This window comes from Rhopalosiphum maidis, chromosome 3 (assembly GCF_003676215.2).
Source record: "Rhopalosiphum maidis isolate BTI-1 chromosome 3, ASM367621v3, whole genome shotgun sequence".
Classification (NCBI taxonomy): Eukaryota; Metazoa; Arthropoda; class Insecta; order Hemiptera; family Aphididae; genus Rhopalosiphum; species Rhopalosiphum maidis.
Window position 1 is genome coordinate 35,598,817 of NC_040879.1, and position 72,089 is coordinate 35,670,905.

The 72,089-nt window shown below is 26.0% G+C and overlaps 7 protein-coding genes and 1 pseudogene across 13 annotated transcripts in view; 4 read left to right on the forward strand and 4 right to left on the reverse strand.

Annotated features, from left to right (window-relative positions):
* Positions 1-1,958: 1,958 nt before the first annotated feature.
* LOC113556252 lies at positions 1,959-6,720 on the reverse strand. Its single transcript, XM_026961087.1, has 2 exons — positions 6,563-6,720; positions 1,959-3,050 (listed from the first exon to the last, which is right to left on the reverse strand). The coding sequence occupies exons 1-2, from the start codon at positions 6,620-6,622 to the stop codon at positions 2,280-2,282; spliced, it is 831 nt and encodes a 276-aa protein (XP_026816888.1). The 5' UTR covers positions 6,623-6,720; the 3' UTR covers positions 1,959-2,279.
* Positions 6,721-11,765: 5,045 nt separating this feature from the next.
* Positions 11,766-13,659, reverse strand: LOC113556715 (protoporphyrinogen oxidase). Its single transcript, XM_026961831.1, has one exon. The coding sequence runs from the start codon at positions 13,413-13,415 to the stop codon at positions 11,952-11,954; it is 1,464 nt and encodes a 487-aa protein (XP_026817632.1). The 5' UTR covers positions 13,416-13,659; the 3' UTR covers positions 11,766-11,951.
* A 195-nt stretch (positions 13,660-13,854) lies between these two features.
* On the forward strand, positions 13,855-15,312 carry LOC113558411 (putative riboflavin kinase). The gene is made up of 5 exons (XM_026963858.1): positions 13,855-13,997; positions 14,257-14,364; positions 14,653-14,804; positions 14,978-15,080; positions 15,150-15,312. Exons 2-5 carry the CDS (start codon positions 14,259-14,261, stop codon positions 15,239-15,241), a joined length of 453 nt encoding a protein of 150 aa, XP_026819659.1. The 5' UTR covers positions 13,855-13,997; positions 14,257-14,258; the 3' UTR covers positions 15,242-15,312.
* Positions 15,313-16,503: 1,191 nt separating this feature from the next.
* Positions 16,504-22,188, reverse strand: LOC113556358 (putative fatty acyl-CoA reductase CG8306). 4 transcript variants are annotated; one of them, XM_026961242.1, is made up of 9 exons: positions 22,034-22,188; positions 20,822-21,066; positions 20,492-20,746; positions 20,270-20,415; positions 19,676-19,785; positions 17,558-17,756; positions 17,153-17,404; positions 16,759-17,016; positions 16,559-16,697 (listed from the first exon to the last, which is right to left on the reverse strand). In XM_026961242.1, the coding sequence occupies exons 2-9, from the start codon at positions 21,014-21,016 to the stop codon at positions 16,559-16,561; spliced, it is 1,554 nt and encodes a 517-aa protein (XP_026817043.1). In that variant the 5' UTR covers positions 21,017-21,066; positions 22,034-22,188. The 4 variants fall into 4 exon arrangements, with proteins under 4 accessions (XP_026817046.1, XP_026817043.1, XP_026817044.1 ...); XM_026961243.1 differs by lacking the exon at positions 22,034-22,188 and adding an exon at positions 21,229-21,505; XM_026961244.1 differs by lacking the exon at positions 22,034-22,188 and adding an exon at positions 21,206-21,505.
* A 6,460-nt stretch (positions 22,189-28,648) lies between these two features.
* On the forward strand, positions 28,649-32,973 carry LOC113557329 (putative RNA polymerase II subunit B1 CTD phosphatase RPAP2 homolog). Its single transcript, XM_026962791.1, has 6 exons — positions 28,649-28,935; positions 28,995-29,112; positions 29,709-29,873; positions 30,453-30,565; positions 31,906-32,014; positions 32,798-32,973. Exons 1-6 carry the CDS (start codon positions 28,883-28,885, stop codon positions 32,849-32,851), a joined length of 612 nt encoding a protein of 203 aa, XP_026818592.1. The 5' UTR covers positions 28,649-28,882; the 3' UTR covers positions 32,852-32,973.
* A 7,858-nt stretch (positions 32,974-40,831) lies between these two features.
* Positions 40,832-56,741, forward strand: LOC113555949 (neuroendocrine convertase 2). The gene is made up of 13 exons (XM_026960593.1): positions 40,832-40,988; positions 41,221-41,609; positions 48,033-48,137; positions 49,926-50,238; positions 50,875-50,912; positions 51,155-51,320; positions 51,563-51,738; positions 52,448-52,660; positions 53,000-53,100; positions 53,263-53,496; positions 54,096-54,260; positions 54,970-55,087; positions 56,171-56,741. Exons 2-13 carry the CDS (start codon positions 41,283-41,285, stop codon positions 56,534-56,536), a joined length of 2,322 nt encoding a protein of 773 aa, XP_026816394.1. The 5' UTR covers positions 40,832-40,988; positions 41,221-41,282; the 3' UTR covers positions 56,537-56,741.
* A 108-nt stretch (positions 56,742-56,849) lies between these two features.
* On the forward strand, positions 56,850-58,851 carry LOC113558420 (annotated as a pseudogene).
* A 3,027-nt stretch (positions 58,852-61,878) lies between these two features.
* The window catches only part of LOC113555930 (transcription factor kayak), a 15,086-nt gene continuing 4,875 nt past the window's right edge, over positions 61,879-72,089 (reverse strand). For 2 of the 4 annotated variants that reach the window (XM_026960557.1, XM_026960556.1), the window contains exons 3-6: positions 63,941-64,385; positions 63,493-63,854; positions 63,230-63,337; positions 61,881-62,742 (exon numbers count right to left, since the gene is read on the reverse strand). In XM_026960557.1, coding sequence (XP_026816358.1) covers positions 62,095-62,742; positions 63,230-63,337; positions 63,493-63,854; positions 63,941-64,385 — 1,563 coding nt within the window. In that variant the 3' untranslated portion in view covers positions 61,881-62,094. Of the gene's footprint in view, positions 62,743-63,229; positions 63,338-63,492; positions 63,855-63,940; positions 64,386-66,135; positions 66,719-72,089 lie in introns of those variants that run through there. The other 2 variants (XM_026960555.1, XM_026960559.1) reach the window with 2 other exon arrangements.

A 72,089-nucleotide genomic window follows, 5' to 3' on the forward strand; every position in this document is an offset into this window, starting at 1 on the left:
TTATACACTACCAAGCAGTTGTTTTTAATTTGTATTATACTATTTATTATTTTATTATTCGTCTCTCGATTCTCGTCGACACTAGTCGTAATCAGTCATAATATTACTGAAAAAAAGTGCAACATTTTTGTTAAAAGCGTTAATTTTTTTATAAATATGAGTGGAAAACGAACAAAATCAAGTGGCGCTGAATATCGCAAAAGAGCTGAGGAAAAAAAGAAAAAAGAAAAAGAAACCATTTCTCAAACTCTTAACATTCAAACTTTCTTCAAAAAGGTAAAAAAATAACGTACATAATAATTAATTTATAATTAAAACAAAATAACAAATTTATACATAATAGTACATTAGTACCTACTCCGTACTCGTAAATAATAAAAAATAATTAAATATATTGTATTGTATTTTATATTATTTAATAAACAAAAATGAAAATACTAATTATAAAGTCGCAATTAATATTTATAAAAGGTTTTTTAAAACCAGTTTTAAATAACCTAATTTATGTTTAAATTATCTAATGAAAATATGTCATCATTGGCTCTAATGTCTATTGAAAATAATTTGCTACAATGTATGGATTGGAATAGTTTTATTAAAGAATTTGCTTCACAAAAAGCTAGAAAAGAGTTTTGAATTTCAATTTGTATTTAAATGTTTATACTTAGTACTAATAGTTATATATTATATTAAAACTACCAATGTTATTATTTGTTTATAAATGTATATCAATTAATAAATTAAACTATTTTAACACTATTTTTATTCAAATATTTTTTTTTATGATGAATATAACGGTATAAGGTATGTAAAGGGCGGCATTTTAAAATCTGCCCCCAGGCGGCATATTCGTTAACCCGGCACTGGAAGGACGGGTAGATTAATTATGGTTTATTCTGTGGGCCGAAGTCCAGCTTTCCAGGGAGGTTAGAGGCCCCCATCTATGTATACATTTATTAATTGTTGGTGAATAAACGATACGGGACCTGGTGGCAGTATTGTGGTAAACAGTTCCCACCCGTTCCTTATTTTTTTTGAAAAAATAAAAATAAAAGATATACCTACATTATATGGATAATAATACACTTAAGCAACTAAAAGAAAATATGAAATGATAGAATTTGTGGTAGGTAATATACTAATATAATATATACTATATAATATCTATTTGTGCGTAAAATATGAGTCAGTATATTATGGGACATGCTGGTGTGTATTCCGATATTCGTGCCATTTATTTTATAAAATGTATATTTTTCTTGCCAAAATAAAACGAAAGTACCTACCGATATATCTTTAAAAATTTCATATTGAATATTTTATATTTATATATTTTTTTTACTTTTAAACAGATACCCTAGTGGCCTAGTTTATAGCCTTATAGGGTAAGTACTATTGTCTATTATCAGAGCCGTTGATACAACTATAATGACGACTATAGTAATCGGCTGTTGTGTCTATACAACCGTGATTTGTATAGTGTTTGTATAGTATATACATAATTATTGCAACCATGTGACAAGAATTATAATGAATAGACTTAATATAAATTATAAATCCAAACAAGTCAAAACAAGAAATTTCAGTTACAATAATAATTCTCTTTTAAGTAACTTATTTTCTGATTACTAATGTTATTGTTTTATTTTATAAAAGCATGATTTGGTACATAAGGTTGGTTTTTGTCTCGTAAAACTTAATTAGTTAATGAAATATAATAAGTAGACGATATAACATTATGGCCAGGTGATGATTTAAAAATGGTCTGAAGACATTATTTTGGCACTAATAATTTAAAAACTGTAGTATAACGCCCTGGATGTGCGTTTAATATTACATAATAGATATATCTGTTAATATGAATTATGAGGTAGGTACCTATTTAACTGTATATAATAATATGTACTCTCTCTTGCTCCCCACGATCGTAAAAATCATTAAATAAATAATTAAATAAATATATGTAAAATAGCTTATGTTATATTTTTTTTTTATAAAGCATATAACAATAATAGTAGTAATAATACTAATAATAATTATAATTTCATATTATTAACATAACAATAAAGTACAAACGGTAATGACTTACTGCAGTGTGTGTATACGATGATATATACGTATATGTCACACTGTATTATAAATTTAAAATTATATATACCTATATATATATGTGTGTGTGTAAGTAAGCATATACCGTTTGTAAACGTACCTATATAATAATTGCATGCGTGTGAATGATGTATTATATAATATAATTGTATTATAATATCATTTTATTATTACGCGAAACTGCGTTTACGTCTCAGCTGCCTGCCGCCCTGCATGACTCCGTTCATAGACTTCATCATGGACATTATGTTGGTGAAATACTTATTCATTTTATCGTTGAGGTTCCTCTCGCTAAACAGTCTCCTAATCCCGTCCCAGTACGTCCTGACGAACAACGTGGCCCTGGGTTTGTTTACGGCCGTGATGACCAGCCCACCGGTCTTGTTGATGATGTCGGGCATCAAGTTGGACGTCAACAGCGAGTACGTCAACGAAACGAGGTCAGCGAGCCCGGCGCTCATCTTCTCCTCGCCGGACTTAGACAGCAGCACGTGCGTCGTGGTGGCCAGCATGTTGATCATGTCCGAGCCATCGGGGGACGTGAAGATTTTGTTGAAGTTCTGGCCGAACGTGCCGATCACTCGGGGCGCTTCCGGGCCATTTATAAGCTCCTGCCACTGGCGTTGGACATCGCTGTACCCGGTTCTAGCCAAATCCGTGGCCATCGCGCTATTGAACGTGTTGATAAAGGTCTCCTTCACTTTGCCGTCCGGGATGAACGCCTGAGCACTACTCGGCAGATTAGTCTCCATCTCTTCCACCCGCTTGCTGGGTATGTACTGAAATTCGACCTCTTGGGGCACTTGCTGCGGGTGGTCGGCTCCTTCTTGGACGTCCTGTTCCTCCTCCTCCGCTAATGAATACTCCTCTTCGGGCATCTCGTTAACAGTATTCTCGTTGTTTTCGTACTCTTCATTGTATTCTTCGTAATCGTTTGCTGCCTATAAATCATAAGCAATTGATTAAACTGATCAAGTGCATGAGGCGTCATGTGCGGTTCATAAGCGAAATTTGAGGGGCCTTGGGGGGGCTATCCCCCTCCCAAAAAAAAAGACTAAGAAAAGTGTCTATTGTATACATATTAAATAGTACATATTATATATTTATTGCGATTTATCTTATTATTATAAAAGTACATACCTATTTAAGTATTAATATATAACATTAAACATATTAATGTTCTTAATTAAGTATTTAGTCTATACCGACTCTGCAAAATAGTTCAAAGTATAAATAATAGATGATAGCTTAAATTAATATAAATATTTTAAAGTATATTAAAGTACACAAAAGAAATATTTAAAAATAAAAAATAACTAAAATTATTATTCTTCGTTAAAATATTCAATTCCATGAGAAACTAGAATTAAAATTTAAAAAAAATATATACTAATATATTTTTAAGACTTAGATTTCAGTACAAACTTCTTATAACTCATAAGTTTTGAAGAACCTTATGTTACATTTTAAAGTCTTAACTATAAAAATTGAACATGTATTATACATATTACATTTTGAACTACAAAGTAGTTTGCAAAATTTCATAATTTTGCCAAATTTTAATAAAGTTTAAACTTTAAAAACTAATAAAAAATTGTACCTACATGAATTTTTAATATTTTAAAATTCTAATATGAACAACTTCTGTAGGATATTGTTTTAAATATTCAACTTGTTATTTGAACTTATACATTTTTACAAACTTTTTAAAATAAAACATAAATTTCTATATCAGTAAAAAATTAAAAATCTATTTAAAATAAAATGTTTTAATTTCCACAAATATATTGGTCTAGGATAATAATTAAAAGTTAAAATTATTGATTTAAAAATTAGACCAAAATAAAAATTAATTCCCATTTAAGTAATTTTAAAAGCCTTATAACAGTGTAATCACATTAATCACATTCAATTACATAATATAATGTCATACAATAAAATAATACTCCTCATATATGAACTTGTTTTTTCAAGGCTTCTTATTTGAAGAGTTTTAGCATTTGCCCACTTCAGACTTAGGTGCGTTTCTAAACCCATTTGATAAGATGGACGAAAACTTATGGGTATAGTCACGATCTTTGTATGCTATAATTTGAAACTGCATATTACAAAATATAATATTTATTTTTATAAACCAATATGTTTTGAGAACGGCGTACTCACATGAGTTGTCCCTGTCTTACTAATGTATAACATTGAAAATTTTTGGTTCAGAATAATTCAATAGTCAATTTTACTCTGTTATTTTTAATATGGGTGCGATGTTCTCAAGAAATTATAGATAAACAATTTTAATCGCATAATAGAAACAATAAGTCGTAGTATAATATAACCATATAGGCTCTTAAATTTATTAAAATGTAACCATTATTATTAGTACTTAATTAGTATCAATATACATTAATTGATCTTCATATACAATTTTATTAATATTAATGTAATCAGAAATTGTTTAATACAGAAAAATTAACAAAAAAAAGCTATAAGGAATGGAAAACGCCAACTGCACGTTTCACCGCCATTGAAAATGTCAAAGATACCTGTTATACCAATCTACTAAATCGTATCACTAAGATCCAAATACTTATATATTTAACACAGTAAAATATACTATACAGATTTTATAATCAATAGTTGTACGTTGTACCGATCATACTATCATAGGTAGGTATTATAATTTACAACCATCGATTTTTATTTCAAAGCTAACTACAGAAATGTAGTAATCTAACGTTATTTTTGTTTAACAAAAACATAGCAATAGGTATGACAATTTAATAAAAAATACTACAGCCAAAAAATTGCAATTATCAATAGTATTTTAAATTATAATTAACATTAATTTTTTACTAAAATCTTTGTTAGAATAAAGACCTAATATTTAATACCTATACATTTTAAAGTGATAAATAAAACAAAAAAATCACCTGTATTTATTTTTCAGTATCATAATTAATTTATTACTTAAAGATATCTTTTATATTTATACTATACTTTTATAGTATTATTGTTATATATAATTAGTATTCGAAAGTACTTAGGTTCATTAAACGATAATATTAATTATAACTATTTATTTTTAAATTAAATTACCTACCTAACCTTACTAACACCTTGACATTAACTTTGAATTTCTAAGCAGTGTAATTTGATTAAATATATCTAGGTCAATGTCAGTATAAATATAAACGTGCCGTCACCGTGAATATCTTACTATCTAATGTCTGAACTTGTCAATGCTAACAGTCATCCAGTGGCTAGTGAATGTTGACAATTAACATACACATCCTAAATTAGTACATTTTGTCAAATTAAAAAAATTGGACATTTAGGTACTAGTGAATGTTGAATTTAATATGATGATTTTGACCAATGTGTATAGACATACACAATTACACAATACGGTTGTGGTTTATGTTTACATTCATATGTGACCATACAAAGTAAGCTATAGATAATATATGATATATACTACAATAATTTTTATTTAATAATTGAATAATTATTATTAGAATAATAACTGCAGGATATATTTTTATTGTTAATTTAAATTATAACTATTTTATTTTACAAAAATTATTTTAAAAAAAATGGAAAATATAGCGTAATATATAAACAGCTATATAATTGTAACTTACACTTATAGAAATCAGTTGTATTATCTATCTAATTGCATTTAGTTTTGTTATTGCATATTTGCATCGCGTACCTACACCCTTACCTATCACAAGTTGAATTATATTATTAATTTATCATTATGACTTTTTCGTTATTCCGATATCCTGAATATTGAACAATATCAGCATTATACCAAAATTCACAAATACCGTTACGTAAATATCAACATTTGTTAATCACTGATTAACTGTGATTAGCTCACAAATAGTACATATTTAATCAATAATTTGTCAACATTAATTTTGGCGATGTGATAGTGGTGATGGATGTCAAAATTCCCCAATTGCGGACATTCGCAATAACCAGGCACGGATCTAGAAATCAGAAATTGCGATGAGGAAAGGGCTACATTTTTTCCGAAATAATACTAATAACTAATACCTACCTGGCTACCTTTATTTTAATAAGTTATGATAGATTATATGTAACATAACAAATAAGATTCGATAACAATATTAACAATTTTCTTTATGTACATTTTAAATTTATGGATTTTACAAATTTCCAAAGTGGATCTATGCCTAGCAGTAACATATTGATATACCTACCTATACAGTAATCACTAGTCAGTAGATATACATAGTATATTAATATTATATATCCTGCACACCTGTACAATAAGATCCAATAGGTACCTATTATTATTTTTTTTAATGGTCCATATAGTTTAGAAACGATTAAAATATGATATGTATAATATGCAATATACCAATTTTTATGTATAATGTTTAAGTTCATATCTTCATATAAACAATGACAACGTATTAATATTTACCTTAATGGCAACTATAGCAGAAAAAAATAAACACATAAAAAGTGATGTGTTCAATTTCATCTTGTCAAGTCCGGTGTACCTAAATTTGTTATAAATATTTTTACTCACTAATATAAAAACTCTTGATACAATATTTTCGTTTCATCAACAACACATACTTTTATATGGTATCGCATATATGAAGATAATTGCATAGAAATAAACGTTCCAAAAAATATGTGCATGCTCTTATTTTTACATAAAACGTTCATTGTTTTTTTTCTAGTATATTTGAATAATAGTATTCATATTGACATACTCAATGCATAACCTCATTACTATAGGCATTTGTTATACACCAATAATTACCAATGTTTTTTTAAGAGAAAATACTGAATGCCACCTGTTAACGACAATTATACAAATAACTAAATGAATTTATACTCTAGAAAAGTATATTTTTAAAAACTGTACATCACTTTTTGTCTGTAATTACATACTAATAAATACAATGTGAGTAGATAATGATTAAACAAATATCATATTATACATATTCAGATGTTCATTATTGATAGTTATATGAATTATAATTCTACTAATTCTAACAAAAATTGAGGAACCTATAATTATTATATTTAAATGTTGTTTCTCCTTTAAATGATAAACACTTTTAAGACAAAATATTAAAACAATCTATGTAGGTACATTTTTTATAGGTATATTAATATTTATAATACAATAATACATGGTAAATATATATTTAAAATTAAAATTTATTTTAACTACATTACAAAAATAATACCTAAATGATATTAAAAATAAAAATTAATTAAAAGATTTAATCAAATATATTTCATTAATGATAACAATAATGTAAAATAAAAATCATTATATTTATCCAAGGACCAAGATACAACTTCAACAACAAAAGCATTAATTCTTAATTCCTTTGTATAATATATATTTTATAACTTACATGCTATTTAAATTTGAATGTATTTTGTTTACATGTTTTTTATTTTTGTATTTTAGATTTTTTAAATTAGATTAAATTTTTTTATCATTATTGAATTAGTTTTAAAAATTGATTAATTCTATAATTATTCCAATATTATAATAAATTATTATATATATACCTGTATAAATTATAATAATTTATTATACAGTTAAATTGGTACTTACCTCTGCTGTAGACTTTTTAAACGTCATATTATGTTAATAATTTGTTTAAAAATGCATAATTACTTATTCAAATGATTTTAATACCAATAAACTGAAATACCAAAAAGTACCTACAATATAACATATTTATACTACTATTATTCTGGATTCTGAGTTAAACAGTTTAAATAAAGATCTGTTATTAATTGCACATTTAGATAAATAATAATATTAACAAGTATAAACGTTCCAAGTATGACTCGGAAGCGTGCTCAGCTTTTTAAATGAGGTGGGAGATATGCATTTTTTGCTATTTTCACGCCATATTGGAACAAACAAATATATATTCTTGCATTTACCCGCAAGAATTATTAATAATATATCATTATTTGACAGTTGTATGTAATCTTAAATTGTACAATAAACTTTATTTTTTATTTTTTGTCATAATAATTATAAAGTACCTATTACACAATTAATTAAAAATAATTATTGTTTCAAAAATATAACGTTACCTAGTCATATTTTTATATAGTTATGTATAGATAAGATACCAATGGTAGGAAGGTGGAAATATTAAGCTGGTTAATTTTACTATGATAGGTCGATAGATAAATAGATATTAGATTCCGACTAACTTCATAGTATTACTGCAGTAGTGCAGTTTGAATATTGACGTGGATTTGACTTATCTCTCATTTCTCAAAAAATATCAAAAATTACATAAATCTTAAATTGTTGACAAATTTAATCTTTGTTATGGTCGATAAAGGTATTAAATAATATAGGTATACACATTATTGATAGTTATATGGTATTGCGATGTGCTGTTTTTCAGCCATATCAAAAAACTGTGAAAATATAATTTAGGCAAGTAGAATTAAATAATACACTCACAAATAAAAAACGATTTAAAATTCAAAATATGTACTAATAAAGAAATTGACAAAGTTTTTCTTTAATTAATTACTTGCACCTATATGAAATAATAAATTATGCCAATATTAACACTATAGAGTACTTACCTATGTTAGTTAAAAAAATAACAAATAATAATTCTAAAAATATGACTGGAACAGAAAAACAAAAACTTCTCATCATTGAAAAAAGAAAAAACTAAAGTGTTGCAGATGAGCCTCATATAGGAATAAATTTCTTGGGTACCTATTTACTTGAAACAAATAATGAGTTTAATAAAAAGGCATGGATGACAAAATTAAACAATTTTGAATAGTGGTTACTCGATATTAATATAATTGTTGATAATTGCAGTACTTACTGCTTACCTCCGTACTTTATTAGGTATTTTGACGTTTCCTCTCTGTGAATCCTCCCCGTTGATTTTAGTGGTTCTGGACGTCCCCCCCCCCCGGGACTGAGACAGTTCTCCCCTGAATCAATATATATTTTTTTGCATATAATAATAGGTCGGAAAATAGGTTCTAAGGTTTTACCTAAAATATACGAACGAGATGTCCGGGCATTTATTGTCATCGTTTGCGTTGTGTATTTATTATATATTTTTAATTTTTAATGGGTAATTATTGATAAACCCAACACAAATTACTTATTTAAACTAAACATATTGCTTTTAGGTCTCTAATATTTTAAATATTTATATGAGTGAATTTTATATTGGCAATAGTGTTACTATGGCGAATTATTGATTTATAGTTATATATTAATTTAAAATACCTAATTGATATGATAAAATAAACATAAATAATTAATTTGTACATTTATTGATTTGCATTGTATATTATTGTTTTATATTTTTGCTTTTAATTGTTTGTCCAGGGAAAATTGTTCCGTTTGGGGGAAACGTCCAATGAATCGGAGTGAAAATGCACGGGGGGAACATCCTAGGACCTAGATTTTCTTTATTACCTGTCAAGCTAAAATCTATTAGGTAGGTTTGTAGGTTAGGTAACCTTTATAGCATAAGTGCAATTAGAGTGGGGCTTGGGGAGGGCTATTCCCCCCTAAAATGGTTTGAATATATCCCCTTCAATTTTATATAACTCAGGGAGCATATATAAACAAGTACATACATACAAATTATCAAATTATAATAGCCCCCCCCTCCAAAAAAAAAAAAAAAATTTAAGACTCAAATTGCGCCTATGCTTTATAGATTTTCGACTGAGACCGAGTACAAGTAAGCTATATAACCAATAGACCAGGATCTAAAGTGTATTAAATAAATCTTATCCTAAACAAATTTATTTCGAATATTGTTACATAAAATAATAATTAATTTATGGGATTGAAACTTTTATGTATTATAAAAGTATAGATACATAATCAAATCTTTATTTCATAAATTATTGTTCTTAACTTTTTAGTCATCACCAACTTATGGTAGAACACTAGATTTATACTTGTTGTATAAATTGGAAGTAAATATGCAATGTCGTATAAAATTGAACTTCAAATGCTCAAACGATTTTTGATATTTTGTTGTAAATAAAAAAATAAACAATTTCCTGTAGATGCTTGAAATTTTCATCAAATGATCACATACATGACCAAATATTTCGATTGTATTTGAATTATTTATAGTTGTTTAAACTATTTGAGTATCTTTTATTATTTCATAATCCATAAATGTTAATAAAAATGATTACGCTCGATCATAGACACCAGACACTTGCTTTACATTGATACTCACTTGCATTTTTTTCCACGATTATTTTGAAAAACAATTACAGGAATTTTAAATGTTGTCCTTTTAAGAGTACTTACTGACTTATCTAGTTTGATAAAAATTATCAGAAATCTAGAAACTTCCACCAAAGTTAAAGAACAAAGTATTTTTTTTTATACACAAAAATACAAATAACACATCATCCGCTCAGAATTTGATATGTTTGATGTATGTACGATTTACCTACTTCTAATTATCGAATTTCCATATAATACAAAATGTAGTTACTAATTTAACTATTTTAAACGAATTTTTAATTCTTATTATATAAATTTAATAATTCCAATTGTATGAATGTAAAGAACATATTAAAATAACAATATATTGATATGCACATTTAGGAGCTTTATCCTCTCAACCTTTGGAAATTTTATAATTTATAAATTTATTTATTTAATAATAATAATTAATAGTTCATACTATGTCTTAAAATCAATAAATTTAAAATATCTATAAATCAAATTGTTAATGTTGTTATCAAATATTAACTATAATGTTAATTATAATTTATAATCTATTAGGTAAGTACTAAAATTATAACTTTGTTTTTTCTGTAAACAATTTATCAGATAGTTATTTATTATTTATGTACACCGTCAACATAGTTATCTGATTGACTTGAAACTGTTGTGTGACTTAAACAGTTTTATTTTTCAAGAATTAATATAATATATTTCCAATATTTAGGAATAAGTGAACCATCGTTGAATTATAATAACCTTTGCGTAATTGTGATACTAAATATTCTCATCAGGACATTTTTCTTTGAAGCTACTCTGTTTGACAGAGATGTAGGTAACTAGGCCAGTATGCTGGCTATTAACTGTATATGACTAATTCATGAAGTTTGTAAGGGGATTTAGTGGAAAACTTACTGAACATCATCAGTCATTACTCATTACATTAAAGTGTATTATGAATTAATGTTAGTAATAAACGATGGCAGCAGTAAAGTAGTAATGTTTGTACAAATCTTCCACTGCTGTCAGTTAAAAGGAAAATAATAATTTTCATACAAAATCAAAAAATAATTAAATAATTTATTGTCAACATTTTGGTCATTTTGTAATCACTAGTCATCATCTAAGTATTCTGGTTTTGTATAAAGAACGTCAAATTATCAATTTTGTATAATTTTGACAATAGTACAAAAGAATATTTATAAAATCAGAAATATAAAAATATTTAATTGTAATAATTATTTAATATTTTTTTAATTTACTTTTTTTATATTTAATACAAATATATCAGACTTTTGCTTTAAGTCACCATTAAAGTATTTTATCAATATAAATAAATTGATGAACAACAATTTGTTAAAATAATAATTGTATTTATACACAAAATATTCGCTGATGTATATTTTTAAGTAGTTATTGAATTATCTAACCAACAAAACTTGATTAGAAACAAGATTTAATACTGTAAAAATAATAACAACTGTCACAAATAAATGTGTGTAAGATAAAACAAAAAATAGTAATATATGATTTCCGAGAACAAGTTTCTAAAATAATTTAAGAACATATCTTCAATTTGCTATTATCTGCATAATTTTCGCATTGCAGTCATTGATGCAAATATAACATCATTAACACTAATTCCAGCATATGATGAACCAACCAATGTCAACGGTAAACGTCTAACATTAATATATTCTTGAATTTTGTTTACACGTTCATAATGTCCAACTGTATATTGTGGAATACAATCATTTAATATTTGTGTATTATATGTATTTGGTAATGATTGAATATTAAGGACACGTTTGACATGACCTACAGCTATATCAGCAAGTTTTTCTTCAGACAGACATTGAGAGTTTTTGACAAAATGTTCTTTAAATCCATATCCACCCATCATAACTGTAAGATCAACACGACCACTATGTCCATAAATATAGTTATTAAATATTATACCCAACAGAGACAATTTTTCAAGTGGTGAAGAAAGAACTCCAAAACCTTTGTAAGGACCCATCACTTTAGGATCATTGTATGTTAAATTAACTGTTGCTATAGATACCATGGGTATAGATTTTAATAGCTGAGTCAATGTTGAATGTTGAGATTTAACACAAAAGAGTGAAGCTAACTTATGAGCAGGTAATGCACTGATAACATGTGAACATTCTAATTCTTTGCCATTAGAAAACACAATTCTGGCACCTTTTCTGTTTTCGTGAAAATGTAATTGTGTACACTGAGTGTTTAAATTTGTATGAATTCCTTGAGACTCATTATTAATATCTAAAGCATGGATTAAACGTTGTAGGCCTCCATCCAAATAATAAACTGGTGGTGGAGGTTTATCAATATTGGTTCCTTTTGTATCATTTATTTTTTTACGATTCAAAATAGAACTTAATTGCTCTTTTAATAACCCTAATCCAACGTTCCCATGTTTACGTTCTGCTTCATATAAGGCACCAAACATAAACTTAACACTCATTTGCTTAGCGTTCCCACCACATACTCCACACAATAACGGTGAAATCAAGTAATCAGCAAATTCTTGTCCGAATGTACGACAAAAAAAATTATATGCACTTTCATCATTATTTTGAATGTCTGGTAAATTAGCTTTACTATTATTTGATGAAAAACACTCACGTAAAACATAATAAATCCATGGTTTAGTGAATGGTTGATTTACTGTAAACAAAGCTTTCCAGACACTCATGGGTAATTGATGTATCTTTCCATTTGCAAATATATATCTTGCAGAAGCATCAATACCTACATTTCGCACTAGATTCTCAATACCTAAATCTTTTATTAAACTATACGTATTGTTGGCAGATTTTCCACGACCTCTAATCGTCCGCGGTCCAAGCTCATTAATAACATTAGTGTTTTCATCTTTCCATGACTGGATCCAGCCACCTGTTTGATTGCTGGATTCAATAATTTGTATTGATTGGTTTTTGTTAATTCCTCCTTCTCGTTTCAGATAATATGCAGCACTTAGCCCAGCGAGACCACCGCCTAAAATGGCTATGGTCATGATGATTGAAGTAAGAATTTCTCAAATGTAAATATCAATTACAATCAGTACCATCAGGTACCTAGAAATAATATTATGAGTAAACAAAGTACACTACTATTATAATTTTGAGAACTATTATATTGACATTAAAACTTCGAACATCAAAGAATTTAATTAGATTTTAAGAGCTTACATTTTAATCATGATAAATTAGTCATGATTATTGATTTTAATAATGTTATTTAATACTTGATATTTACAATTAATAATTAAAAATTTAGATTTTTTTACATAGATAACATGAGCAATTATTTTACTAACGAGATAACATGATAACGATTATTTATTATCACTTATCAGTTTTTCGTGTATCTCTATAATTTTGTGTATAAATTATTATATGCTTAATTTATTACGATTAGATTATGTTAAAATTATTAATTACATTTTACTAACCTTTCATATAATTTTGATTATCATAAATTTGTTTTTTAATTTTATATTAAACCTATTGCGTGTAATTGTATACTATGCATAATTAACTAGAAAAATGTTTATGTGAACATATCATTTATATATAATATATTATGCAATAAGTAGGTAGGTAATGCAATATTAGATAATTGACTATTGAGTATACTATACTCGGTATATTATCTCGTTATGTATTTTTAATTAACCTAATTCACTTAGATAATGCCTATTTCTAAATTTCTTTAGGTGTAAAATTGATTTTTTCATCATATTTATTATATAGCATAGATTTGTACTAATTTTTATGATATATTTAAGTAATAAGTTATAAACAGTGAAATATATCTAAGACAAAATTAATTGAATTAATAAATTTACCCTCAAGCCATGAGTCATACAGAACCAACAAAAGAAAATGAATTACCATTTTTTGCAAGTGGTATAGTTGTTAAAGGATTTGGGCGAGGATCAAAGGATTTGGGTATTCCTACTGGTTAGTATAATACATTGAAACATAATAGAAAAATTGTTAATATTCAATATTCATTAAAAATTTAAAATATCTTATTTATTTTTTATATCTGCACAAAGGATTTTTTGTAGTCTTATGATGATATAATAATTCTTTAAAAAACAAAAATTTGGTTGCTCACAAAATTATGAAAATTGACTTAAAATTCCAAAATATTTATCAAATGTAATATTATTCATACTTAAATTATAATAAGTTTAAAAATTTAATTTTTTAAGTTTTGATTAGGTTCCTTTTTTTGTTTTATAGCTAATTTTAGTCGTGATGTAATACAAGAGTTACCCAAAAATATAAGCACTGGAGTATATTATGGATGGGCACAAGTTGAAAAATCACCAGTTTACATGATGGTTATGAGTATTGGTTGGAATCCGTTTTATAACAATATAGAAAAGTCCATGGTAAGTTAAAATGTATTTGTTGACTACTTAATATAGTTATCTAGTTTAGTTTCATAAATAAAATAAATACTTGGAAATAAAACTTAACTGTTTTATTGCTAATAACTTGTAAATGTAAACAAAACTTATCTTTTTGAAAGTAGGTCATATTATTGAATTACTTTGTTTTATAGGAAATCCATATTCTTAAACAATTTGATGAAGATTTTTATGGATCAAATTTAAAAGTTAAGGTTGTTGGTTTTATTCGACCAGAATTAAATTTCAATTCCGTTGGTAAGTTTAATTATTAAAATCATACAACACAAATTTATATCATTAAAGTTATATTGTATTTTTTTATAGATGAACTAGTCAATACTATTCATTCCGACATTGAATATGCTAAACAAAATTTAGATGAAAATGAAAAAATGGATGAATACTTTGTTTTATAACTAAAAATTATAAGGAAATTAAAATTAAAATTTATTATTCCATTTTATGAATATAAGTATATGACAAAATATGTTCCTTTGTGTTTTATAAAATTGTACCATCACATTATTTTGTTGATATGTGTAAAAAAAAAAGAATACATAATTATTGTTCAATCTTTTTATTAGTAACAAGATTAAAATTATACAATTTTATTGGTACTCACTCAATAAACTTTATTATAATATTATTTGTTGAAATAAAAATTCACATTTGCTGAGTAAGGATATTAATATTATTTTGTTATTCAAAAAATTATTACTAGTTACTATTTGTTAATGATTAATAGTAACTGTATAGTAAAACTTTGCCCTGAAAAAATAAATAAATATCTCAACTGTAGTGTTCCTCAGTTCACAGACAAGTTTTTATCGATAAACTTTGCTTTGTAAACTAATTTGACTAAGATATAATATATATTAGAATTATATTTAAAACTCTTCTCTAAACTTTTTGTCAAAGTTAATCTAATAGTTTTTGGATTTATAAGCCACAAACATATTTATTTATGTATATAGTTTATAAGAGTATTACAATATACTTGTAAATTTGTATATGTTTTGTCAGAAAAACAAGTTTAGCTTCAATATTTTACTAAACCTAACCACCAGTCATATTTTAAAATGTTTAATACATAAGGAAATTGACATAATGCTGTCACAATATATATATTATTTACATGCTCATTTATCAAGTAGATACAGAGAAAAATGAAATAATTAAATAAAAATTGTACTCATTATTTTCAATCTGATTTTGTAAATTCAAACCATATTAGAATTGAGACATTTATTTTTTCAATAAAATAGTTAATACATGGATAAATACCATGGAGCCTAACTTAACAGGATACAGACAGATTTCCAATGACTCGCTCTATTAGCAACATCATTAACCAGGACCACTTTTAGATATTTAAAAAAAGTTAGTAGTCAAGTATTTGAACAGGATAAGAATTTTTTTTAAAGTATCTTCTCCATTTATTAAAAATATTTAAATATCTAAACATACTATTAAATATAGCGAAAATATCTTCACTACATATCATTATAATTAAATATAAATAGATGGAAAACATACAACTTGTTCTTATTAAATGTTTATTTTAGTTTAATAATAAAAATAACAAAAAACCCGCTTAAATTTAATACTTCAAGAATACTGAATATAAAAAGAATAATATAATTTAAAAAATTAGTATTATAAAAAATAAATTAATAATATAATACTCAATTCATATTAAAAACTATTAATTACTATTATTTCAATTAGAGAACTTAAAAAAAATATCCAAAAATAATAACTATTAATGCAACCCAAAAATTGGCTAACATTGGTGTACCAGTTATCAATGAAGATAAATACCATATTCCAATCACTATGAATAACTGAAGTCCACGGTTTGCCATATATAATCTGTATAATAAAATGTTAAGTGAAAATAAAATAAAATAAAATATAAAACTTAAGTTCTTACTTGAAGTCTTTCTTTAATGCTATCTTCATTGTTTTTTCATCTTCTCTATGTAAATATGTTCGTACACCCAATGTCAGATTTATAAAAAACGGAGCCCAATTTAAGGATGTAGGATCAATGTAAAATACAGATTTATCATCCACACTCAGTTCTTCTTGTAAACGAAGTGTACGAGCATTATCAAATTTCCATTCGTTAAATATAAACGGTGCAAGTTTACTAAGTGATCGGTTCACATTTTTATGTAATCGTATGAGGCTAATAAATTAACATCAAAATATAACAATTTAAAACTATGAAGTATGTAAGATGAAATGTAAAATAAATTAGACAACTAAATATTCACACATTTAAATTAATATAAAATAGTCTATTAATTATATGATATACTCACATTGGTCTTTTACCAGCTAATTTGGTGACAGAATCTAATATATAAGCTGGAATGAAATGAAAAATAGCTGAAGAAATCCAATACATGAATAAATTGGGCAAAAATTTTATGTTTGGATACCACACAGCACCATAAATGGGATACTTATGTAAAGTAGTTGTTAATATTGATGAAATATCTTTCCAACGGAATGGATTACATGTGCTAGTTGTGCAATGAAATACTGGCGTTTGTCCATCTACAGTTGGTGTACTACAATCAAATAAGATAATAACATATATTAGTGGAAATGAATTTTTTTTTTAAATAAATAATTAAATAATTATTATTATTATTTATTTTATAATTATTATAATTTTGTACAATAAAATATTAAAATATTATATTGTTGTCATGTATAATTACCTCTCTGGCAATTGAGCACTAAACCATGTACCAGCAATAATTGTATTTATTACCACATCTACTGGTATATAATCATATATTAAAGATTGGTTTACTGGTAAACGCCTGACTACACCCTTTAAAGCACCCATTATGAATCCTTGAGGGCCATTTTTTGATATTGTCCAGCCTTCAACAGGTTCTTTCCATGAAGCAACAACTATGAAATAAATTATTTTTATTATTTAAATGAATAATTAGTAAATATTTTATATAGTATAATACACACAATATACTTTAATTAATAATTAGAAATTTTATAATAGTATTAGCTTAAAAGATATTTTACTAAAAATTCCATTTTATATAAACATAACATACTATATTACATCTTGATAAGAAATTATGAAATAATAAGTCATTTTAATTAACATTTAGATCAGGCACCACCAACCTGCAGCCCTCCAAATATATTTCATGGTGTTTAAAATTTCAATTTTATGTGTTAAATTTATATAAATAAAATTTAATCATGACTAGGGCTCGGATTTATATGTAAATACATATTTTTACTGTGACTTGATAAATTAATTTAGGTAAGTGATAAATTCGTTTCAAGAGATTTCCAATGAAATTAACTATATTTTATTTTACATATTTTGCCATAAGTACATGTTTTTACATATTTCTCAATAGTTCCATTTTTTCCTACATATTTTTACAATTTGTTCATTTACGATTTTTTAATAATTATTAATTATATATGATTGTATTTTTCAATACAGACAATATCCCATATTTCCAAAAGTACTAAATAATAACAAAATAATACCAATTATTTAACTTAATCTACGGTAGATATAACTTATTCCTTCAGACAAAGTCAAAATGCAATACTATCCAATGACATCAGTGGAAGCCGAAAGATCATTTAGTTGGTATAAGGCAATTTTACGATCAAATCAAAGATCTTTTTAATTTAAAAATTTAAAAATGGCTGTTGTCATAAATTATAATCAAGATAATTAAGTTTTTTAGCTTTTTTTATTTATATTTTATAATTTGTAACACCTTATTTTTAAAATAATTTTACTATTTAAAATATATTTTGTTTCATTAGAAACTCATATGGATATATTATATAATTAAATATTAATAAATAAATCATATTAATAAAATACATATTTTGATTTTTTTAGCACATATTTTGCTAACGTAAATACATATAAATCCGAGCCCTAATCACGACTATTAATTGTATAACAATATGTTAAAGAAAGTAATGACCTAAAAATATTTTATTCAAGTCTTTCTGAAATAGATTTTAAAGCATTAAAAGTTTTGCTAAAAAAATGATGACTGCTTTCTGTAGGACTTAAATTTGTGAGCAGACATTTTTAATACTTAAATTTCGAAAAAATAAATATTGCTCACGATTAATCGATGAACACTTGAATACTGTTTTAAGGATATCAACATCCAATATAAAAGAAAATATGAACAAATTGAAAAAATTCAACCTCGAAAATTACACTAGAAACTAAACATTTATACACTTTTATGTATTCAAGAATTAATTAATAATTATTTTTAAACTTCAATTTTCTCTACTAATGTATTTAATTAAAAATTAGTTAATAAAGACAACTGCAATGTTAAACTCATAATATGATTGTGTTGCTATGTGTAAATATATTAGTATTATATGTTAAAATTATATTTTTTAATATTTTAATTTTGTAAGCGGCTCTCAATTAAAAACTGGAAAAAATTATGGCCCGTGTAGGTAAAAAGATTATTGAACTCCAATTTAGATCATTGTGTATTAGGTCATAATATAGACAAAGAAAAAATTAACAAAATCTTTATAGTGGTTGACCATCAACATTAATTTGAAAAACAAAAAAAAAAAAATTCAATGAATTTAAAAAAAAAATGTTGAGTTTTTCAAGTGCTTATAGTTAAATTGTGTGAAATTGTGTGAAATTGTCATTCCAAAAATAATTTCAATAAACTTGTGATTTTAAACACAGTTTTATAACTATACAAAATATTAACCCTTAAATCTGAGTAATAACTATAATATAATTTTGTTTGGCTAAATTTTCATATTTGTCCTCATTTTACAATTTTACTTACTCATGCTGGGCCGTACTATACAGGTACGAATAATATTTTTGGCATCATTAACAACATGCTCAGCCAAAGCTTTAGTGAATGTATAAGTATTGATATGATCTCCCAAGATCCTAAACATATAAAAATTAAATATAAGCTGTAAAATAAGTAAAAAAAAAAATAATTTTCTTGAAACAATACTTAGCATAAATAGTTAGTGCACAAGAAAATCACATAATTATAATCCGAAAGATATTCATATTTATGTGAAAAAATAAATATTATAGCCATTATGTATAACTGTATACTCTCTATTCAGAATGAAATCAGACGATTAGTTTTTATCGGCCAGCAGTCAGATGACACTTGTTTGTCAGCCCTACTGAGTTAACTATCTGTATGCCTATGTAGTAAAGCCACGCCAAAGCACATAAGTTGGCCGCCAAGGTCTGATCTCATTTTGAATGGAGTATAAATCATTATAGCTTTTAAATTTTTTCAAAAATCATGATTTGCACTAAGGTGTTAAAAAACTTTAGTTTATGATATACCTGTTAAATATTAAATTTATAATATTTGACTTTAATTTTATAGATTATTAACTTAATTACTAACTTTTCAGCAGTAATGTTGAATTGCTCGTTGTCCATAGTTTGAGCATAATTAATGATATCATTATAGTTTGCTGGTGCATCATAAATTTTTTCCATTGCATAATTTTTATTACTGTTGACATAGGCACTAGACACATGCAATAAACACTACAAAAAAGAAAATCAGTAAAAAATTGTTTTCAATATTATTTATTAGTATTTAATAATAAAATGTTATATTTACTTGAAGGTTTTTCATTTGTTTGCATAGTTCTACTACACGTTTGGTACCTAATAAGTTGATATTCACAGCTGTTTTGAGATCAGTCTCAAAATCTAATGTGGCTGCACAATGCACTACAATATTTACATTGTCACATAACATTTTAGAATCGTCATCAGATAATCCTAAATTTTCCTCAGAAATATCTCCACTGACAGGCTTTATTTTATTAAATAATGCATCAAAACCCTCGGAAGTTCTCATAACATCAAACACCTAATAACATAATAATAAAAAATGTGAAATATACTTAATATAAATAAAAAATTATATTTATCAATTCAATTTTACCGAATTGTGTTTAATAGATTCCCATCTTTCTTGGATGCCTTGTGCTTTCCTTGGACGAAGTAAAATATATATATTCCCAACATCCGGCATGGTTCTGAGTACTTTTTCCATGTAAGAAACTCCGACAAATCCGGAACCACCCGTTAAGAATATATTTTTATTTGCATGAAAAGTTTTAATTGTTTGGTAAGCCATTATGTCAGATAGAAATATTTCTTTTAATCAAATATGAAGTTCAAAATTTACTAGAAAAAAATAATACTGATAATAACATGAATATTTTAAATGTGTAAGTCATTATTAAATTATGTAAAAAATTTAGTTATGATTTCTACGATAATCAGATATAAAACTCTAAATTGATTTAAGTCATTAAGTATGTACCTATATACTGTTAAGCCACTTACAGATGTATAGCACAATATCAATAATTTGACACTGGTATGTCAATGGTAGATGATTGAATAAAAGCCAACAACAATAGACGTTACAATATACTAATACTGAGCAGAACCATTAACAGCATTAACCAAGTAAAATATGACAAAAAAAAAAAAAAGACGAATATTATTATTATGGCTAAAACAACGATAAAAATAAAAACAAAAATAAAACCGGTTTTTACGGTGTAATTTAGGGTCAATAAGATAAAGACAACTCGTATCCGGTATTTCTAGTGTAATAAGAACATCACCGTCGAAACATAAATCGTACTTTCATATGCCTACTGCTATGAGAAAATGCGTGTAGTGTTGGGAGTGGTGGTGGGGCGCTGGAAGAGCGGTATAGGTAAGCCGCGGACTTGGTTTGTAATAATTAGACGGGCAGGCACCCGCTGTCGGCTGTCATTATTATTATGATTATTATCATTTATGGAAGCGAGTTCGGCGCACGAATATTTGTGCAGCATAAAACATCAAAAGCATTGGTAAATTTCAAATAGGTGTAATTGCAATTTGATTTCAACGGGTTCGATTTTACGACATCAAATATATTATTTTGATAACAACTAGTGTTCTACTGTTGTGTACCGAGATTTTTAGTCACTCGGACACGCATACAGTTCTGTAACGCGTAGACCGGTCGAATCCCGGTGGGGGGCATATACACTGTCTTAACTGCGAGCGAACGCCAAATTGAGTGAGATGATATTGTACAAATACATTTGGAGAGTCGAAACAGACGGAAAGGTGTAGTATACAATATACTTACATGGCAGCGGGCTGCGTGCAAAGTAACGAATTTCAAATGCGGAATTGCAAGTTTACTAGTAATATTTAACAAGTAACAAGTAATTCCGTAAGTGTGCCGTATCCGCCGTATACGTACGTCAATTCCTATCAACAATACACTGAGACTGAGTCCGCACTCCGCGATGATAACGCCTATTGCTTATACGATAACAACAACGAAAACGAAATCGATAAGCCACCGCCAAATTTCACCGGAGAAATTAAGTGAAACCCGTGTATGCGCGTCACAGACTTTTATATAATATTATATAGATACAGAAGTCTGTGACGCGCGCGCTGCTCACATAGTCACCTATTTGATCACACATACAACCTAATTTATATTTACGGTGCACCTAACCTATTGGCTATAAGCCGTACCTAATATTAATATAAAATAAACGTTCTTGCGGACTATATACCAATATCCTAGCGAACCAAACTGTCCACTAGCAGTAGGAAATACGTACGGAACTGAACTACATAACAGATGTACTATTAATCGTGTATAATATAATGTATATTATGTACCTGGAGTTTAGACATATTGACATATCGTGTAATGTGTAGCGTGTAGGTAGTGAATAGTGATTAGTAATAATGTCTGATATTTTTATGGTTCAGGACTTATAAGATGTACAGCATGTTAGGCACCCAGGACAGTCTAACTGAATATTCACTGTGTGCTTTTATGTTTCTTTCTTTTTTTGCAATAATTTGTCAATAGGTATTAAAAATATGAAAATTTCCTTTTTACTTGGTTTCAAGGTGTTACCTAATATATATATACTAATAAAAAATGATTAGGTAATTTTAATGCTGATTATTATGACCTCAAATTATCATACTTGCATATAAGTTTCGTAAGTCATAATTATCATTTATTATCATATAACACAGTTTTTCCCAATACGTAGTTAGTAACTAACTACTAGTTACAGCCGCAGCCTTGTAAGTTGTAGTAGATAGGTAGTTGAAGTCATTGAAGATAATATTGGTAAGTAGGTATCTAATAACATTTTATATCACTGGGCACTGGTAACGCCAGTAGAGAATTATAGCCCAGCAGATTCAAAATAGTTTTGATACATTGTTAGATATATATTAATATTATTGTGTTTTTATAGCTAATAATCATTTAAAATATTAAATACCTTAGTCTATACTCTATTCTAGTAGCTACCAATTCTACATTTCTACTTATATAAACATATTGGAAAACACCGCCAACGGTTGTTCCCGTTTTTAGATTTCAGTACTTGGTCAATATTGATTGTTTATCATAATAATCAATTGTTTTACATGGAAATAAACGAATAGTTAACTAAAATTATTTGAAAAGTACGAGTTATTAAATTTGTTTTTCTTGTTTGACGCATTTAAACCTCTACATCTACCTCACTTATACCCAGTGGTGTTCACATAACTCATAAGGTACTTTAGGTACTTATACTTCATATAATACGCAGTTTACTATCGAGATTTTTTTATAAAACCATGGGTAGACAATATACTACGTATATTGTCAAATACTCAAATCTCGATAAATTTGCGAAAAAATAGTTATTGTTTTTGTAAATAGTGATTATTATATTTTTATTTAAAACCGAATAAAATATATTTTTTGAGTACAGAAATTATTTCTGGCTGATGAAAACCGTGTGACGCTTATTGTTTGTCGTCGAATAGAATCAATGGTAACTTAATACATAATTAACTGGCAATACCGATAAAAATTATTAAAATGCATACCTGTCTAATGTTATGGTGACAGAATTATGATACTATTTATACTTCAGAATAGATCAAATCTAATTTTATCACAAAATTATTATTATTTTAAAAATCACATCATATGGTACATTGAAAATCATTTTTTTAGCATCCTAATGTTTTCAATTTAAATTGTTAAATTGTGCTAACACTGAACATATACGCTCAACAAACTTAATGGCTTATACCTTATAATTACTATTTCTCACCGTGCCTCAATGCATTAAATTCTATAGGAAGGTCATAGGTACCTACCGTTCTACTACGTTGACTTAAATGTGTACATTATTTTGATTATGATAAGATTATATTAATTATGATTCACTTATATAACCCAAAAAAAATTTAATAAAATAATTTATTCTCAAATACAAATAATTATTTCATAACGATTTAGATACCTACTCATACCGCGTGTCTAGGTACGTTAATACGTTATTATAATTAAATTAGCCATTAGGTAATGCATATATATAACTATAAATTAATAACTCATACTAGTCAGGACAATAATTATACCTAATCTATTGTTTACTTACTTCTCAGTCATCAATTAAATGATACTCAATTTTTTTAAATGCGAGGACAGATAAATTATTTGTTAAATAAATACAGGTGTTAAAATTAAATATTTCTAAAATAATATTCAAAACATGTGGAAACTGGATTTTGCTGTTTTATGTAGTTACTATAAATTTTGATTTTATTTTTATATTATATTATTTTACACATAAGTGTTTAATACTTAGATTCTACACATGGATACAAGTATATGTATATAAGACCTAATAATAATACTAACAGTCTTGTTATGAAATACTTTTCAAATGTATTTAGAATACGTATTTAAATACTTGGTGTTATTTGTATTTAAAAATTTTAAATACATCATTACAATAAATACCTTTTTTTTTTAGTTAAATAAATTTTACATTGAAATATTTATTTTTATTAATAACTAATATATAATAAATTAACATTATTTGCAAATAGATAGGTATTTAAACTTATTTATAAACGTTTAAATTAATAAATATAATACATTAATAGGTACAAGTTATTAGATTATTACTTATTCAGTATTTCTCGCAAGGCCGTAACTGAAAAAAAATTTCGGGGTGGTCCAATACTTTTTAAATATTGGTAATTGGAATTTGGAGTAAAAACTAGTATGAAAAAAAGTATTTAGTATTCTAGAGTAAAAATACAAATTAAAAATAATTTTGAGTATTTCAAAAATACATTAGTCGAAAACTATTTAAATACAAGTAGGTATTCGAATACTTAACTAGACTGAATACTAAAGGGTATCAAGAATGATTTTTCATGATGGGGCGAAGTTGAAGTTCAACAAAGAAGTTTGGGGCTAGTAAAAACTAAGAAGTAATGAATACGTTAGATATATTGTACATATCATATATATAAAGTAATAAATATACTGAAAAAATGTATATCTTATATAGGTACAGTGTTTGGAAAAAAGTTATCAACAGAAAACTGTGTGTTTGTGTCAGTGGCCCCAAGTTTCCAAGTGTGTCGTAACTAGATTACTTGAGGCCCTGTGTAGCCGTATTATACATTTTTTTAAGACCCTATAATATAGTATGAGGCCTGTGGCCCTTGTGCGGTGTACATCACTTTGTACACCCGGTTTTTACGGCACTATCCATATAAAAATGTATAATTTCGCAACATGATTTGAAATGAACTTCGACGCCACTGGTCTGTGTCTATTATAATTTATAAGTATAATAGATACAGGTACTATGTATTTTGTTTTTTTTTTGCTCAAAAAATTATCATCAATTGAATATTCATAGACACTTGACATTATTACAAAATGTTCGATATATTTTACTATATTTGAGATATTATATATTTTCAAATATTTTGTTTTTTTTTTAATTATTCAAAAGGATGTCATACTCAGCCCACATATATTGTCTCCATCTTACTAATATAAAAATATGAAATATGTGTATAGATTCATCAGTTTTAGTTTTGTGTTGTTACTTGTTAATTTAAATATTAGAGTGAATTGACTTATTATTAAACTTAAAAGTAAGAATATTATCTGTGTTCTTTCATTGAATTTTTACAATATTTTAATTTTTAATCAAGTTAAGAGTACCTATGTAAAATATTACAATTTAATAATGCTAAATAATGTTTTTGTGTCTCTTAAATGATATCGATTCTGTTATCACACTCACACAGCCAATAGCCTGTACTTTCTACTAAATTATACGTATCTTGTATATATTTACTTATTGTAGGTACCTACTAACTACTAACTACATTTTATTATTCGGATATAAGTTAAATAACTAATGAAAACTTATTAAAATACGTCATGAAGTTTACTTTAAAATGAATTTTCAACCTTTTTTGATTTGATTAATTCTTTCAAAATTGAATTTTAGTATGTTGATAAGTAATATTGTATACATAAAATTAACTTAAAAATGTAAAATGTTATTTTTAAATAAAGTTCATGATAAATTAAAATTTAATTTTAAAAATAGTTCCAAGTTAGTCGATACAATTGACAAAAGATTAATACGTCATTAGGACAATAAAAAAACAAAATAAATATAATATCTATTGGCTATTTGTTTTGTGGGCGACTATGCTGAGAAGTCTTAAACTCTTAACTGCACCTTTTCTTTTACATTACAGCCATACACTAATAACCACTTGGTACTTACTACTTACTACACAAACATTCAAACAGTACACATGCACTTATGTACTAAGAAAATTATCTACATTGATCTTGGCTCCGCTACTTGCTGTATGACTGCTGGAGTGTTTCTTTCGTTAATGAAGAATATTAGAGTATGTTACTGCTGTAATTATGTATTAAATTGTAATTCAATAATTATATTGTTTTTGAACGTAAATTGGTTTAAATAAATCATTATTACCTATACATTTAAATATACTATGTCGTTAAAACTTCAAATTTCACACAAACTTATAAAAAAATTATTATGATATTTCGTTAATTTAATTTTTTCAATTTCCAGTTATTACGAAGAATATATTATAACATTTTCAAACAATAGATGACAAAAAATTACAAATGATATGAATTTTAAACTACAAAATAATTTTGCAATTTTTCGTGCTTATAAAAATAATTATGTATACATGTATTCGGTATTTTTTATTTGCTGTAAGAATAACTTATGACTTATGAGGAACCTTGTATTACATTTTCAAGGATTTTTACTTATAAACAAAAATTTTAGAATGAATAAATAAAAAATAATTTCCATTATCTTTAGCTTATTATAAAAAAGAACTAAAATATTTCGAAAATTAATTTATAATATCTAGTATTGAATTATTGAAATCTCAACGGTTATTCATTTTTAAACTACAATAAAAAAGTAAAATTGATTTTATTGGAAACTTGTGTTACTCAATTATTTTTGTTTTTTTCTTGATTATAATTTTTTCTATTGTTAAACATATACACAAAAAACAATGCACAACCATTATATAACCAATACATTAAGATTTATTTTTTATTATTTTCACATATTTTTAGAATTCGAGACAGAAAAAATGTATCCAGAAATGTAATTTAAAATATCGATTGAAAATGTAATAATATTACCGATGTTTTTGAATAGAGTGCCAAAATAGTACATTCTGAAAAATCATATATTGTTATTTTTTTTATAAATATTTATTTAGGGTTAATGGTTAATTACGATGCATGACAACGATGACAATAAATGGTGACTTAAATTATTTAAACTTTCTAAAATATATATATTAAAAAAAAAAAAATATTGTGACATTAGATATCTACCATATTATTATGTATTACAAATAAATTGACAATTCAGAAATAAAAATATGACAACATGAGTATATTATAAATAGTATATAGACTGTTTAATATATTATATTAATGTTTTCCTTTATAATTTAGATTCTGATCGAAACGATCCATAAGTTTATGCTATAGGGCTTATGCAATAATAATGTGTTTTTATGCATGATTAGAATTTAGGACTTTTTATAGAAAATAGAAAAAAATGTTTAGAGGGTGTTTCCTAAATTTGATTATAGCAAATTGGATTTAGTTATTCAAAAAAGTCAAAATAAAAAATGCACACTATTTTTAAAAATAATTGGGAAAACAAAAATAAATATTTGACCAAACTGATTTGTTTTTTGTTGTAGGTAATGAAAAAATGAATAGATATCCGAATAGACTTAAAATGTCCAAAATATTTACAGCCGAGTCGCGATAACTCGAAGATAATGGGAGATAAAACTTTGCTTCAAAATATGTATAATTAATTTATATTTGTTTTATAAAAAAAAAATTCAAGTTGTCAAGTTTTTCGAGTTATAGAGGTTCGAATTGTCTTTACTGTATTAGTTTTTTAATAAATATGGAATTGTTTTAAAAATATTTTAGTTATTTTTGTACAATTTTTTTACCTAGTACCTACTTATATAGAGTGTGACTATTTTCAATTTAAGTATATATCATTTTTGATTTTATCTAAAACAGTTTAAAATTTAACACAAGTTACAAGGTTCGTCATAAATTCTTCTTATTGCAATTAAAAAAATGATTACTTTAAAATCATATGTATTTTTTATGAACATTTGCAGTTCAAATATAGACGAGTAGACATTGGTTATTAAAACGTATACTAACGATATTATGACAACTAATTAGTAATTTTTTACAATATAATTCATTTTATATTGTTATCTTTTTGATTATATGGACTTATCAAATAATAATAACATGATATTTTATCTTTATTTATTGTTCTTCGCCACAGATTTCTATACTTTTGATAACGGTTGTACAACTGTGTTTTTTATATTAAACCTTCTCAAATATATCTGTATATAATATATACTATATTTCTGAGTATAGTGTATATTATTCATATAAGCATCGAATGTTCAAAAACATTAGTAAGCATAGAAGTGAAGAATACAAAATAAAATAATTTGTGTTGATAACGGACTGTTTGTAAGTGGTGATAACGCGCTGTATCGCTACACCTTTTTCAATATGGATAAATTCAAAAAACCAAATATTACAAATTCAAAAAAGAAAAGGGTGCAGTAAGTTTGTTAAAACTAATTTAAATGATTTATTATTCTATATTTTATTATGTTTTTAGGTCATCAAAAAAATTACTTGAAACTTTAAAAATAAAAAAGGAATGCGAGAAAAAAGCATTGGATATTGTAGTTGAACTAATCGATGGTGGATTGGAAGAACATATCTTGTTAAATAAGGTAAAATTATAATATTATATAGAATTGATGATTAATTAATGTTGTACCTAATGTTTGTAAAAGTTATTTTATATAAGTAATCTAATCTCAATTTAAAATAAAACATACGACACCCTTTCTTAATCATGATGATTACTATGTTTTTACTAAGTATCGGTAATATTTAATTCCAATATTTATTTTTTATAAGGATAAATTTTTGTTGAATAAACTATAATTACGTCATATTTACTAACAAAAAACGCGCAAAGTTTTAAATATTACATGTAAAAGAGTATTATCTTTCTTATTATTTTTTTTTTTTTAACTATGGCATTTTTTCAACAGGGCAGTACAAGTATTGTGATTAATCTTTATTCACAATTTCAAGTTTAATGATATCTAATGTTGTATGGTTTATTAAAATAAATGAAAACAATATTGTTAACAAATTTGTGATACTTAGTAAAACTTCTAATTTTTGTATTTCATATAATTGCATATTTTTTAACTAAATACTTCATAGATATAGTATGTACTTATGTATATTATATTGATATAACAATTTAAATTAATTGAGCTTAAATATATATTTGCTTATTATTTTATTTTTCTAGTTGTATTCAATTAATGCTTGTCACTATGAAGATGTAGTAGAGGAAAGATTTATTTTAAAACAATGTGGATATGTTATGTGTGATAAAACGTTGACGAACATACCAAATCAAAAGTATAAAATATCATTAGCCCTTACAAAGGTGTTTGACATCACAGAAAGGAAGGTATTTATATAATATTAATTAATGTTAAATTTTAATAGTTGCTTTATTTTATTATTATTATTGTTTGTTATTTTCATGTTTCTGACAAACGAACACTTGTAATTTTCAAAATTTTTCTGTTTAACCTTTGTTTAATGTACTTTGTAGTTACATTAGTTAATTTTTAGTATCTACAATTAGTTAAGTATTAAATGGAGTTTAAATATAATAAAATAATTAAACTTATACTAAAATTTATACTAATGTGTAGTTATTGTATTAATTGTAGAATTAATATGTATACTATAATACAATGATATATGTTATAGGATATTTAAAAATAAGTTATCAGTTTTTTTTTCTTATTGAATATATTTCATCACATTTTAAATTTTATGATGGAATTAACTTTGTGCTTGAATATATTGATTTAAGTAATAATTGTGACACAGGAATAACCAATAATATTGTTTTGTAATGTGTACTTGTATTTTCATTTGATTAATGGTGTTGAAACTGTTGAAAAATCTATGTATTCCTTGATTAACTAAAAATTATTAAAATAAGTTTACTATAAGTAATAATTTTTGTTTATTTTAGAAGTTTTGCTCCAATATATGCTATAAAAGTTCAAAATATTTGCAAAAACAACTATTAACTACACCACTGTGGCTACGTGATAAAGATACAGTACCAACATTTAAATTGTTGAAGTATGTAAACATTCAATATTATTGTGGTTTAAACAGGCAAAGTACATGGATATAATATCTGTGGTATTGTGGTCACTGCAATAGTAGTTTTATCGGGTTGTACACAAAATAAATTATAACAATATTATAACAGTTAGTAAAAAATCAAGTTTTTTGTTAAAATGTATGATTTGAATAAGGAAGTAAAAAATAGGTCTACAGAATTAATATATCGCTTGATTCGATTAATTGGTAAATTAGATGTTATATTATCACGACAAAAATAAAAAATACTTTATTTTCTAAAGTGAAAAGAAAGTACTAAAAAAGTGAGCCAAAAAATAATCATTGTGGTACATTTTTCAATTTGCATAACATAAAATAAGACCTAAATGTTACGTTGAGCATCATTAAGGTTAAACATTTTAATGTAAGATTTCAAGCATAAATCCATTTTTATAATAAGATGATATTTGCTGAGTTTATTTTTCTATTATTGTTATAAGTAGGGAACGGATTTTATTTTAAATAAATATTTTTATATCATTTTAATATTGGAAAGTTTTTGACATATGTGTACGTTTCATTTAATTTTGAATAAGCTGATGCTAAGTTTTTTTTAAATATTTTACAAATAAATATTCGTAATCTGTATTATTGTAGAATTTCCTGGAGAAATTGTAGTTTTTACCAATTCTATATGGAAAAAAAAACCCCGGGATTTAACGCCATAATATTGATAAGGGATATACTATTAAACAAAACGTCAAAAAAACAATTTAGAAATAGAATACAATCCAAAAGAATTAACGTTTATGAAATGCACTTATCACTTTTGTTGATATGGAGAGGTCATTTAGCCGTTATAAAGCAATACTAAGATCAAAAGGCTGTAATTTCAAATTTGAAAATCTTAAATTATAAGTTGTTTTTAACCTCATTTCTAACTGTTTCCCCCACAAAGATTATTTGGATGATTTAGAATTGACATTTTTTATTTTTTTATTTTTTATTAAGTATAGTCTATTCTATTTCAAATTTAAATATTTCAATATTATAAATAAATATTTATGAAGAGTAATAAACAAATATATATTTAAATATTTTTGATTTTGTACTAAATTAAAATCCGTTCCCTAGTTATAAGAATAGCATAAATGAGCTTTAAGAATTGTAAGAATCTCTACAATTTTTATATCATTTTTGATTTCTATAATTTAATAGTCTGGTGGTTAAAGGAACAATATGGAAATCTAAAATGAACTTAGATGCAAAAGAACACCAAGTGCTTGTAAATTAGGAAATCACAAATATATACAATTACAAATTATAATAATAAATATAAAAACTATTTTTTGTAGAATATGTACGGAAAAGGAAACTACATCAGACTCAATACTTGATGGGTACACACAATTATCAACACCAACAACTACTGTTTCTTCACCAATTTTCACAAATGATACCAAGGTAATTAAAACAAAATGTTTATTGATTTAAAAAATTATTCCTATTTTATTATACTTGGATTAAGTTTTTGATATTATAATATGATGTATTATTTTTATTTTTGTAATTTCTAAATAACTAAATTCTTAATTATTTTCTACAAATACTTAAATAAATTAACAATAAAATAAAATACAGTTAATGAAAAATCATAGTGCGTTTAAAGTATTTCATTAAAAAGTGATTAAGTTATTTTAAAGTCAGAATAATATTTTTGTGTGGTATACATTTTTGGTTTTTTTAATTAAAATATTCAATTCTATTTTGATCTTGATTTAAAAATAAACAAAATGTATAGAAATCAATACATTTTAGAAAAATGCAATCAAATATTAAATATGCTTTTAGAAAACAATATAGTCATATCATATTTTAAAATTTGTATTAAATATATTATTTGATATTGATATGGCCATAGGTGGAATTAGATATTTTCATTAAACTGGGTCACTCATGGGAGTCATTTTGCACCTATCATATATAAGGTGGAGGGCGATAGGGAATACCAATGTTTTTTTTATTACAATACAAATGTATAAAATAAGTAATTTATTGTATTACATTTAAAATAATATGTTCTTAGCAAATATATACATTAATACGAAGCCAATTAGCCTGAGCCTGGGCTTTGGCCCAGTTGGCCCAGGCCGTAATTCTGCCCAGAGTTATGGACATATGTATAGTGTTAATAATTTATTTATAATAAAATATAATTAATTATTATTATTATAATATTATTTACAGACTGAAATTGAAGAACAATTTAAAAATGTATTAACGTTGAAAACGAATAATTGAAAATAAATTAATAGAGAGAATATCAAGAAGATACTACCTATCAGAAATTTATAATTAAAAAATATTAAAATAATAATTTTTTATAATCTATATTTTTTGAACATACATTGTAAAATTATTAAGTCTGCATTTTCATAAATAAATTTAGTTATAAATAATTTTGTAATTGTATTATCAACTTGGTAAGTTTAAAAATGAAAAATAAATGTATTTGTGGATCCATTTAATTTAACACAATTTATTTCAAAAAATACTAAGAATTTTGTTTTACATAATTGTAAATTGTTACATAACAATATTTTTTTGGAATAAATTGTATTTTTTCTATTTTTTAAATATAAACAATATTTATGTTTTTACTGTTTTGAATGACAACATATATTTTATATGTCATATTCCAACATAAACTATTATTTGGAATCTTTGATCAATAAAAATAAAATGTTCAGAGTAGTAGATCAACATTTTGCAGAGTATACAATTTTACCACTATGTCATTCGATTATAGACTCTAGTTCACTCATCTAAACTTTAAATACTTATAACTCACAAATTACTTGTTCTACTATTTGTGTACAAAAATATTAAAAATATTCTATTTTAAAGTAAGAAATTCAAAATACATGATTTTAAAAATAATTAAGATAAAAGTTGCATCGAAACAAATTACAATTATTGAATGAAAATATTTTCATTGAGTTAATATATCATCCAGTATAGACAGTGTAGTATGTATAACAAATTATGTTAAAAATATATTTTAGTCATAAGTTTTTTTTTTATATAATAAGTTTAAAATATAATGGTCCAGTTATTCAAAATTAAAATTTTCATATATGATTATCAATGGATCAATAGATGGCCTAAATGTATTAAACAATTAAAAAATATGCACTTTACAAAAAAAAAAATGATAATGTAAAGGAGTGTAACTTGATCCTGGTATTTGTTATCCACCTTTGGCACTTTGGAGTGGTCAGAATAAAAGTTGATTGCCATGTTTGAGTGTCTAGCAGTTAGTTATTATCTAATATAAAACTTATTAAAACTTTGTGCCGTCACTTGCCTGGTGCTTTTTTTATTTAAAAAAAAAAAATAATAAAAATGGTAATCACTCAGTTGTCCTACAGTAATCAGTTATCACCTGGTGGCTGGTGTAAATCGATACCCACTAGGAAATCCATCTACAGTGAATTGAATACATGTCCCGTCGCATGCCCAGTGCTCTTTTGAATTCGAAAATAATAAATGCATATAGAAAATGGTAATTGAGTGTCTAGTTATTAGTTCTGGACTGATGTAAATCGATATCTGGCTAAGCAATCTACCTACGGGGGATTGTCATACCTCCTGACGCCAAAAGTCTGGTGCTGTAATGTAGGTGAATAAGTTAACTAAAAGGTTTACACGCAACTAAATCTTCCAGGTAGGCAATCTGACTGCATTGGATCGCGGACTATGTGTGCACAATAAGTGAAACCACAAATTCACAACTATGTAGAAACTTATTTCAAAACGTTTTACGGGAAACTAGAACCCCGAACTACGTCGGTTCGCGGACTATGTGAGCGCATACCTAGTTTAAATTGTATAGGGAATAATGTAATATGAAAAAACGTGAAATTTACTTTGTTATTATATAAAAATACAAACAATATATGCGGGAGTAAATTTAAATATGTCCAGTGCAATTTTATACATAAAAATGTTAAAGTCTAATATCCTGTTTGAGTGTTAAGTAATCAGTACACACCGGTGAAAATCAATACTCGATAGTGAAATTTGCCTACAACAAAAAAATTTAAAACAATTATAAATTGTGCAAATTATGCTCTTTAAAGCGTATTAACTAGTATAATGTATAAGCTATTAATAGTTGTATTAAATTAATGGAAAAATATGTTTGTTTTAACTTACCTTATAAGTTATAACTTATAAGTAATATTTAACGTTAAATGACTGATACAAAGCAAAATTCCATTAAATTTGCATCAATATAACAAAATGAGGTTTTAAATTAAAACAGTATAAAATATGAAATATGCAACATATAAATTTATCTTAGTGTTATAAAGATTACACAATAAGTTTCCATTCTACCCTGTTGCTTTTACTGAGAAAAACATTTAGTTTTTACAAATGCATAAATATTGGTTCTTAACTCTTAAGTGATAATATTAGTGGCGACAGTTGCATTACAGTAAGGTGGCACGATTGGCAAAAAGTCCTGGGATCATTATTTGTATACAAGTGACCAATTACATTGAAAATATAATTAAAACAACTAATAATACTATTGAAAAATAGTTATCTACTATTTCATTTTTATATAAAAATTGTTTTCTTATTGTAATTCATTGTAATTATAATAATCCGAAGTTGTGTTTTTCACTGTTATAATTATCATTCTATAATACTATAATAGTACTTAAGGATAAAATACTGAAAATGCCTAGTCTGTGATTAATATTAATAATTGGAGTGGCTTAGTACCTATGTTAACCTATAACTTTAAATTGGACAAGAAATAACTTAGAAAGTGAAATTTGTGAAAATAATTATTAATGTATTGATACGACAAAAGCTAGAAAGAAACAATTTTAAAAATATTTCACAATAGCTTATAATAAATATATAATGTATGACATAATATATAAATCACTAGCTTTCTACGCGTACTTTGTTGTCCATTAAAACGAAACCTCTTAAGTGGTTCAAATATTATTCAAATTGTAATTTAGGTAATACTGCCATTCAATGACAACTAAATGTTCTTTTTATACCTTTATAGCTGTCCTTGTGCACTTTATAAAAAAAGAATTTTTCTTAAAAATTTAATTCAATATTCTTTGTTAGTATTAATTTTATTCTTAAACCAATAAATCTAAAAAATACAAAAGCACAATTATTATTTTTATCGATATTTCAAATTCAGATATGGATGAAAATAGATATTTAAATACGTCGAAAAACTATTTAAAATCATTTTGTTGTAATTTAAAAAAATACATGGGGCCTTGAAAATTGTATGTTTATTACAAACAATGACATTTTCAAAACGTTTTGATTGCATCATGAAAAATTAAATAATTTAAATAATTTAATGGATAAATAACATTTAATGGACCAATCATGGGCCATTAGATTATGTAAAAGGGACCACTAGCTCACTTTTGATTCATTAAATATTTAAATGTTTAGAGATGTTCATGTAACATTAAGAGTAACATAGGCTGACAGACAGCCTTTGCTCATAATTGTTTTTGCATCTAATAATTTATCATTGATTTAAAATTAAATACAAAACACCTTTTTTTACTAAATTCAAAGTAAACAAAATACATTTGTTTTATCTATTTATTATAATTATTATAATATAACTGTATTTAATACTAGGTATAACAAAAATGTACATATTGATATTTTGTACAATAGTTATTAACTTTATTTAAAAATTTAACAATGTTGAAGAAATAAAATATGACGTTTATTGCGAGCCACACTGAAACCCGTTCGCTAGCCGTACGAACACGCGGACCACATGTTTGATACAATGATACCACTGTGGCACTATTGTATTAAATAATTCGCAGTTTTTTTCAAAACTAGAAAATATATTGAAAATCAGAGAAATTGATGAAATTAAAATGTTAAAACGTCAATATTTTCAGAAAAAAAACTCTAAAAAATGGCTATCTTCAATTTTTTTTTAAATAATTAAATGAAAAAAAAATATTTTTTAACTTTTTTACCAAAACATAAAAATAAATTAAAACATGAAATATTTGTAGTTCTTGTCCCTGTGAATCTTATTAAAAAACCAGAATTATGATATCTCCATTATTTCAGGATATACCGCAATGGGTAAATCCTCGCGGGACACTGTATATTACGGCAAATTGTGATTTATGGCGAAATAGGAACAGTAGAGATAACGGTAATCAATGTTTCAATTAAACAATCATATTTATGGCAATGATCAATGGACGAATGGTACTCTAATACTTAGGATTTATAAATAATGATATTCTAATCTTAAATTTAATATAGCAAAATTAATTATCAAATTGGTATTTCACCAAAACTACGTTAGCAAATTTTATTACACTTAATTTAATAAAAATGAAAAATTTTAACATAATTCTATATTAATTAATACAAAGATTTATATATGTTTTTACTATTTTTATATAATCCAAGTGTATTTTAAATTATGCTTCAAAATACTTACAAAATATGTTTTAATACTCAAAATAGTTATATATATATAATATATTATATTATAATAATTGTACTTCATAGTTATTTTTGTAATACCTGCATATAGTCCAGCATTTGTTATTATTAATTTATTGACTGTAGTTTATAGTTTTATAACTACTTCTTTTTTAGATATAAAAATGTATAAAAAGAATAATTATTAATTGTGTCGTAGAATAATGTCTATGGTTATATTATTAAAGATGTTGAATTTTGAATATATATTATAGGTATGTATACATTTTAAAAATGCTGCGACTTGGATTATTTTAATGTATTGAGTATCGAATATCTAAGTAAAATTTAAGTATACAACAATAATATATTAAATAAACAATATTTACCTTTCCATTTTTATACAGACTTAGAATTGTCTGTAGTAATAACTATTAAGTATTGCAAGTCTACAAATAAGTTAAAAATATTGTTCTGATTTTTATATTAGTATTGTATTATTGCATATATCCTATAGTTTTAATTAATAATTAATGTAATTAATGTACCAGTAAAAATTTAAAAGATAGCTGTGAATACTAATCTGTTAATCTGTGTTGACAGAAAATGAGTCATTGGTTGACGGTTCCGTCGATCTTAAATAATGTTCTTTATTAATTTGGATGGTTATAGTTACCTAAAGCGAGTGCTTTGTTTTTTGTATAAATACTAGTTTTTAAACTCTTTGGAGAATTAATGGATTGAAAAATGTTGTATGGCCAATATTGGAATTATAAATCATCGCGTTGAGCTTAAACTGAAAAACGTCACAACTATTAGTAGTTCACATAGTAGTAGCCGATTATTCTGCCCATAATAATGACAGGGAATTCGATTTCGATATTAAAATAATAGTGGAATATATTTTCTATTTTGTAAGCCATAAACTGTAAAAAGGTTTGCAAAACTTTTGAATTTTTTTATTTATTTATTATCAAAAAGAGTAATTTTACAATTTATACATTAATGTTTGGGCAATAAGTAATTTTTATAACAGTTTAAAATAATGGGGAATTATATAATGGTAAGGTACCTACTCAGTAGTACCACCCGAAAAATCAATTTTTGAAAGTTCTATCAATAAAAATTGTTTCAACAACATTGCTTAAAAATGTAAGTAACTTTTAGTAGAAAAAATAATAAAATATTCGAATCTTTATCATTATTCATTTACCAACAAAAAGTTTGATTTGTTGCAGGTAATTTGGTAATTAGACGTTCATGCATAATGCATATTTTATGAACTGATGGCTTAATATTTCGTTTTCTTCATCGTGGTTATGCTCAATTACTTTTTTGACTATATAATTATCAGAGTTTAATTGAATATAAGATTCATAGAGATTTATATATAGATTTATTATATCTGAGTTTTCTTAAAACAACACCACTGTTGAATATTATTTTTTAAGTACTTTTATGAAATTAGAATTTGTACCCATTAATAAATTGAGTTATTTTTCGTTGTACATGGTTTTCACTTTTCATTCACTTGCCATAATCAAAGTTAAAAACTTGGTTTAAAAAAATGTAATACACGTAAGGTAGTGAATCGTTAACACTGCACTGCGATAATAATTATCTGTCTATAGTCTACATAACGTAACATTAAAGAAAATTATTAAAGTTTAAATATAATCGTTTCTACTAAATCTTGATAATACTTTATCTTTAAACATTTTAAATATCACAGGTAATTGGGATGCAAATTAAACGTGCTCAAGAAAAACCTGATTCGCAATCCATTTCCTAACTTACGGAGACAATCATTTTATATATAAAGTCATTATAATAAATATTGAGTATTAATATTTGTACAAATTTACATGTATGTATACCTTAAATTTTTAAATGAAAAATAAATAATAATAATAATAATAATACAAAACAAATATTACGTAGGACCTATCATTAAATTATTTAAATTCACATTTAATTATTTAACCTAAATTGTACATTGCCCTACTATGTATCTTATTATAAGATGCTTTCGATATTTTCTATACAGCAGAGCGATTTCCTCAGGTGTTTTAGTTTCAATGATCATACTTTGATAAGATGCATGATAGGTAGTAGGTACTATTTATAATATGATTAGTATAACTGTGATTCATATGAATACATTTTGTTCGGTGTTTTGGCTTACAAGTTATAACTGGTTTATATATCAGTCAATAAAAACAAATTTTTCGAACCAGAACTGGTTAACCATATTGAGTCTATTTCCAGTATCTTAAGTATGAGATTTTTTTTCCACTAAATGTCATCATTAAAATGTTATAAAACTATAATTACATCCAGAAATAATTTTCATTATTGCTGTGGTTTCATTTTTTTTATGATATCTCATAAGTATCAAATAAGTGAATTTAATGAGTAATAACAATAAATTATAAAGTAATAAGTATAAAAAGTATTAGTTTATTATAAAGGACAATAATACTTAGTGTTTGTTTTGACACATAAATACATTATATTGTAATATTCATACATAATATTATACATGTTATAGATGTTCTGATGTTCATGTTAAATACATTTTACTGTAATTATGTTCTTTTAACATTGCGCATATTCCTCATCATTATTCTTGTTACTAGCCCGTATTGTACGATGAATACAATTATATTTTTGTATACACCTGCCTACCACATTCGTGGCCTATTATTATTATATTGATAGTTTTTAATTAGCATAAACATAGTAATTATAAATTTTACAATTTAAATAAGATTATAATAATGACAGTATATATATTTTTACTTATAAGTTAATATTAATCAGTAATTATTTTACTTAAAACATTTTAAAGACATTTTTGCCCTTATGCGATGTTTATAGTTGTTGATGGATTTTAGGGAAATATTAAGTTCAAGCCGGAGATATATTTGTCTTTGGTTTGTACTCTTAATTGTTTTTATATTGTTATAAGTTATAACAATGTATAAATCGAAAAAATACTAAAAATACTAAAAATGCACACAAAATACATATTAAAGCGAGCGAGGACATGAATGTATTTTGGGTTATATAGTTTACGACATTTTAATTAGTTTTATAATTACTTGTTATTAACTAAAACCACACCAAATTTAAGTGTCACTATTATATTATTTTAATTTTTAATCAAATTGAATTTATGCAGCTTTTGTGAAAATTGATTTTAATAAAACATGTATTCCGTAAGTATATACATTTCGAACAAATCAATTGAAATGATGTAATATTTTGTTATTTTTTTTTCCAAAAACAAAATTAAATTTCTACATAATATAGGGTTTTCCTTCAAATAATCATAGAAATGCACACTACTAGTATTGGATTTTTCACTGTTCTATCAATAAATATTAGTGGAAAACAGTATTAGTCGATTTTGATCGAGTAGATGTAGGTTATCTGCGAGGTACATATACCGTCAATCGCATTATGTTTTTCGCAACAATAATAATAAATTTTAAAATGATATCGTGATAATTCACGTCTTGTATGTAATGTACAATGTACATTTGTTATAAAATATGTAATAATATTATCATAGAATATTGGGCACGCGCGTGTCGGCGGCGACGGTTGTCGTGTCTCTACGCTCCGCACGGCGCCGGCGCCCCACGCAGATAAAAGCTACCCCCGTCGACAGCCAGCCCACCTGCCGCCAGCCCGACGGACGCAGTCGCCTCGTCCACACCCGTCGCCACGGCCGCCGCAAGCGCCACCTCGCTAAGTCCTCGACGCGAACAACAATATTATTTTCATCGCACCGCCGCGATATTCTGCTCCAGCAGTCGGCGGCTCTCCAGTGTGTCGCGCTACCGCTGTGTACCAGGAGGTGTGATATAATATACACACGCGCGCTCGCACTCGCACACACAGACCGTCGCTACAGGTGATTATTATACCATATTATTGTCATATTGTAACATTGTTGTGTTATAAGTTTATTTTGCTTTTGCGGCGGTTCGCTGGTTACGAATGACGTACACCGGACGGACTCCGCACGCAACGCACATATATTATTATTATTATTATTATTATACTATCGTGATGTATATAATTATATGATATTATCGTATACACTGTCGCAATACTGTATACCCATGTGATACGACAATGTTTAGGCATATCCACGGCACGCGGCATCATCAGGCCGACCGGCGACCAGATCGCGACGGCCACGACCATGATGACCGGGTCGGACGACAACAACGGCGATTCGGACAATGCCGGGGCCGGGGTGAGCGACGACGGCGACGGATGGGTCGTCCGCCGCCGCGACAAGCTCTCCGCCGCGGCGTTGCTGACCTCCGCGGCCGCGACGCTGCTGTGGTGTGCCATGTTCGCCGCTTTCGTGCCGCAGCCGCGCGTCGTGGCCGGCGCTCAGCTGTACACCAACACGTTCTCGGTGAGGCTGCACGGCGACGTCCGCGACGGTAACGGGCACGTAGACGAGGCGGTGGCCCACAGGGTCGCGAAGAGGGCTGGCAGCGGGTTCGAAAACATCGGAAAGGTATATCGTACATTACATACGGAAATACATGTAGCAATAATAATACACTTGTATAACACGTAGACGACATAAAATATAATATTGTGTAGTCGTACCAGTGTTTTGATATTATATAATTAAGCACACACACGAGTGCTCAGCCAGCTCGCCGGGTAACACTATCAACATGTATATATATATATATATATATATATATATATATATATATATATATATATGTATGCGCGTGTGTGTGTGTGTGTGTGTGTGTGCTTTGCGGTTTAGGTGGGTGCAATATTGTATATTATGGGCACCCAGCGGTGGGTGTACGGCGGCGGCTGCATAGGTTTTGTCCGACTCGATGTTTAGCTGCGGGTACCTCCTACGCCCCGTTAATAACTGACGTCTGTTACAGTGTTATTAAGTCGTTAGGTTATGGATTATCAAACAGTTATGTTGTATTGCCGTATAGATATTGGGGGGGGGGTGCACGTCGGTCGATAAAATTATTGTATATTTTAGCGCTCGGCGGAAAATATGGGAATTTTGTTGTAGCACATGGTACCACACGAGAATAACCCGCGATTTGAAGGAAATCACACAATAATCGTTGGTATAGGTATAATATAAATACAATATTTCCATCTGAATCCGATGGGAATCAAATTTTTAGTACCATCTGCTTGCGATGACGATATCGCGCGGCTTTGCCGCTTTGGGCGAGCATCAGGTGTATTTTAATTAAACACTGCAGTGGAGGTTAAGGGTAACATTTGGGCGGGCGGGTGTAGAGATAGCGGTATATATCATAATAATATATCGACCGCTGGTGGCTGAGGTGGTCTGAGTGGAACACAGAGTGGGTCGAGAGTTTTCGGAAAAGTATACGAGTAGGTGTAGATAGGGCGGCGACCGAGCGTGGTGGTGCAGAGGGACTGGGAGTTTAACGCGACTGACGCTATAGTCCTACTGACGTCATTGCACCCGCGATGTGATTTATATTTTATTCAATTTCAAAGCATCGTGTTTTTTTTTATTTATAAATGTATAATCCCATTATAGACGGCAGACATGTTCAATTTGCAGATAGGAATTTCTATATTATTACGTTACGATTAAATAAATCATACACTCCTACACTTTTATGTTTAGACGCATGATACGTCTATAATTATTAATTATATCCAATATAATTTATATCATGGTCTGCGTTTTAGATTTGATTCAATTATAGGATCAGTGTTGGTTTTTGAAAAGCAAAATATCAACCCTTATTATTTTTATGTACACACACACTCATCGTGTGTACACATTAGATGACTGTTGGGTACTGGTGATGGTCAGAGTTTTACGATATTGATTGATGGACGTGTGGGTCGGAACACGTCAAAACAAATATAAGTGATGATGGTATATATTTTAATGGCTGTAGCGAAAGCTTTTATTAGATGACAGAAGGTTCAAGTTGTTTAGTTGAAAAGGGGTTGACATAAATTAATTGAATGTTTGCGACTAAATATTCACTCGATTCTAAAATGTATTATGTTATATATAAAATATATTATAGAAAACTATTACTCCATGATTTAAGTACGGTATAGGTATATAATATGGTATTTATTTTTAATGTGTTTTTAAAAGTAATTAGTAAATGTAAGTTTTTAAACTTTTTCGGAAGAATAACCTCTGTTTCTTGTATTATATATTTATATATAATATACAATATTTACTATATGGGTACAAGCTTTATAATATTATAACGTTAGAAGTATTATTTTATATTATTTATTGTCATGAACTATACCTAAATATAATATTATGTAGAAACTACAACGCGTTATATTTATATCAAACGTGATGTGTGATTGGAAATTAATATACATATTAAAAACACTATTATACTATATTGTAACAAAACAATTAAAAAAGGGGTTTTAAAACTTTATAAAAGTATCAGTGTCAAGAAAATATATATATGTATTTAAAGAATTTTATGTTTATTTCTATTTTGCTATAAATATGTATTGTAGGTATGTCATTATTATTTTCATTTGAAAAATTTTTGTACTTATGTAATAGCACTCATAGCCTATAAAGATATTGATTAAACTTTATAAAATGAAAAAATAAAATATAATATAAATTTAGTAGTGAAATAATGTTTGTAGTTAGTATTTGTTGTATATTATAATGATTTTAAATAACAAGAGTATCGTATTTAAAAAGTTTTAGTTTGTTAATACATTAAAAAAAAAACACTTAAATTTCAGACTTTTTTGGTTAATCTATTAATTGATTGGCTTGGTATTATTAAAAACTAACCTTTAATCTTGGTTTATACTAATTTAGAATTAAATATTATGTAAGTTTTTAACTCTTTTAACTTGTCGAATAAAAAAAAATGCAAATGAAAAATAATAAACACTTAAATTACGGGTAATGTAAAATCAATATACCTCCTTCAAGCTATATAAAATTCAAATGTATGCATATTTTAGTCTCCTCCGGAATTTTAAATGTTATAAGCACTTACACTATACGGTGTCACATGAAATATACATAAAAATATATATCATGATGATAACTAATAAAAGTATATTGTACAATACACAGAGTAATAATTCATCAAACGTGCTACCCTTAATTTATTATAATTTTATGTAGGTATTGAAATTTAAAGTACCTATATTTATAAGGGCTATATTTTCTAATTTGAATTTTTAAACCATTTAATGAGCGACATATGGCAAAAGCAACTTATTTTTTTCAAATAACAATCGTCTTTTTTTCGTGTAAATTATTAATTAGATGAGTTTTCAAAAATATTAATGTAATTAAATTCGAGTTTTTGAACTTTGTACTAAATTTACTTAGGTCTAAGATTATAGTTAGATGTTTAGAGTTTAAATTTTTTTTTAAATTTTATAAATCAATTTACAATTATTTGCGGCTCATTTAAAAAATATTAGTACATTATTTGAACCAATCGGACAAATTTACAGATATCAAATTAGATTTTGTGTTTATAATCATATTTTGTGAAAATTACTCTAACTATTGACTGTCATGGAAAATATAATACATTATTTTGATATTCTTATCAAATTCATAAATAGAAATCATCAAAACGTAGAAGGTATCTATACAATTACATACAAAATATTATATAAATCGAAATTAGTTGAACAAAGGTTAGCAAATTTAATAGATAATCGTCCATTAATGATGATGGTGTGCTAAAAATTGATACAATAAAAGCTTAAAAATTTAAAATCTATCACTAGGAATAAAAGAATAAATATTACAAATTTTGTGGACTTAAAAATTAAGGTGAATAATTATTTTAACTGTAAAACGAATGAGCATATTAAACCACACCCTGCAGTTGGTGGAAATTTGACTTTTCTGGAAAACGAACAGAGCTGGAATTTTAAAATCCTGAACAGGAATTTACAGGAATTGAGCACAAACTATTCACAAAAAAAAGTAATTCAGAATAAAGGGGTGGGGCCCAGACAGATCGTCAGGATAACATATGTGAAAACCGTACGATGACTAAAAATTAATTATATCAATTATCGTGTACCGAAATTATTCTTCAATAATTTCTGATTTGGTTAGGTTATTATATTGTTTGTTAAATATATATAAGATTTTTCAAATAACAATTTAGACGAATGCTTTCATATTGAAAATACTTATTTATTAATTAATATTTTAAATATTACCATATAAAAATTGAAGTATTAAACAATATTTAAATATTTAAATTATTTTATAAACCAACTTGTTATTATATATCACTGTCAAAAGTATTATGTTATTAATGAAAACCTTATTGTAGAAAATTTGCTAAACCCATCGTTTAGATTCCAATATAATAATCATTTTTAGTTAAATTATCTATATGTAAACATATTTTAGCTCATAACATTAAGTATTTATAAAAAAGTTGGGAAAAATCGATATTTAAAAATATTTTATTTTGAATTTGAGCCAATCAATAAATATAATGAGTTTACAATGACGTGTTTTATTTTTATTATTTGTGTAATCAAAAATATTCTTCGATTTTCAACTTTTAAGGTCACTAATTGGATCTAGTTTGTATTTTAAAGAGATCTAAATTAAAAATTTTCAGTATTTACAAAATAACTAATCAAAATCAATAAAAAAGGTAGGAAAGTGGGTATTGCTGCTCTGCTGTACACATCAAGTGGCCAGTGGGCAACTATTATGCGTGTATTAAGTTCGAATTCAATGATATATAATTGTATATTATGAAAAACGAAACTTTGCGGAAACGGTCTGTCAGCCTATATAGCTATATTACTAAGTATTTTTCATAAGTATATCTTATTAATGTACTTATATTTATTATATAATAACAATTATTAGAAAATTGACGGCCTTACACTTTTTAATTTTTTAAATAAGTAAATTATATTCATACAAGTACTGTATAGTAGGTAGATACTGCGTAAAACGGAAATACATATACATATGACTTCTATAGTTGTTTTTATTGTTCTTATGATTCAAAAACTTTGGCTATACGAACCACATTAAGCTAGGTAAAGATTAAATTTGAAAAGTTTTAAGCTAACCATGGTTACATAATAATCGTTATAATAATATTGGATTTGCATAAATATTGCAGTTTTTTACTGGGAATTTTTAATGTTGATCTTTCTGAAGAACAAATTTTTCTAAATCCAATTCGTTATCTAAAACCACCCTCAAAGTTTAAAATTGACTGCTTATCGTATACAAAGGAACAAAATACACATTTTCATAAAATCAATATATTCATCGCTCCACTCAGAATTTAAAATTAAGGACAATTTTTGTACAAATCATGTACTATTAAACCAATTTTTTTTTGACGTAACTCGAAACAACCATACACTTGAAAATTACACTAAATATTTATTAAATAATTTTTGTACATAAATACATAAAAATACATAATATAATTTATAAAATACTTTGACTCTATTTCAGTTATTTAGAAAAAAATTACTCATTTTAGATTTCCTATCATTTTATAAATGTCAATAAAAAATTATTCTCTGAATAATAATGTTTGAAAATTTAATACAATGTCTTTCATAATTTTCAATTTATAAGTTGTTTGTATGATCGTTGAAAAATATTGAAAATACATCGTCAAAATATTTTTTATAAATAAAATTAGAATTTTAATGAAATTCGTAAATATTGACAATTTTTAAAGAATTTTTAGTTTTAGTTAAATTCATAAAAAAACTTTTTTTTAAAAGATTTGAAAATGTAATACAAAATTCCTCATATGTTTTTTAACCTATGTTAAAAAAAAATAATTTTACCAGAACATCAAATTAATTTTTTTATGGGCGTTTGACTCGTATTATAAACCACAAGATCCACTTGTTCTTGTATTTATCTCAGTAAACATTCCTGGAAATCCATCAAAAGACTTAAAGGCGCTCGTGTCGTGATTCGACTTAATTAACCTAAGTGATACGAAAATAAAAATATAAACTCTTAAACTATATAAAATAGCCAAATAAATTTATCGTTTCTGAGTGTTACTACTGATAAACATGATTGAACATTTAATTTAAAATCTTACATAAGTTGTTCATATAGATATTTAAAATATCGAATAATTGGTAATACTTCTGTAGTTGAAAATTTAATACAGTTCCTCATTTTCATAAGAGTTCATACTGAAACCATAAAGTCTAAAAATAAATAACCACAGTTATTTTTATAGACATTTTAAATTTAAATTTGGATTAAATTAGTTACTTAAACGAAGAATAATAAATGCATTTATTTTATTATATTCAAAAACATTGTTCATGAAGACAGCTCAAACATAAAACGTTTACGTATATTATAATATTTTAATCACACAATGATGTTTTCAAATGCAATGTTTTTTCAACAATTATTTCAAACTACTGGATTATTAATACTAAAATAAATTACTTTACCTAATACTTAATAGTAATATCATAAAACATGACATGAAATATACTTTGGGATATAGATTAATTGGTCGTCTCTGCTCAGTGTCAAGTTTGTAAACAATTTATCGTTGAATTAAAATTTAACTCATTCATTTCATTGGCCTACTCGGCACTTACTGTACAACTGAGTGGTATCCACTTGCCCTTCTTTGTTGTATTTTTTATGGTTCTACGTAATTTGGCTGAGAAAAATCTAATCGCATACGCTCTCATTATAGCAATGATTTAATACACTTTAATCCAAAAAATATTTAAAACAGTTTAAATACATTATGATCACCGTTTAAATTCAAAGTTTATAATTTTATACTTTTTTTGAAGTTGAAACTTTGATAGATTTTAAGGAGATGGTTATTTTTATAAGTATTGTTATTTTAATTAAATGTAGTCTAAACTTATTAAAAATCTATTCAATAATATATTATAGATACGTGGTACTAAGGACGAATTCCAATTCGTACATCATGGATTACCAAAAATACGTGGCCGCCGATCTATACCTTCAGTTCTACTTTTAAAGAAGGATCCATCTGTAAGTATATAAATGTAATACCTACTATTAATAATCAATGTTAATAATATTGTATAGTGTTTATTTTATATTTTCATTTGAAACTAAAATGTTTAATATTTATTAGTGTATTATTTAAAACAAAATCTACATACAATTATTTATATCGCTCTTGGGAGTTTCCCAAATTCTTTTAAATTAAAAAAAAAACAAACAATAAACAATATATATCACAAATATGTGATTTAAATACATTAAATTCAATTATATTGTTTTTATTTTCCCGACAAACATATCGTGAAACATAAACATAAAAAAAACATGATAACATAATATAAACATATCTGTTTAACTATCTATTATGAATAAAATAAACCATTCTAATAAAAATTGATCGTGTATCATATTAATATATCAAGTACATTTATAACTTTTTTCAAATAAATCTTTGAAAAATTATGTTAGAAAATTAATTATGTATTAAAAATTCACAATTTTATCATAATAACTTAAAATATTTTAGTTTTCTTAAACTGAAACACAAAATTAAAACCGTTTACAGATGTTGTATACATATTGCATATATAAGGCACCGTCTTATACAAATAAAAATATTTGTTATTTTTTTGCTTTCTGTAATTTATGTTCGTACAATAAATATTTATAATAATTAATAAGTCATCCAGGACTTGTAAAGAGTTTTAGTATTTCTATGTTTTCATTTATTAATCTTAACTTGACTCATGATCAAGATTTTTTTATTATTTCAATAATTATCAATTATTTAACCTGTTGATATCATTTTATATAGTTAATAGCCTTTTGATAAAACTGAAAAAAAATAGTGTTTTCATTTTAACGTTTTTAATACTGCGTTTTAGTTACGAAACACAAAATAATATACTCTACGGATGATACCTAGGTAATTACAACTTTAACACAATAAATTGATATATTATATTTTTAATGTCTACTATTGGTTATCAATATTTGTTAAATATGCTGATTAATTTATATTATTAAATATTAACCACCATTATCCATTTCATATATTAGTATACTAATAACATGCTGGTATACATAGGTTTATTGTCATTTCCCTAATTAGGTGTCAGTCAGAGTCAGATCAAAAGTTTTAGGGTCCTGGGACTTTTTTTTATAACACCCCAATATTTTTTATTATAATTCTTAATTTTATTTAAATTATACATATTGTGTTATTTCATAGGTTTCATATTAGTTAACAGGATAAAATATATAGATAATAACTTTAAAAAAAAATCAAAATTAAACAAGTTGTTAAACTTATATTGTCTTTATAATGATTACTGTGTAAATAATAAATGTATACTAGTTGTTTAAAAAAATATAGATTAATAAAAAAATTTAGTTCTTCTAACCATGATAAATTTGTTATTAATTACTTATAATAATATTATGTAGCTGTGAGTAAGCAAATTATTACTAAATATAACATAACTAATATATACAACTTATTGTGTAGTTTTTAGGTATATAGCGTATAATGATAAGATACACGTTATAGAATATTTATATAAAATATTAAAGAACCTTACTAGAAAATAAAGTTGAGATTTGGCATTACAAAGTATTAAAATATGTACAGACCGAACAGTTTTTTGTTTGCTCTCACTTAAGTTTAAAGAAAATCGTGTTAATTTCTTCGCAATTGTAATATAATTAACATGGAATCTTAAAAACTCTTAATGGCATTAATTTTTAAATAAACAAAGTAGTGAAAATATATTTATATCTAATACATTCAAACAAATATATAAAAAATTTCAGGTTAAGTCTGTTCATCAACAACCAGGATTCAAGAGAGTGAAACGTGGATACAAACCATTTATTCCACCCTTATACTTGAGTAGAGAAGAATTTATTGCAAGTCAATATAGAGAATATACTGGTAAACCAATTGAAATTGATGATGATCTGGATCGTTATGGTAAACTACCAATGGATCCATTATTCAAGGAGCAATGGTATCTAAGGAATACAGGACAAAATGGTGGTAAACCAAAGTTGGATTTAAATGTACGAGCCGCTTGGGCTCAAGGGGTATCAGGCAAGAACGTAACTACGGCTATAATGGACGACGGTGAGAAAATGTTTAAATGTCTAAATGATGTGATTTATTTATATAAATATAAATTAATATTATAATATAAATACTATAATATTCGCAACAACTTAACTTTTATTTAAACAAATAGGTACATAAATCGACTAGTAAATGTTTAAGTTTTTCTAAAAATTGAATTTCAGACTTGAAAATTTTTACACATTCTTACTCCTTCATAAATATTACACACATATTCAACATATATATAGGTATATTTATTTCAAACCAAAATTTAAAATTTAAATGAGCACAGAAAAACCGGAAAACGTATTATCTTTTAAAGTCAATTTACAATATTTATATGTTTGATAAAAAATTAGAAATAAATTAGACTTGCGGAATTTTAACGTTGTTCTAATGCCAATAGTCAAATTTAATATTATTGAAAACTTATAACAGACATAAATTTACATTTCATTTCGATTTAATTTATAATTTCTATTGTATTTTATACATTTATTTTACTAAATTTACTGAAAGAGAATATACTATTTTCTTTTTTTAATGCGATACTGTTTTATATAAACGTGTAGATTAATTTAATGTTAATTAATAATCATAAAACTGTAAAAATCAAAATGAACACTTAATTAATTTTTTTTTATACAACAGGAGTGGATTACACGCACGAAGATCTGAAATATAATTACGTGAGTAACATAAAAAATAATCTACATTGCATGTACCTTTTTATAGTACCTACATTTTTATATTAAAATGAGATTTATGTAAAAATGTACATTTTCTTATACATGACCAACTTTTGGTCTCATTGGTACGTAGGTACACCAATTGTCCAATTTATACCCGTCACCTATTTTCATACATTCAACAATCACAAATCACATCTTATGTTTTGCTTCTAATTTGTTAATACTATTATATTGTTTAGAACGCACGGGCTAGCTACGATTTCAGTTCTAATGATCCATATCCATATCCGAGGTATACCGATGATTGGTTCAACAGCCATGGTACACGTTGTGCCGGGGAAGTGGCAGCTGCACGTGATAATGGTGTTTGTGGTACCGGTGTGGCATATGACTCAAAAATTGCCGGTAAGTGTTTGGATTAGCTGGATTTATAAAACAATACGCAATGTGTATTATACATAAACATCTTTATATTACTTTCTAATTTTAATTGTGTACGAAAAATGTAGATACATTTATACGTTTTCAAGTTGATGATAGACGTCGTGATTATTGTATATACATATATATATATAATAGTGAACAGTTACTGATACGAATTTTTATTTTTAATAAAATAATTGCTTATGCCATACATCCTATTGCAGGGATTCGAATGTTGGACCAACCATACATGACAGATCTTATCGAAGCGAATAGCATGGGACACGAACCGGATTTAATTGATATTTATAGTGCTTCTTGGGGACCTACAGATGATGGTCGAACAGTTGACGGGCCACGTAACGCTACTATGCGAGCTATAGTCCGGGGTGTCAATGAAGTGAGTTATGCATGGATAAAATCAAATAATATACAATTATACAAATTAGTGCGAAACAAAACTTTAAAAACAATAGTATAAAAATATTTTTACCTTTCACTCCTCAAAAATGCTTATACCAACTATGTCTATTTTTTTACTATAAATCATCCTTAAATAGTTGAAGACTTAAATTTCCGTGCGAAATGTTCAAGAAACTACAACAATGAAACTAGAATAACAAATTTCGTGTTATCAATTTTATAAAAATTAAAAATTAAAATATTTGCTTGAAACTCGATATGTGATTCCCTATAAAAAATATATTTGACGGTTTCATGCAATTATAGTTTCGTGTTTCATGTTATAAGTTTCGTGTTTATAATTTGTCTGGTGTGCAGCCCACCTAACATTTTTTTTCATTAAAAACGGGACGATACATAGATTCAAAAATAAAATATAACACACATCATTGTAAAATCAATGCATTAAAAATCTAAAATAATGGTGAATCATTGCATTTATAAAACGATTATCATATTCAATATTTAAAGACAATAATGAACATCACAATATTATATATAACTTAAAATATTTTACCAATTCTACAGTCTTTTATTAATTTTAAACCAATGTTCTAGAATTACTTTAAAATTGCATGTATCTAATTAGTTATTATTATTTTTTTAATTATCCGATATAGATATTTAACGATAAATATGTATTTAAGGGTCGTCGTGGAAAGGGTAATATATACGTATGGGCAAGTGGTGATGGTGGAGAGGCTGATGATTGTAACTGTGATGGATATGCTGCTAGTATGTGGACGATATCAATAAATTCAGCTATAAACGATGGACAGAATGCTCATTATGACGAAAGTTGCTCAAGCACACTGGCTTCAACTTTTAGCAATGGAGCAAAAGATCCTAATACTGGAGTAGTAAGTATTCTGCAATGCACATCTCGTTTTAAATAATTATCTTCAATATGAATCTACAAGTTAAGTTACGTTCACAATAATTATGTGTATCGCTTTAAGTCTAAAGTTTATTAAAATGTATAGGTACATTAATAAAATAATTTTATACATAAAAAGGAAATTAGCAATATTATTTATTAATATTTTAAATCAAATGTTATTATCGCAGTATTTCAGCGTGTGTAATGTAAATTATATACAATAAATAATTATAAAATTAAAATCAAGTTATTAAACGATATACTCGTAATATACTTTTTATATTCTACTAAATTGATACTTTTAAATATTTTTTTTTAGGCAACTACAGACTTGTATGGCAAATGTACTAAATCTCACAGTGGCACATCAGCTGCTGCCCCAGAAGCTGCAGGCGTGTTCGCTTTAGCCTTGGAAGCAAAGTATGTATATACTATAGACATAGAATATATAGTATTTTACGTACTAATTTTATCTCAATTATTATAATATATCCAATGAATATTATACTTATTACATTTATATACACTTACACTTTTATTTTGGTTATTAATTACCATCATTGTTATACGAACATTTAACAGCCCCGATTTGACTTGGAGAGATATACAACATCTGACCGTATTGACTTCAAAACGAAATTCTTTATTTGATGCCAAGCATAGATTTCAATGGACAATGAACGGTGTTGGCTTAGAATTTAATCATTTATTTGGATTTGGAGTTCTTGACGCTGGAGGAATGGTCTCCCTTGCTCGACAGTGGCATACTGTGCCCGCTAGATATCATTGTCAAGGAGGATCACATACAAAAATCAGGTACCTAATAAAATTGTTGAAATTGTTATTGTATAACAAATTTTGTTATATAATATATTAAATATTAATGACTCAATCTATGCTATTGTTTCTAAATGTAGTTTCTTAAAGCATTTATATATTCAGTTAAAACACTTAAAACTTATTCATTTAGTGTTTTATAATTTAGTTTGGAACCTTAGAAGTAATAAATAATATAAAATAAATAATAATATAATATTATTTTACCTAGTTATACATATTAAATTATAAAATAAATATAATTTAATATGTGGGTAGATATAATTTATAATTAATAATTTCCTTCTACTATTAATATTATTATAATATTATGTTAAATTGACAAATAAAAAATACGATTAAAGTAGAAAATACCTATATTTTAAAATTTCAAGTACTATGATGATATACGAATGAAATAATTTATTAATATACTTGTATGATACTTATAAGAAAGTATTATTTATTACTAATAAATAATAACTAATAAGTTAACTTAAATTTTATTTAGTATAAGATATTTTTAATTTGCACATTGATAATTAACTATTTTAAAATATTTGGTCAAGTCAAAAATTAAAATTTTATTTTTATTAAAGGAAATTTACATCCAAGTCGGGCATTATATTGAAATTGAACACTGATGCATGCCGTGGAACCGATACCCATGTCAAATACCTGGAACACGTACAAGCTGTAATTACACTCAATTCTACAAGACGTGGTGATGTTGAACTTTTTTTGACATCTCCAATGGGTACAAGGTTAGTATTTAATTAATCAAATATCTTTCATCAATACATTTATAAAATTAAAACTAAATTAGGTAACTGACATATGAATAATTTAACATACCTATATAAAAAAAAAACTATCTGAAATTATTTATATTTTTGGATATAAAAAAATTAATATTTATAATTTTATGTATCATGAAAGTATCATCGATAATCTACGTTGGACTGTGGAATAATAATAATTATTAAATACATTTCTAAAATGTATAAGATATCAAATATTTCGTTAGTATGATAACTTATAACCTATATAATTATGTTATTTAGGTACAGTTCCTATTTTTTTTGTAAATTTTGCTACTAGACACTTTACTATTTTTTTTTTGACAAATATCTTTTAAGGGTTTTAACTAGTAAACATACATTTTTTTTCATCTATTTGTCAATTGCTACTGCAACTGCACACTGTGTGTGCTAGTGCACACAAAAATAGGGACTGGTTAGGTAGTACAATAAAGTACCATTTTAAAAATACTGTTAATTGTCTAAGTATGGCTACTGAAATATTAAACGAATTTACACATATAATGAATTATAAATATTTTAAAAGTTGTAGGTACCTATTGATATTTATACAAGGTACCCAATAAATGTATTAAGTCCAAAAATTTAAATTTACAATTATTGCATATATAAGAAATAACTATACATTTTTAATACATGTGTATGTTTGTAGGTCGATGATATTAAGTAGAAGACCTAATGATGATGACCGTAGAGATGGATTTACAAAGTGGCCATTTATGACAACACATACATGGGGTGAATATCCGTGGGGCGAATGGATACTTGAGGTAATTATATAAAACTATTAAACCTTAAAATACTTTTTGTATAGATCTTAAATTCTTAAAGATATGGAATTTATATAAAATTATTATTAACATAACTTACAGTAATACTTTTATAGACTTTAATAGTAATAGGCAATAAGTATTTCAAAGTCAAAGCTGAACTTTCTTAGTTATTAAAAAAGCACTCGTGAAAATATTTTTCAATCCTATTTTCGTTGACTGATAAAAGTGTGATAGAAGCCTGCTGCAACAGATACGTAAATTACTAAATGTGTACAATATTAAAAAAGAATAAGAATGTTTATAATATTATTTCATGAAGTAATAATCTAAATATATTTTTAATTTTTAAATTAAGAGGATGTTGGTGCCATCAAACCTATGGTTTATTAACTCTGTACAGTATCCATGAAGTGTAGATACACACGCTACAAATGTTAACATTATTTTAGCAATTAGGCTCTTTCCAATAATATTTTTAAAGATACATAATATAGCTCTAAAAATAGACAAATATGCATAAAAAAATAGTCTAAATATTTTGAAAATATCATTATGTATAATTAAATAAGTAACTAAAAATTTAGAATAATAATACGAATAAGATTATTACAACAAAATAACTAAAACCGTTATTCTTTGTTTAAATATCTAATTTCGTCTAAATTTAAACTTAAATAGTCAATAAAAAAATGTAGCTGTACTTATAAATTCTTTGAATTTTTTTTACTATAGTATGAACTATACTTAAGTGGAACCTTGTTAAGCCTATAAGCTACAAAAATAAACTTTTTATACATTTTTAACTATAAAATAATTTCCAACTTTTTATGATTTTGACAACATTTTTTATCAAAAAAAATATTGACAATGTATATTTTTAAATAGCTATGATAACACTTTATGAGGATCCTTGTACATTAAATTTTCAAATTTTTTGATCAATGATCAGGCAAAAAATTATTTGGGAACACTGACGGTATATTAAAATGTACCTATACGAAATTAAGATCTATATTTTTATCACAAAAGCGCATAGTAATATGTAATTAATCATGTATTTTATGATGTATCTACTTGCAGGCGAAATTCAACACACCAAATCAGTTTTCGCAGCAATCCGCTAACGGCGGCGGCGGGACACAGACGAACTCTGTACAGGGGTCTAAGACGGATTCCACGATGGCAGCTAGTGATTCGGAAGCGAACGGGGACGGGTCATCGGCAGATCGTGATACGGGCGAAGAAGAAGCAGACGGCAACGATTATGAAACGGTGCACACGGGTTTCCTGAAGGAATGGACCCTGATGCTGCATGGTACCCGGGAACCGCCGTACAGCCAACTGTCCGTCCGAGATCCACATTCCAAACTGGCAATCGTCAAGAAAGCGCACACCATAGCTGGGCCTGACACTACAGGATCTCCACAGAAGCAGAGCGCATATTAGATTTAAAGAAGCGGAAATTAAAACACCAATGAATAATAATCACTACCTATATGGAACTATCGCGATTGTCGTTTACAAGCATAATATACCTATAATTATTAATCTATTACTATGATATATACATACATATATATTATATTATATTATATTATTACGACTCCCCCAACCACAGTCCCTAATATTATATTATATTGTCACTGTGACGCGTAGACGTATTATATATTATATTATGTTATATTTTTCAAAGAATCTATTCCCATATTATATTATATTTGATTTTATCTTCAAATTATTTACTCCGATTTAAAAAAAAAATAATAATATTTATATATATATATATTTATCATTAGATTATTATTAACAATTGTCCTACTATATCACACTATATAATTTTCATCGAAATATACGTATATATTATAGCCTCAGTAATTCTAGTCTGAGATAACGCCAAATAAGTATTAATGTAATTATACATATATAATAAATAATATATATATGTATAATTTAGAATATATTTTTAGGAAGTAAATATTATCGTATTATAAGTACCTACCTATAGATAGGTAGCTAATGCCTATCAATATACACGGTATATCATATTTGTTTTTGTTATCCTTATAGGTACTATCCCATTCATAATAGTATTATACATGTTTATATTTTAGGTACTATATCATATATTTATAGATACCTACTTTTAAGTATAGGCATTGGACCAATCGAGTGTCTAAGTCTTTTTATTTTATAAAGTAAATAACTTCACCAGTTCCATTTATTTCAAAAACACGTATACTCGTATTATATATTATATATGAAGTATTTATTATACTACGTACTTATCACAATACCAGAATTAATAATTATTATTCATTATTGTATCTATTTCAGTATTTCACTATATGATTACGAAAGATTTATTGTTAAATTATATCTTGACATTTTTTCAACTAAATAATTAACACTATAATATGTACCTACCTATTATATTTTATCATTAGTTTTTAATATTAGTAAAAACAACAATTTAAAATGATTTAAATGGTTGAACTATGTAATTATTACACAATTGTGCCGTGTTGATTCATTGGTCGATAACATTGCAGTGTCAGCGCTTGACTTGGAAAAAAAAATAGTTAAGGTACTTACTCTGGTGTCACGTCATTTCATCGCGGCTAAATGCATCGTGCGTCTATTCACCGTGGTCATCTTATCGCAACGTCAATTTATCGCGTGTTATTCGTTTTTATGATTTATGTACTCTGTTTACATCTTATTGCCAAATAAAAAAGAAAACATTTATAAACGTATATTTTAAGCACTAAAAACAATTGTGTCTGATCTAAGTCCTAAGACAATATGGTCGACTTTGAAAAAGGTGCAATGAATGCAATAAGTTCTGAATTTCCTGAAGCAAAATTGAAAGGTTGTTTCTTTCATTTGTCGCAATGTATTTAGCGACAAATTTAAGCTGCAGGCCTCCAAAAAAAATACATAGATGACGTAACTTTTGCGCTACAGGTTCGTAAATTACCAACCTTAGTTTATGTACCAGAAAATAAGGTTATTGAGTTTTATGAAAAATTGTCGGATACTAAATACTTAATTGAAAATGATGAACTACTATCAGCAATTCTTTATTATTTTTACGATATTTGGATAGGACGTACTGACAGGCGACAAAAAAGGCGATTACCTACTTTAAAAATTTCGATTTGGCACTGCTATTCGTTGGTTTATGAAGATTTACCAAGAACAAATAATGCTGTTGAAGGATGGCACAATTGTTTTACATCGGTTTTAAATCAATGTCATCCAAGTATATGGAAATTTATATTAGCATTGAAAAAAGAGGAAATCACGAATAAAATAAAAGTCGAACAATATATAGCTGGAGAATGTCCACCAGCAAAAAAAAAGTATCACGATAAAGCTCAACGTCTGAAGCAAATATGCTATGATTTTGAAAATAGACCTATCGACGACTATTTACAAGGAATAGATCATAATTTTCAATTGCAATTGTAAATTTTGTAAATAATGTATATTATGTAAACGACAAACAATATTTATTATGATTAATGTTTTTGTGATTTTTTGTGATTATTTAAATAATACAATTTGGCGATACATTGACGTGCGATAATTTGCGACCACGATAAATTGACGTGTGATGAATTTAGCCACGATGAATTGACGTATATCCACCTACTCTGATAAGTGATGAAAAGAACTCGGCAGATGTTAATTCGATTAAAATGACTTGGATATTATGAATACATTATTTAAATTTAAAACGATAAATATACACTTTTAACTAAAATTATCCCTAAAATATGAACATTAAACTAGTTAAGTATTTAAAAAAAATTAAAAACTTAATTATAATTAAAATTATTAAAATTATTACTTAACTGGGTACTCATTTTTAAATGATCAAATTTTTAATAAATTAAATCAGAATTCAATATTTTAAATTCCGTATTACTTGTATTAGAATACAATAATCATGTAATTATTACACCTAGGATATATTATACATATATTATATATATGTAAATATGTAATTACTAATTATGGTAGGTATGCATTTTAAACAAGAAAATCCTATAATGACTATTGACTACGCTATCATCTAAATTTGGAACAAACACAATAGTTATAAGTGTATAAATACAACAACAAATTAACTTATTATTTAAGTATGTTAAAAATTTGGTTTTAATTTTTTATATTTTATTAATATTTTAGAGTAAAAAATAGGTATTTAAATGCACTTTAATATGCATAAATGTTCTAAAAATACAAAAATATGCTTAAGTATATCAAAATGATGTAATTTTATTCAGTAGAACATGAATCAAATTAGTACCTAGATTAGTATAAAATTGTATTAATATATAAAAAAAAGCAATTTCATAAATACCTGCGCCCTAATCTAGGATTTCTACGTTTTTCTTTTATTTCAACTTACTTGGTTATTACTTTATCAGTTATGCTTAAATTTTGGTTTATTCTCAATTAAACATTTTTTTCGCATATTTTCATATAAATGTATATGATTGCTTATTTTAAAGTTGATATTTTCATAAAATCAATATATTTTACTATTTAGACATAAAAAAAAATCATTATGATTTTAAGAACAAAAATTATATTATTAACACTTCAACCACAAATACAGTAATTTGTGTTTTTAAATAATAAAAATAGACCTAATTTTGGTTATGGAAGGTCGAACACTGATCACTAGACATAGATAGGTACTTACCTACAATTTATACCCACAACAAAACAACCCAATAACTATATAAATATGACTAAGTACAATATGAGATTCACAGTGTAATGTACTCCATCTTATATATATATATTACTAATGTAGGAAAACGTTCATCCTTCAATTTACATTAATTAGATACTATTTACTATATTATTCAATAATTCTTTATTTAAATACCTTCCAGACGGGAGTTGATAAAATAATTCTTTTTACAGGCCTAAAAGAAGTATTATAGGTATCTAAGGTACCTTATTACTTACCTACTTATATTATTTAATATGAAAATATTTATTAATTTAATGTTTCTTGATATCATATCTTTTAATATTATTCAACATCAAATCAAAAAAATTATGAAATTTTAAATTAATATAATACTTAACAGAATGTAATTCAGAATTTTTTTTATACATGCAAAAGCTGAATCAGAATCCCATTGAGTATTTTTATTGTGTACTTTGATGTATTTCCCCCGTTTTCAATTTATGAATGTTTTATCCTTTATTGTTCATCATTATGAACTCCATTATAAATAAATTTAATAATAACTATACAATATACACATTTAAATTATCACCTAATACATATACAATAACAAAGAAAGTAAACAGTTAAAACATAACTATAGAAATCTATAGCCTATAGAGTATAGGTACAGCCATACAGGTATAAGATTAATAAAAGAAATAACAAATAAACTATAATATTTGGTTAATAATGTACAATTTTACCAGTTTCACCAATAAATAATTGTTTTTTTACCATTTAGCATTACAATTCATACAATCATTCTATTGTTCTAACAAATTCAAATAATTTTGACCCATTTGTTAACTTATAACATATTTAAGTTTTTCATTGTTTTATAATGATAGTGCACTTTTAGAAGACCAGCTGTATATTCTAAATCTTACAGAGTACCTATAAATTAAAATTAAAATCAATTTTGTAAAATTGTTGCTAATATAAAATACATTAAAACACATTAGTGAAAGAAAAAACATTTAATATATCTTTTTTTCTTTATTTTTTCTTCGTTTATTAAATATTGATTACAATAAATGATTAAAAAAAAACAATTAAAATGTACAATTGATTTATGGAATCAATGTTATATTTAAATGTATACAATATTATGCTTAAGTAGGTATTTAAAATCAACTATGACACTTTAAAATAATGAATGTAAAAATATCACTTTGTTTTTTTATGTTAAATATTTTTAAATGTATTATCAATGTTAGATTACTCACATCTTTAAACTAAAATACACTTCAGTATACATAAAGTCTAATAATTAAAAAGAGTAAAATTATTATTAAATAAAAATATATATATAAGTATATGTCTATACAGATATTACAAGTATATCTACATTTAAATTGTATAAAATTGCATTAGAAAGAACATATAATCAAATCATAATAAACAAAATAATTTACAATGATATTATTTAAAAATATAACTAATTTACTTTTGAAGTTTCCCTCTTTGGACATGATTTTAATTAATTTGGAAATATTTAAATATAAAAAGTACATAACATTCAAAATGTAATAAAATTTGATTTACTAAAATAAATAAATGTACCAAATATACTCTATAAAATATTTATAAAATAAAATAAAAATTAGTATTCAGAGTTGGGTAGATATATGCTTATAAAATGTCATCAATATTATTAATAGAATATATTTTACTCAATTAAAATAGATTCAAGAAAATTTTCAAGTTTGATTTACATAAAAAGGAATAACAACTTGTAGGTCAAAAAATCAGGGTTCACATGAACTAGTGTTATATCAGAATGATAATCATGATTTATGTTAACTAAGTTTTAGTAACTATGAAGTTTAAAATGTAATGACAATTAAAATGGATCAAGATTTTAAATTTAATAGAATTTGCACAGCTTAAAATCAAGGCAAAATAAAAATAGATTTTAAGTTAAAAGCTTTCCGTAATGTAGGAAAAATTTAACTCAGGTTTTACATTTTTTGATATTCTTTGGTAGTTTCATAAATACTTACAATTTTATTTTAACAGAAATAATTATAATTTATAAATTATCATGGTTACAATAAATATATTTGACTAGATAAATTATGATTATGATTTTATTTCATTAAAAACTACCCTGTACTTAAAATTTACTAAAAAATTGTATTTTATTTTTTAAATTACTTTAAAATGTATTGCTATGCCCAACTCTGATGATACTTAATTGACTGACTAATTTTAGTTGACTAATTTAATTGACTAATGATGACTTTTGTTTTTATGATAAAACACTGTTATTGTCAGTATTTACACCACCATTCCCTGTGCTACTATGTTGAACTTGTTGATGATGGTTTTGAACACTTCCGCCACTAGATGCAACAGGTGTTAATCCCGTGCCACCATCCATGAGTGAATCAAAATTCAATACTACTACACCAGTAGAGCCATTTTCAGATATTTTTTTATTATTACCAAAATTACCATTGTTAAGTTGCAATAAAGTAGTGGGCCGTCTTCTATGAGGCTGTTGCATTACAGAAGTAGGAATAATATTTATGGAATCCTTTGAATCAATTTCAGTTTGTATAATAGAATTATCTTCATGCTTTATTATAATATCATCAACATTATTGCTATCATTATCACTGATCACTATGTTTGTACTAATATTTTGTTGTAATGGAATTCCCTTAATTGATGATAAATGATTACTTAATACAATGGGTTTTGTTTCAGAAATTTCATTTGAATCTAATATTGTAGCTTGATTTACAGATGTAATGGAATTTGACAACTGTACATTGTTCATATTTACAGCACATTTGTGCTGTGCTAACATCTGTTGTAAATCTGTTTTTTGTTGACGAAGGCCTTCAATTTCAACTTGCAATCTCATCCTTTTATCTTCTAATTGTCCAGTTTCCTAAACAAACATATAATATGAAAAAGTTAATAAAGGGTATACAATACAATACCATTATAAATTTATAGAAAAAGTTATTTTTAAGCCAAAAATAGTTTATTATGGAAAATATACCTATCATAAAACTATAAATATTTTAGGAATCTGAAAATTAACATAATCACTATTAAAAATGTTCTTATAAATAACAGGGATATCACACATACTCGTATATTACTTATTGATGTTTCTAGTTTGTTAATATGAAAACGAATAAACTCAAACAATTAAAAATTTTGGATGAAACTATGGTTGTATTTCCACTTTATTACTTTCAAATATTGAAAAAATGTTGAATATTAAATTATATTTTTATAATATTTTAAACATAAATTAAGTTTCAATATTAACTTAAGTTGGTTTTAAAACCAAACTGTTGCCATTTTAACTTTACATAAAAAATAAACAAGATTTTGTCATATTTAAAACATAATATTTTTAAGTATACCTCTAAAAGTTCATTTGTATGATCCATTCTGCGTTTACGACAACGAGCTGCCGCCAGCTTATTACGTTCTCTTCGGACCTGGCGACGTTGTTCTTCTTCAGCAGACATCTATAAAATAAAAAGCAAAAATAAATAATCTAATTGCACAAAATATAAAATTAAGCTATGAAATATTAAAAAAAAAAAATACCTAATATTATATTATAACCAAATAATATAAGCAATATAATTTGAAAAATTAAATAAATAAAATTTTAACTCACCATTTTATTGTCTTTATTATTTGTACGACGGCCACCTCCTGAACTGGTTGTATTCTTGAATTCACTTTTAATACTATTCTTTGAATTTGATTTGTTATTTTTAGTATTTTGTTTGCGTGTCATTTTACCAGAAGTTGTATCACTACTATCTGTTCCATCATCAGCAGCAGAATCATAATCATCATCACCTTCTTCATCATCCGTAAATTGTCGTTTTGTTACACTGCGGGCTCTATTCTGAGGCCTTTGGGTAACTACAACTCCTTGCCAGTGTGAAGATGATGCTGAAGTAGATGAACCTTTTGCACTAAATATAGAGCTTGCACCAGAACTGTTGTTATTGTTTAATAAAATTGTTGAACCTATGTAAAGACAAATGTATTAGTTCACTAATAAATTAAGTAATAATTAACGAATATAAATAAAATATTTTTGTGAGATCACTTACCTGATGATTGTTGAGCACTAGGGTTACTGGAATTGATTTGCAATACTAGTGGTGGCACAAAACCAGCCTGCCTTGATGCAGCCGTTGAAAAAGAATTATTATACTCATTACGCTGTTGTTGGTTTAAACTATTTGGATGGTTTTGTACATTATTTAGACTAATATGTTGATTATTGAGGCTTTGAAGACTAATTGTTTGATTGCTTAAATTCTGTATAGTAACATGTTCTTGTAAATCAGTACGATCTGAAGCTCCTAAAGTTGATGTGTTTATAGTAGAACATGAAGACGACACAAGGTGATGCAGGTCAGATGCTGCTGTAGCAAAATTTTCAGGTGGACCAGGTGACAAACTAGCTATATCAGCAGCTATGGTACGAAGTGTAGTTGGTGTTAAAGTTGGTGTTGTACGTGTAGGTATACCACCACAATTGAGACCATCCAACTAAAAAAAAAAAATTATTTTTATTTAAAAGATTGTATAGCAAAAATAGTATAAATTACACATGTGTTTGTTTATACTAATTACTAATTATTGGTTTAATACAATTTATTTATATTATACACAACTGAATTTAGAAATCAAATTTAAGCCATAATTTTATACTCAAACAAAATCAGGGTAAGCAATGTTTTATTCAAATTTTGTTAAATAATTCTGTATCCAAATCTAATCAAATAAAACTTCTTTATTTCCATTAAAAAAATATAATTTATCATTTAATACAAAAAGATTTCAATTATTATTTACAATTTAAATGTATTGTTATCTTTATTAATATCATTTATTTAAGTAATTATTAAAATATATATAAATAGGTACCTATTCAATAATTTAATATCTCAATTTTGAAATTTAGAAGATTTAAGCCCATAATGTTTATTGTTTGTGCATGGGGATATAAAGACATATATTGTTAAGTCTTTTATTATTATTAGGGTTTTTTTTATTAAGAAATTATTTATCTAACCATTTTAAAAATGTTTAACAATTGAAATTTAAGGTTAATTTTGAATATCTATACTTAAATATTTTTTAAAAGGAGAAAAATAAAAATAAGTATATCCATTAAAAAAAAGATATATATTACTGGTGCTGATAAGATAAAAATTGTGTAGTTAATACTGTGCTGCAATTACAGATATACTATATATAGATAATATATATTTTTCCCTGTTATATAAAACAACCAGTGTAAATAATCCAAATAGGATTAAAAGTTGATAATATTTAGAGTTTTCAGTTATCTATTTGTTTTACAACTATATTATACTAATAAAATGTATAGGTGACATTTTAAAATAAGTATTTAAAAATCATGACATTTTTTAACCATGATTTTTTGATAAAAGGACATTATACTATTTATTAATTTTTTAATTTCCGAAAAATGTATATTTTTCGTATTTAATATTACCGATAAAAAGTAAAATTCCTACTCACCTAAACCACTTTTATAATTTTTGAAAAAATATACTACCCAAACACACTATTATAGTCACAAATCACAATAAACAAAAGTATTATACTTATTGTCTTATTACTCTTATTATATATATATCTTCTAGTTATTAACTATGATAGGTAGCCTATCGATATAATATCATATTTACTATAAATTAATGAAACTTAGAGAGGGTAGGAAAATGTATTTAATGTTTTTATTAAATTATTCTTAGTTATATATACGCATAGGCATAACTAGGGGGGGCTTGGGTGGGCTTCAGCCAGTTTAGCCCCCCAAAATGTTTGAATAAATGTATTTACTTATGAACATATTAGTATTAACTTTATTTTTATCTACAATATAAAAAGAATATGTTTCATATAAACGAATAATCATTGAAGTCAGTTGTAAATACAAATAGAAACAATAAATAATAATCTAATTAAATTAAAATTGTTATAAAACATTTTTAGGAATCTAGTCTAACTTAAAAGATTAGTTACGCCTATGTATATAAGTTATACAGACATATAGTTATACTATATATATGAAATGTCACTATGAATTCAAATTGAATATACTCGATAAATTGTACTTTATTCAACTTAATGCCCCCCCCCCCATTGCGGAACTATTATACTATCATAGTTTTCTGTTCCCGGTCCCGGGTGTTTGTTGGCGAACACGTGAATCGCTTTAACAGTAATACAATAAATAATTTCAGTATTTAAAACTTATTATATCAACCTTTTGCAAGTCGCTAAAGAATGAAGACGTCGTGGAGGGCGGCCGTTTGGTCGTGTCATCGTTTAGCGTAGTATAAATGCTGTAGCTGGCGTCCAACTGCATGATTTGCCAGCTACAAGTGCACAAGCCTACGGGGTCCAGACAATCGCGGCAAACGGACGAGCTCGAATCGTTGTAGATATCGGACGAAGGTACCATTTGCGCGGGTTGAAGCATAATATTGTCAAAAACAGATCGACAGATATCTGTGTCCGTTCTTCGATCGCCAAGTAAACACAGTACGCACACACACACACACACACACGTGTCGCAGGGTAAATTATTATCAGCAAACGCAGTCAAAGTCTCGCGGAATCTGACGGACGGAGAAACCGCGTTACGATCGCGCACACCAGAGGAGATGCGGGAGACGATAAAGCTACGACGGACGACTGTCGAGATCAGAGTACACTGAATGACTAAAAATTTCGCGCGTAGTATAAGTGTAGTGTTGTCGTAGCGACGCGACGGGTGGAGAAGACGGGTGCAGGCAAAACGATATACTTCGGACGGAGTGGGAAAACCGTAAAGTGGGCTTGTGCGACGGCGACATTTCACAAACGGTTGAGGGGGCACAGGCACACAGTATATAAGTGGTGGCGGTATACTGATTACTGGTGAATGGAACTTTGCGTACACACTACCACCTCTATAACACCGATGTATATTCAACGGTACCGCCGCCGATGACGCGCCCAGTAAATCGGGACAACCGCAACTGCATGACTCACCGGCAAACGGATTTACGTCACGACGACACGATCCACGATCGCTCGTCATCTTATTCTGCAGATACGCGCATTAGCATATATTATATTATATATATAAATATATATTATTATTATTTTAAAATACGGGTAATCGAAGCCACGAACTCACGCATAGTCGGCAACAATGTTTTTTTCCCCAATATCCTCGGAATCGTGTATGAGTCAGTACTCAGTGTCTCAGTGGTAGATAATTATTAGTACTATATGAGTATACATAATAGTAACGCGTATGCAATACCACCGCGAGTAGCGTATACGATAAACCGGTAGTAAGAATAATGATAATAACACGATCAACAATAAATTTAATAGTTTAAAATTTAAGTACATAATATAATATTATATACATACATTTTTTTTTAAAATGATTACACAACACTATTAATTTTATACTTGCATAACAATATGTAACTTTATTTTTGATAAGTTTTTTTTAAATCACGTACGCGAAATACGTATAGGTACTCGTATGTACGTACCTATAGAATTTATAACATGGTTCGTTTTATAATATCGTTAGGACTGATCGAATGTTAACGGACAATACACTATTTTGATAAGTCTTTTAATAATATATATATTTACAAAGTTTAACATTACTGCAATAGTGTAATAGTTTAAGACTTTTTTATTCGTGTTCATACATAGACTTTCGATCTATTTAAATGTACCTAGTTAAATATAACTAAATTTCAATTTCAATTATTATACTCAAAATGTTGAGCCTGTAATTTCGAATACAATTTAAGGATTTAGGATTATATGACAATAAGTATAAGTCAGTCATTAAAAATATTTTGATATTCATTTGTTAGTATTTTGTTTTAAATATACGAACAAAAAAAATACCGGAGGAAACATTCAAACATGATGTGATTAACCTTATTAACTTAGTGATTATCTATAGAATATTGGACGTGACTCAAGAGTCATGAGTGGAAGTTAATAAACTTAATTAGAGAAGTTGATCCAGTAGCTTTATTATTTATATGAATTAAGTATATTTAGGTATATATTATACTTTTACTAAAAATTATAATTAAATATATGGAGGATTAATTTCATATTTGGGATTTTGGGAGGACTTACTCTCAGAATCTCGGAAACATGTCCTACAGATAAGGTATTTGAAAAATTAAACGTCTTGTAACTTTGTAAGTATTAGTATACAAATTATGACATAAATGTAAAAGGTAATAAAACATTGAGAGTAGGTACTCTATAGGGTGTCTGGAAAAAATAACGAAAATTATTGGGGGTTTCTATCATCAATACAAGTATGGTGGAAACTAAATATTAACTAAACAAAATATAATAAACTTCCATCATTTCAACATCTATAAATAACAAAAAAAAAGGAGCTAAAACATTTTGAAAATTATATTATTCCTAGTAAATGCTTAAACAAAGAAAATTTCAAATCTACATTATACAGTTAATCATTTTTGAATTAAAATAAAAAAAAAAAATCAATTTAGTTTGGACATAATAGGTGTTATGTCTTTTCTCCCAGTTATTTTGAAAAGTAAGAGAGAAGTAGTAAAAAAATTCTACATACGTTAACAACCCTCTCCAACCAAAGTTCCAACTAGAACAAATTTCTATCATAAAAATTACCTCCAAAGTTTAAAATCTAAGTTTTTTTACTGACGTATAAGGTTATAAAAAAATGAAAAAAATATACTTCATTGTAAAATCAATAAATTTATCGCTTCGCTCAAAATCTAAAATATAATCAAGGTAGGATTTTTATCAACATCATGAAATTTTAAAAGTAATAATAATATAATAATTAAAAATGAATAAACGAATATTTAATCATGATTTCATTTAAAACAAAAATTAAGTCAAAAATACTATTTTTAATATGTAAAAACGCCAATTGTATTGTAAATTTGTTTTTTCCTAAATTTGTTCTTATAAACTAAAATAAACTTATTAGTTATAAACAATAATTGATTATTTTCATGTACATTGTATACTTTGGACAATGTTATCGAATAATTTCTAGTATAAATATATAATAATAATACAATAAATCGTGGGTACCTACTTGATATATAACAGTATCGGCTCAACATGGTTAAAAATACATTTAAATATTATCAAAATATATGTAATTAATTAGCTATGGATTGGTAAATCCATAGCTTTTTTGTATTAAGTTAATTATTTAATGTGAGACATTATCGTAATTTTGTTAAATAGTTTATCATAATTTATAACCAATGATAAAGTTATCTCTTCGCAGTGAAAATATCAATTTACTGAATATATATATACTTTTATATTAAAACAATATCATGAACTCGTGACTTAATTGTTAAAAATAGTAATAAAATGTAATATACATGAACACACAAAATTAATTTGTTAAAAAAATATTCAAACATTTTCAAACAATGAACAAATAAATAAATATAGTGGCCATTATAGTTAAACATATAACTATAATCTATAAATATAATTTTCCTAGGTTCAACAAATAGGTAGGCGGTAAAAATTAAATACTAATCATTTTTATATACTGCCCAAAAATAATGTTTTATAAACTTTTGCGTATTGATCTACAAACAAATATGAAACAAATTAAAACTAAATATTATTGTAATAATAAAATGTACGTAGTGAAATATATATATGTATTTTTAATAATTTAGAGCTAATATAATAAATTAAAATTAAAATACATAATATAATAAACAGATAATCGTTAATTTTGCAATTACATATTAATATATTATATTATATTACTAATATTGGGCGTTTTATGTATGCTTGTAAAGCCGGGTACCAAATTATGACGTTTTTAATTAAATTTTATATTTTAGTTAAACGCTTTTTTGTAAATAAATGAAAAACACTAGTAGTGTTATACTACTATATAGAAACTAAAACTAATATAGAACTTAAGACTCTCAGCAAAAAATAACAAAAGACATAAAAATATTTTCTTATAATATAAGAATTATGTTTTTACTTAAAGATTGTACTATTTAATCAACTTGAGTAAATAAAAAAAAATATGGTACATTTTCAAAGTTTTAATTACTGGCATGTGAAGGCATCAAATATTACAAAGCGTTAATCTACCAATCTAAATCATGTTTTATTTAGTATTTATGTCTTCGAAATAAAGCTGTTTACACACTACACGTCTTAGACGTTGCGTCGTATACGTTATAAAAACGATGCGTTTAAACGCCGAAAAATAAAACTATATGATTTGTATACAAGCGTCACATTATTGTGGAACGGTACGCGTTCGGCAGCGGTCGACACTTCTGAACGCGCGTGTTTAATTTTAGGTGGTAAAACGCTCAAGAAAGAAACATTTTAATGCATTTTGTGACGTAAATGTTTTACCCATGGGTAATTAAAAACAAGAAATATGGATGCTTAATAGAACACTGATTTTTTAACTATGTCAACATTGAACATACTGGTAATGAATTAACAAAATTAAGTACCATAATCAATAATATAAGGTATTCGAACAATTCAGGAAATTCATAAATTGGTTGAAATAACTAACAATAAAATTTATATTAACAAAATAAGTAATAAGATTTCCTTAAAATTCCTTTAATGATTTATGACTTGGGAGCAAATTTTAAAGGAATAAAAATAAATATTATGTAACTTAAAAGTTTTTTTAATGTTAGTTTTTAAAATTTTAATTTTATAAATAAACAAAAATAATGAAGAGAAAAATAAACTAATAATAATTATTAGTTACTAGAGTATATTGTGTAACTTATATAGTGATATCAAAAATTGTTACCTATCTTATCTAATTTATTACAGCATTAACTCTAATATAATTAACGACATATTAAACATATTTCTAACAGAATAATGATTAATGATAATTGTCAATATACTAGTGAATAGTTGAATATAAATATAATACAAGACTCATGCATTACAATAATGCAGTCCCTATTTTTTGTAACTTTCGCTATTACACACTATACCATTTATTTTTATTTTTTTAGCACATCTAGACAAACATCTTCTAAGGGTTGTAACTAGTAAACATAAACTTTTTTTCGTCCTTTTGTCATTTGCTACTGTACACAAAAATGAGAACTGCAATAATGTATATTTGTTAATTTCAACTTCAGTATCTTTTTTGATAAGAAAGTGAATCTAGTTGTCCTTTTTTCCCTTTTTTAAATTTTATTTGTATGAGGGGGGGGGGGTATAAAAAAAATTAGTTAACCATTTTTGATATTTTTCCTAACAATTGATAGAAATAATAGAATAATTAAATTAAATTTTAAATTTAAAATTTTTTTTTCAAGTTTTGACAAAATCGATTTTCTTATTTATTGCATTGATTTAAACACGAATACATATTAGACATTTCTCCAACATTTAATTATATGTTATCATTTTCTAGATACAAGGTACAATTTACAAAATATTTTGACTCTGAGATATTTATAATTATCTGAATTTTCGTCTATTTTTAAGTGCTGATAAAAATACTTATGTATGGTCAAAAAGCTAGAAAAATGAAAACAAAATTCTACACAAGTCGTTCTTTAGAAACCTAAAAATATTAAAAAATATAGGCACAATGTGATTTTTTATAAGCATTTGAAATTAAACTTATGATAAAATCCAACAATTTATAAAATGTTCAATTTTTATAGTTAAAGCTTGAAAATGTAATTCAAAGATCCTCATAAACAGTTCTTACTGATACCCAAAAATATTTTTCTTTTGACGAATTTGAATAATTAAACAAAAAATAACTTATGATTCAAAAATATTATTTGTGGGGACGGGAGACTTGAGAATTTAAAACGTATACACATAATTTATATCAGTATTAAATATATATACTATTAAAATAAATAATAATTTAATAAATGTGATATTTTTGGCAATAATTAATTCAACCTACTGAATTAATAAGTATTAAAACTTTGATTGTAAGGATATGAATTACTATAGTAATTAGTAGCGATATAAATGTAAAATATATACCATAGTAGTATGTAATAATTCTGACAAATTGTCTCTGCTCAGAGTCGATTTTCGTACGCAACGATATATTATCGAATTTAAAATTTAAATTTAACATATCCATTATTACAATGACCAATTTAATGTTGAGACGCACTCAATACTAAT

Coding starts and splice junctions, on each gene's coding strand:
- LOC113555949 (XM_026960593.1), top strand. CDS start 41,283: ATGATGACCGGGTCGGACGACAACAACGGCGATTCGGACAATGCCGGG. Junction 51,739..52,447: donor TAGTCCGGGGTGTCAATGAA/GTGAGTTATGCA, acceptor TATGTATTTAAG/GGTCGTCGTGGAAAGGGTAA. Junction 53,497..54,095: donor GGATCACATACAAAAATCAG/GTACCTAATAAA, acceptor TTTTTATTAAAG/GAAATTTACATCCAAGTCGG.
- LOC113556715 (XM_026961831.1), bottom strand. CDS start 13,415: ATGACCATAGCCATTTTAGGCGGTGGTCTCGCTGGGCTAAGTGCTGCA.
- LOC113558411 (XM_026963858.1), top strand. CDS start 14,259: ATGAGTCATACAGAACCAACAAAAGAAAATGAATTACCATTTTTTGCA. Junction 14,365..14,652: donor GGATTTGGGTATTCCTACTG/GTTAGTATAATA, acceptor TTTGTTTTATAG/CTAATTTTAGTCGTGATGTA. Junction 14,805..14,977: donor ACAATATAGAAAAGTCCATG/GTAAGTTAAAAT, acceptor TTTGTTTTATAG/GAAATCCATATTCTTAAACA.
- LOC113556252 (XM_026961087.1), bottom strand. CDS start 6,622: ATGAAATTGAACACATCACTTTTTATGTGTTTATTTTTTTCTGCTATA. Junction 3,051..6,562: donor CTGCTATAGTTGCCATTAAG/GTAAATATTAAT, acceptor TATGATTTATAG/GCAGCAAACGATTACGAAGA.
- LOC113557329 (XM_026962791.1), top strand. CDS start 28,883: ATGGATAAATTCAAAAAACCAAATATTACAAATTCAAAAAAGAAAAGG. Junction 29,113..29,708: donor AACATATCTTGTTAAATAAG/GTAAAATTATAA, acceptor TTATTTTTCTAG/TTGTATTCAATTAATGCTTG. Junction 30,566..31,905: donor CCAACATTTAAATTGTTGAA/GTATGTAAACAT, acceptor TATTTTTTGTAG/AATATGTACGGAAAAGGAAA.
- LOC113556358 (XM_026961245.1), bottom strand. CDS start 21,016: ATGGCTTACCAAACAATTAAAACTTTTCATGCAAATAAAAATATATTC. Junction 17,405..17,557: donor AGTGCTCAATTGCCAGAGAG/GTAATTATACAT, acceptor ATTTGATTGTAG/TACACCAACTGTAGATGGAC. Junction 17,017..17,152: donor TTAGCTGGTAAAAGACCAAT/GTGAGTATATCA, acceptor TTAATTTATTAG/CCTCATACGATTACATAAAA.